We start from the raw sequence: 72,089 nt of genomic DNA, 5'->3' as shown, positions 1-72,089 counted from the left end.
GCCCCTGCTATCTGCACGCCGCCCGTCTATCAATCAAATGCGCGATGGTAATTATTACCCATTTCGCAGTGATTTCACCCGACCCGCCAAAAACAAACACGCCCTAAGAGATTTCTTAGACGATTCGGACCTTCACAACAGATGGGTTTAGTCTCGGTGATTAAGTGGTCTGCAGGGGAGGTGTGGGAGGTGAAGGTAGTGGATTAGATTGTATGGAATCGTTATCCTAGACCTAGCAAATTTACGTGGCAATGTTATCCAATTGACTCAATTAGCGGCTATGGCATCTTCCAGTATTTTCTGCACCAAAGTATTCTGCGCTAGGGACAGATTTGCGAGAGGGTCTTGAAGCTTCAAGTGTTGGACATGGTATATCTTATAAATGTTGTATTAGAAGAAGAAGAATATAAGAGAGTGCGGGAAGGAGGTACCTCTAAGTCTAGGTTGATCTCGGTTCGGAGGGTACTAGGGGTAGAAAGGAAATTTGGGAATCGAAGGATGAAGGGGTCAATGTAGACAAAGAACATTAGCAAAAATAGCCCATGTTTTTATAAATGTCGAGGAGCTAGGAATGTAATCGACCGACGTTAGCACGAAGTTGAGGAAATACAAACAAGGCCACCGGACAAGTTTATGGAGTCCAAATTAGCCGAGTTCCATGACGCTAACAAGGACTAAGATCCAAGAACAAGGCCTATAAGGCCTATAATGCGAGTTCATCATAGCATCAACTAGGACTAAATCAAAATCAGCACAACTACAATAGACGGTGAATCTTTTCTTAGCGGAATCGGAGGACCTCCCGCAGAAGGACCCGCTCCCGGATACATGGCAAACACAAGGGCCCAAAAAGGAAGTGATAATCGGACACGATCCGATCTAAATCAATGGATAACAACATATCCAACATGACATTGGACGGATCGCGGACTAATAAACCATGGGAAATAGCAGAAGCCACAAGACACTTAATGATTTTTCTTCACCAAAATCCCGATTTCTTTCAACTACGGCTGCCCGCTCGACAACAAATCGTCCGAGGCGTGAGACTCGAGTTCCTAGAATAAGACGGAAGACTTATCACCTTTCTTGGCTTCCATCAACAGCCTTGCCAATGTTCCAGCTGAAACAAGGATGGTTGCAGTAGCTACTCAAAGAATGCATAACGAGCAGCAGGCAATCTGTCCCTATCCTGATTCTGATGAAGAGCTTCTTCTTAATTAGCTGATGCAAGAACTTAGTGAATGATTTGCTAGTTAGGCTCTTGCAGGGGAAACAATATCCAGCCTCGAAGGTGCTTAGAATGCCCATAATCCATTTTTCTTGTTGTGTCTGGGAATCCAGATTGCGAAGTCTAAAGTGATGGGTCGTCAATTCAGGTTGTGTAACAGATGGATAAGACCCTGGTGTGGAATGTCCACGACATAGGAAATCAACAAACAATCAAGTCCTGCAGAAGATTAATTAGAGAGCATAACCCGTGGGTTGTGGCCATTCTTAAGCCGATGCTTAGGGATGAGAAGAGAGTGGGAGTGGGCCTACCTCTCGGATATCATAACTCGTGCTCTAACAATGATGCAAGTGGTAAGATTTAGGTCTTCTTCAGAGACAACATCACTTACTCAGTGTCTATGCCAGTTGTGCCAAGAATGTCAGAAGGGAGCTGTGTGATGATTTGGTCGTAACCTCCTACTTAATGCAGGGCTCGTGGGCGGTTTGCGGTGACTTTAATGCAGTAGTTAAAGCCGTCAAAAGAAGAAGCCATAGGGAACCGGACAGGGCAAGTGTGTCAGATTTCTCGATGGCGATAAATTCAGTCGGGCTGTTGGATGCAGACTATAAGGGCAGTTGATTTGGAGTAACAATTAGGTTGGGGCAACCAGAGTTTGGGCACAGTTGGACAGAGTGCTGCTAAACTCCTATTGGGCAACCTATTTCCCCCTCTTCCAGGTTCACCATTTACCGCGGATCTCCTCTGATCATGCCCTGCTTCTTGTTCTTAGTCCACAGCAGGCATATAGTGGTCCGAAACCATTCAAGTTCCAACGGATGTGGATCCAAGATGGCTCCTTCATGCCACTAATCAGATCTACGTGGGCCCAAGTCGACTCTAACCATCCTATTTTGAACGTGTTAGTTAAGCAAAAATCAGTTAAATAGGATTTGAAAGTCTGGAACAAAGACTGTTTTGGGAACATTTTCTCTTAGGTAAAGCTAGCAGAGGAGGCGCTAGAAGCCGTTGAGCTGGAGATTCAGCAAGCTGCTGCTGGCAATGCTGTCCAAGCTGAAGAGCTGCAAAATAGGTTCACTGAGGCAGCCAAAAATCTGCGTAAGATGGAGTTATGTCAGGAGATTTTCTAGAAGCAGAAATCCAGGGTCAGCTGGTTAAATGAGAGCGATAGAAACACCAAATTTGTTCATGCGGCGGCGTCAGTAAGACACGGAAAAGTAGGCATCCATAGCATAGCTAGAGTCGGGTCAGTTCGTGGAAGACCTAGAAGTGATTAAAGATGCAGCAGTGGCCCATTTTGTAAATCAATTTTCAGCTAGCGATTGTGCAGCCGGGCTAGATATCTTAGACGTGCTCCCTTTGCTAGTTTCGATGGAGGATAATCCTATGATTATGGCTCCTCCATCCCTCTTGGAGGTTCAACGTGCAGTCCAGCCTATCCCAATTGATGGAGCTCCTGGGCCAAATGGTTTCTCAGGAGTTTTCTACTCCTGCTGTTGGGAAATAGTTGGTCCCGACCTGCATAAGGTGGCTATCTTTCTTTTCTAAGGTAGGAAGCTTTCCAGGGCCGTTTCTTCCTATTTAATTTGTTTAATTCCTAAATCAGCAACCCCTAAGAGATTCTCAGATTTCCACCTAATCAGTCCATGTAATTGCTTCTACAAGATTTGATCAAAAATCATTGCATCCAGGCTGAGTCAGGTGCTCCCTTCGCTAATCTCGTCAGAACAAGGGGCATTCATTCAGGGTAGATCTACCTCAGAGAACATAGTTATCTCTCAGGAGCTGTTCAGAGAGATTAGGAGCGGAAATCTCATCATCAAACTAGACCTTAAAAAGGCGTATGATAGGGTGAACTGGGGCTACCTCAAGCAAGTTCTCTTCAATTGGGTGTGGAAGGAAGTGGGTGGAGTGGATGAGGGAGTGTGTAAGTTCAACAAGATTCTCGATTATAGTTAATGGGTCTCTGAAAGGCTTCTTTAAAAGCTCGAGGGGTATCAGGTAACAACTTGTGGTAACTCATGTTGGTATGAGTCAATGCACACACGCCAACCTTAGTAGGGGCCTTAAGAGATTGGTGGAGTAGGGCCTTTGCCAACCTTACAAACTGGCCCGCGGATGTCATCAGGTCTCGCATCTCCTGTATGTAGACGACACCCTCCTATTTCTGAATGGAGGCAAGGTCTCCCTACGGAAGATGAAAGATTTCCTTGATGAATACCAAGTGGCCTCAGGCCAAGCCATAAACCTCCGAAAGAGTTCATTTTTTACTTCTAGCAAGCTTCCGGTGTCTAGAGTTAGAGCGATTGAGTCCTTTTTAGGTATTTCAAAGTCGGCAGCCCATCTTATGTACCTTGGTGTTCCGATGGCAGTAGGCAGAGTGAAAGCAAGCAATTTTTAGCCCTTTATAGATAAGATAAAAGGCTGAATTTACAGGTGGCAAGCTAGAGGCCTCTCAGGGCAGGTAGACTAGTTTTGGTGAAACATGTTCTTGGAAGCATCCCAATTCACATCCTTGCAGCCGCCCACCTCCCTGCTCAGGTGATATCTTCGTTGGGAAAATGTTTTGCTGATTTCTTTTGGGGATGGGCTGACGGTAAGAAAAAATGCATTAGCGTAGCTAGAAGGTAGTGGCTCGAACCAAGCTAGAAGGCGGGTTGGGTATTCGGAAGTTGTCGAAAACTGTCCATCCATTTCTAAGCTGGCTCAACCATGTGGGCAGCGTTTATAGCTGCAAAATATAGATTGGACTTGTTGGATCTCTCCAGCGTGAGACCTCACAGCGCTCGGTCACCGATGTGGAAAAAAATCATGAACCTCTTCCCCTTAGTTGATTCTGTGGTCCAATGGAAACTCGGTGCGGGTAAATGCAATCTTTGGAGTGAAAACTGGATGGGCCTCGGACCCCTCAAAAGCCTGCTTTCGGCCCCAATTCCCGCTCATTTACAAAATCTACAGGTCTGCAATTTTCTGGGAACAAACGGACCTCTTCCTCCCTCTATGGTTTTTTGTTATTTGCCTCAGGATGCGATAGATCATATATTTTAGCAGGGGTTCTGTATTTCTGATGGCCCAGAGGTTCCGTTCTGGCCTCTCACCCCGTCTGGTGGTTTCTCGGTCAGCTCGGCTTGGTCAGTAAGTAGAGAATCCAACAAGCGAAAAGGCTGGGCAAATTGGGTTTGGCATGAGAAAATGCCTCCAAGGATCTCGACATTCCTCTGGAAGGTCCTGTATAGAGCTATTCTGGTTGATGTTGCAGTCCAGAATTGGGGCATTCAGCTCGTATCAAGGTGTGCATGTTGCAGGTTTAGCGCAACAGGGGGACCATTGGTTGAGACTGTCCAGCATGGGGTTTCCCCATCTATAAATAAGAGTCCCTAGGGCCATTCTCAGGCATGTTAAGGCTTTCTAAAAGGGTTCCAAGGGTTCCTAAAAGGTTTTAGGGTTTCTAAAGTGTGTAGCAAGGGTGAGATTCGAGGTTGTTCTGTTGTGGGAGCTTTGGAAATCGAGGAATGCAGCCCATTTTGAAGGGAAGGCCACCACTATGGTTGCGATCTTGAGGTGACTTTAATGGTGGACTTTAATCATCTGTGATATCCGGGCAGCAGCCAGAAGACTGGGGTGCCTAATAGCGCTGCTCGGCAGCAGAGGAGTGTGGCTGCTAATATTGTGGATCCTTCTTCGAGCTTAACAGTCAGGGCCAATCCCCTCTAAGTATGCAAAGGTGGTGAAGTAGATCAGGCCGTGCAGTAATTGGGTGAAGGTGAACATTGATGGGTCCTCCAGAATGAACCAGAGATCTCGGGTGGAGGCGATGTTTGCAGAGGAGACAAGGGCCAATTCCTTTTTGCCTTTTCCATGGTTTACATCATTGGTTCCAACTCCTATACGGAGCTTCATGCGATGCATGACGGTCTGCATATCTATCTTTCTAGAGGCTTCAATCAAGTTATAATCGAATCTGACTCATTGCAGGTTGTGAAAGTGCTGAATGAGCGAAGCCAACCGGGTTGGAAGTGAAGCTATTGGTTAAGCCGGATCAATAGTATGAAGTGTAGAGGTCGAATTGAGTTTGCTCACATCTTTAGGGAAGGGAACGCCCTAGCGGACGCCTTGGCCCGCCAAGGTAGCGAGACTCAGATTTCCTCCATTGATCTTTTTGTTGATCTTCCATCCAGGATCTGGGGCCTCCTATTTCTGGACAAGATGGGGCTAGGGGCAATTAGAGAGCGTGAGCGAGTCTTATGAGTTTGCTCGAGGTTAGCGTGGTGGTTTTGTCAGCCTGACTTTTGTTTAGTGATTAGAGATATGATAGGCTTCCCCAGGTCCTTTTTCTCCTGGGGAATCCTGAATTAGAGCTTATGTAATTTCCCTCTCATATCAATGAAACGTATATTTTGAAAAAAAAAACATTCGAGGTTGTTCGAATCGGGTAAGTCCCCTCTCTTTGTAATTTCTATTTTCAAAGTGGAATTATGTCGCTTTGTGCCGTGATTTTTTCCCACAAGGGTTTTCCACGTTAAATTTGTGTTATCTTCACATGAATACCCACAATTCAGTCCACCATATATTCTGTTGCAATGCTCATGCCCAGGAACTTGGGCAAAGAGACCATGTTAAGTGTGTGGTAGGACACTCGACCACAAATAATCTGGAACAGGAACTTCCTTGTTAAGTAGTTCATTATGTTGTTGAATGCAAGCTCCGCTTGAGACAAGACCAAATCCCATTGCTTGATTTGTCACCTGAAATACACCAAAGGAGGTTTTTCAATGTGCGATTTACAATTTCGATCTGCCCATCAGTCTGAGTGGTAGGCACTACTAAACTAAAGTCACGTATTGAACCAATTCCACAAAGTTCGTCAGAAGCTAATGAACTTTGTGTCATGGTTAAAAGTAATGGTCTTGGGAACCTCATGTAGCCACATGACATCTTTAAAGAATAGATTCGACGTGTGATGCATCGAGGGTCTTCTTGCACCATATTTGAGAAACAATTTACCACCACGAACACTAAATTCATCTTTGTGTGGTTCATGGGAGACCTAACACGAAGTCCTTAAATAAGTCCTCCCAAGAGCCGTTAGGCATAGGTAACGGGGTGTAGATGCCCATATTCTGAAACTGCCCATTGGAGGTCCGACAAACATGACAGCGCTGCACTGCTTTACCCATGTCACGTACCAATTGCAACTAGTATTACCGCTCCTCCACAAGAGCCCGCGACTTGTCTCACCTAAGGTGTCCACTAAGGCCACCTCCATGTAGCTTTTGAATAATCTGTTTCCTCTAAGAACTTTGAGGGATGCACAGTCGATTCCCTTTGAAGAGGAAACCATCTTGCATATGTAGGTCATTGGTATGACCTTCTTGACACCTTATCCATGCATCCTTAAAGTCCTCGCATTCGGCATACAGTTCATTGAGACAGTCAAAGTCAACTACCTTATTACTCATTGTAACAAGTAGTGATGCACAATAGTTAAGTGCATCAACTACTTATTTTGTTGCCTTAACTTGTGCTTTAGATCGAACGTGAATTCCTTGTAAAAATGCAACCCATCTAGTATGCACATGGTTCATGTTAGCCTGACTATTAATAAACTCTAAGGCTTAATGGTTAGTGTAGAGAACAAACTCTCTCTGAATCAGATAATGCCACAAATGTTATATCATTTGAACTACTATGTACAGTTTAAGATCATATGTTGATAATTTTTCCGGGCTTCGCTAAGCTTCTCGCTGTAGAAGGATACCGACTTGGCTTCCTTTGATAAGACTCCTCTAATTCTGATATATGAGATGTTACATTCAACCTCAAATAGCTTGTTGTAATTGGAAAGAACAAAGACTGGTGTTATGGACAGTCGATGTTTGATTTTAGCAAATTTCTTGTCAACCTCATCGGTCCACTGAAACGGCACTTTTTCATGCAATTTGTAATGGGTGTGACTCTAGTGTTGAAATTCTGCACGAATCGATGATAGAATGTCACCAACCCATGGAAACTCCTCACATTTGATCGACACAATTCATCTGATGGTTACATCATTTGATATTCGAAGTTTGTCTGTGAAAATCATAACAAATCCTAAGAATAACAAGCTTTTCGTTAAAAAACAACACTTGTTCAAGTTAATGTACAACTTATTAACTGCCAAGACTTGTAGCACCTACCTAAGATGTTCAATGTGCTTCATCTCACCATGGCTATATATCAGAATATCATCAAAATATACTACCATAAATCGGCCAATGAACAAATTCAACACTTGATTCATCAGATGCATAAAAGTTCTTGTTACCTTCGATAGACCGAAGGACATCACCAGCCACTCATACAACCCTTCATTGATCTTTGATGTCGTTTTCCACTCTTCACCAGGATGGACATGAATTTGATGGTACTTCTTCTTTAAATCTAATTTAGAGAACATCTTGACACCATCTAGCATATCAAGCATGTCGTTCGATCGCGGTATCGGGAACTGATATTCAATGGTAATCTTGTTAATTGACCGGCTGTCGACATACATGCGCTAGCTCTCACCTTTTTTAGCGTTAATAAAGCTGACACGACGCATGGGCTCATGCTCTCTCTCAAAAGACCCTTATAGATCAATTCGTACACCTAGCCATGAAGTAACTCACACTCTTTTAGACTCATTCGATAGTAAGGGTAGTTGGGCAAGGTAGCCCCAGGGACGAGGTCTATATAATGTTGGATGTCCCGTATGAGGGGTTATCCATCGGGTAACTCTTCGAGCCATATTTCTTTGAATTCATTTAACAATGACCTTAAATTTGGAGGAATATCTTAGGACTCCAATTCCTCACCCTTTACCATAACGACGTTCACCTTACTAGTTTTCTTTGATTCCTTCACGAAATTCTGAATGGTCAGGAGGGAGCTTCGGAGCTCCCCTCTACTTTAGAAGCTTCGGGATAGTTCTCTGGTGTCATAGTGGCAAGGATCGTCCTGTGATCGTCCTTAACAAAGACATATACATTGTCTCGTCCTCAGTGAGTCATATCATGGTCCAATTATCATGGTTAACTGAGCAACATATATAAAATGCTTCGATGTCGACCATGTCATAAAGTACTTGATTCTTATAATTCCTACCAATTGAAAATGAGACAGTATATTATTCAGTTACCTTAGTCTTGTTTACCTTTTTTATCCAAACAATCAAGTTAGGAGAATAATGTTTTGTCGTAGGTAGCCGCAACTTGTCCACCATTACCTTCGAGACGATGTTCTCGCTACTGTCACTGTTTATGATTATATCATAGACCTTACCGTTGATGGTACACTGAGTGTGGAATATATTTTGCCACTTCGAGTGCACCTCCTTCCTTGGAGTATATAATAACCACCTCACGACCAAGGATTCGTCATGATCCTCGGCCAACTATTCTTCATCACCAGCTCCTTTCTCAATGCCTTGTTCATTCTCATCAAATCCAGGGCTTACTTATGCTGCCTCACCTTTAACACCCCCTTCGTTAATGGCCAAGTGGGCTATGGAGCGTTGAGAGAAGGTGTTTGATAAGTGGCCCAGTTGGCCATATTGGAAATAATGATCCGACCTTGGTCGACCATAAGGATTTGAAATCCTACTCCCCATTGTTGTGGGCGCTCCACATTGAGCCCTATATGGACCGCTCCCCGTGTCATGGTTTGTGGTTGTAGGAGGTTAAGGACGCCCTCTTACTGGTTCCTTTCCTTTGGATAGCACCGAATCCTACATGGGGCTCGTCATGGGGGCCCAAGTCGAAGGATGAGGTCAAGTAGAGACTCTTGGAAGCTGTGTTTCCTCCCTACTGGCCAATTGAACCTCTTTATCCATGGTCCTGACCGGATGCATCTGAACTCGGTCCTGAATTGCCGGTCGTAATTGCGTATGAACCATGTTACCTTATGCAATTTGGTCTCCAACAAATCATTTCACGTTGCCAACCACTAGAATTCTTTAATGTAATCTATGATGGTCCGATTCCCCTATTGGTAATTTTGGTATTGCGGAACAATACCTGCTCATAATCACTAGGAAAGAATCATGATCAAAGAATGCATCTCATCAACGACCATGATCGGATGGGCGCCTTATTCTATAGGGAACATGAAAGCTATAATTCCTCTCACCATACAGAAGTACTGGATTTCCATTTGAATACAACCAACTTCACATGTTCCAGTACGTTCATGTAGTCAAAATACTACTCTAATTCGACTAACCAATCAAGAAAGTCTTTTTTACGTAATAAGCCATTAAAACTATGGAGTTTAGCCTTACCTCAATAATCTCTTAAAGCACGATCTAGTCAATCGTCGGGCAACGACGCTACCGACGTCCTCATCGCTAGAGCTCAACTCATTTAGGGTAGCCCCACGATTCACCTTCAGGGCCTCTAAAAGCACTTTACAAAAATTGGGATTGTGTCGTACAACGAGCATAAGTGGCTGAGCATCACTTTGGGTTGAGGGCGGAATTAGCGTATTCGTAATACGGTCGAGGGTTAACTGTAACCCATGCATAATTAATTAACTCTCTTAATGGAAAGTTTCCATTCTTCCTAATAGATAATGAATCCCTATATCATCGTCCATAAGATTTTGGTCCATGCGTCATTAGTTACCATCAGCCCAAGGGGAATCCTCGCTCTGATACTAATTGACGCATGGAAGGACATGATGAGGTCGATCACCGTCTTCCTTAGGAAAAAATGACTTTGAATCCACGGAGTTCTCTAGACTCCTCACGAACTCCTCAGATCCATGAGGGATAAAAGCAAAAATAATTCTTAATAAATTTGAAATAACTTGATTAATGAAAAAATGGAATTACAACTATTTAAATAATGAAGCTTAAACCTATGACGGAGTTTTAGACTTAGACTCCAAATCAAACACCTTAAAAACGTGACTTTTATAAGCTCTTTTCATATTGGGCATGACTCCTTGACGCGAGGATGAACGTGATGAGGATAACTACTCCGAATCCATGGAGCTCTCCGGGAGAGAGACTTCTCGAATCCACGAGGAAAGAAAGCAGAAAATAGAAATAAATTTTAAGAAATTCGAAATTGATTAATTAATGACTAAAAACAAGTTCACAACCCTTTAAATAGGGGTACCAAGCAATGGGAAAGAAATCAAAATCAAACTACAACTAAAACTCCTAGAATCCGTGACTTATTATAAATAGTAAACTTACTATTTATAGATGGTCGTGATGTCTACTAGTGCGCAAGGTTTTCGGCCAAAAATAGTAAGCGTCATATTTGGATTCACCAAACCGTTCTCCTAATTATTCTAAAGCTCTTTTCATGTTGGGCGCAACTCCTAAAGCCCGATGGATGAAGAGTTATAATCAAACTAAAACTTACTATTTATAGTAAAAGCGAAATTAAAATAGGGAAACGACCGTCGATCCAGGGATTTTTCGCAATTAGGCTACGCAACCTGGCATAGCGGGGTTGTTTGGCTAAAATAGCTCGTTCTACCCCAAAATCATATATTTTACGTTAGGTAACTCGTTCGGATTGCGAGATACGCCCGATCTAAAGTCCAACGGTCCGGATCACTTTTGTTGTCGACCGGGCCTTTTTGATCCATCTTGGCCATGAAAGTGTACGTGACCCGCTCTACATCACTCCTACAAGTCAAAGGATCAAAAGTGATATTGAAACTAAAACTTACTATTTATAGTAAAAGGAAATTAAATGGGACTTTTAACTGTCATGGAATGTTGCAAATCCGGCATGTGCAATCTGGCATAGTGGGGTTGGTTGGCTTAAGTAGGTTTTTCTACCCAAAATTATATAATCGGTAAAAATTGAAATTTTGATTTTTAATAGCCCAGATCATTTTCACCTTCGATCGGGCCTTTTCTTTGGTCTATCTTTGCCGTGAAAGTGTCTGTGATCCGCGCTACATCTGGTTAGTATCATCTCTAAAGTGTTGACTATAACGTGACACCTTAATCAGCATAGTATCTGGAACATGGACGGTTCAGATTACCAGACCATCCAGGAAATGGGGTCCCTCTGTGTGGGGTACACATGCTGGATCCTGAGTCGCGACAGTACACATGTTGGGGGTTGCGTTCCAACCTTCCTATATAAATGAATATAGGAAGGTTAACGCAACGCCCCAACAGATGCTACTGCCATTTTTCGGATTTTCTCTTTTTATTTACCCCTCCCATGACAAGTATAATGGAGCTTGAAATTCATTGTCCAAGGGCATTTTGGTCATTCCTCCTCCTTCCCTTCCTTCTCCCATGCATGGAGTGCATAGGAATCGGTTTCCCCACCTTAGGAAACGAGACGGATCGGCTTGCCTTGATCGCATTCAAGGATCCGATATCCAACGATCCTTCCCGCTTCTTCAGCTCATGGAACGATTCTGTCCATTTCTGCAACTGGGAAGGAATCACATGCGGTCGCCGGCATCCTCAAAGAGTCATTGCCTTGAATCTTGTATACCACGGATTGGTGGGACCCATCTCACCTCAGATAGCAAACCTAACCTTCCTCAGGAGTATCAATCTCTCAGGCAATAGCTTCCATGGCAAAATCCCACGTGAAATCGGCCAGCTCTTCCGGCTTCGGGATCTTGATCTTAGTTATAATGGGCTGCAAGGAGGAATTCCTGATGAACTGTTTCACCTCTCGAAAATCACATCCATCCATTTATATGAAAACAACCTCATAGGGAGAATTCCAGTCTTTCTTAGCTCTTTGTCAAAGCTTGCATCATTAGATCTTGGTAGTAACAATCTCATCGGCAACATCCCACCATCACTTGGTAATCTCTCGTCTCTTGTTTTTCTCTATCTAGATCATAACAGTTTCGAAGGAAGCATTCCAGATGAGCTTGGACGGCTTGTGAAGTTAGAATTTCTTCTCATCTCTGTAAATAAACTGTCTGGTCTGATTCCACCATCACTTTACAACCTCTCATCCATCGTTAATCTTGCTGTGGGAGGTAACCAACTTCACGGAAACCTTCCATCCAATCTAGGTCTCACACTTCCTAGTCTCAAAGGTCTTTTACTTGCAAAAAATGAATTTAGTGGACCTATACCAGCTTCATTATCAAATGCTTCAGGACTTGTTCTGGTTGATATTCCTTATAATAGTTTCAGTGGACCTGTGCCTGAGAATTTGGGGAGACTAAAGGATCTTAGTATCCTAAATTTACCGGGCAATAACGTTGGAGGTGGAGAAGGAGACAATGACTTGAGTTTTCTCACTTCTTTAACGAATTGTACCCATTTGAAAATTTTAAATATATTTTCCAATCAACTAAGAGGAACATTGCCTGACGCTATCGTCAATCTCTCTACCCACCTAACAGAACTAATGTTGGGAGGAAACCCAATATCTGGAAGAATCCCCACAGATATTAGCAATCTTGTTGAAATGAATATGCTAGATATATCTGAGACTTCTCTCATGGGTACCATTCCTATTGGTGTTGGAAAGCTTCAAAATTTGGAGGGATTGTATTTGTCCAGAAACAAACTCTCAGGACAAATCCCATCCTCCATTGGCAACATCACTGGATTGGCTATGCTCGCTTTAAATGAAAATCGTTTGCAGGGACGTATCCCTTCGAGTCTTGGAAACTGTCGTCTTGAAGTACTAGATCTCAGTGTAAACAAGCTGAATGGTAGCATACCCAAAGATGTTTTAAGTATTACTTCTCTGGTTAAACTTTATGTAGGTGAGAATTCTTTGATTGGATCTCTGCCGACAGAAGTTGGTCAGTTAAAACAATTTCAAGTTTTTGATGTTGCTCACAATAAATTGACTGGGGAAATTCCAAGCACGCTAGGCGACTGTCGGAGCATTGAAGTCCTTAATTTAAGCTATAACTTATTTCAAGGAGCCATTCCTCCATCTCTGAGCAACTTGAAAAGTATTCTACTGCTAAATCTTTCTCACAATAACTTGTCTGGGCATATTCCACAAGTTCTGGAGAAATTCTCATTTTTGCAGTATTTGGATTTGTCTTCCAATGATCTTGAGGGTGAAGTCCCAACTAAAGGGGTTTTCAAAAACTTGAGCGCATTTTTGGTCCTCGGAAACAACAAGCTTTGTGGAGGTATCCCACAATTACGGCTACCAGTGTGCCCAAAGAAAGCTCCTAAGAGACATGGAAGGTCGATTTCACGAAGAGTGATATTCTCAGCGGTCGGTGCAGTTTTGGGATTGATTCTTTTATCATTTCTCTTTGCCACTCTTTATCGGGCTAGAAGAAAGGCCAAGAAGAATCCTTTGCCTGCGTCTCTCTTGGAGGGCCAGTTCTTAAATATTTCCTATGCAGATCTCTTTAAAGCGACTGGTGGGTTCTCTTCAGATAGTTTGATTGGTGCTGGAAGTTATGGTTCTGTATACAAAGGAATTCTAGAGCGTCATAAAACACTTGTTGCAGTGAAAGTTGTCAATCTTCAACAACGAGGAGCTTCAAGGAGTTTCCTTGCCGAATGTGAAGCCTTGAGAAATATCCGGCATCGGAATCTAGTTAAAATCATTACTGCTTGCTCAAGCATTGATTTTAAGGGCAATGATTTCAAAGCTCTAGTGTTTGAGTACATGACTAATGGGAGTCTAGAGAAGTGGTTGCATCCAAATGTATACGAGCAGCACGAGTCAAGGAGCTTGAATTTTATTCAGAGGCTAGATATAGCCATTGATGTCGCCTCTGCATTGGAGTATCTTCATCACCATTGCGGCACACCAGTTGTTCATCGTGATCTAAAACCAAGCAATGTTCTATTGGACGATGACATGTGTGCCCACGTTGGTGATTTTGGATTAGCAAGGTTCCTTCCTAACGCTGCAAGTAATACCTCTCATGATCAAACCAACTCGACCGGTATCAAGGGATCTGTAGGCTATATTCCTCCAGGTAACAGTTTCATATTTTTTCTTTCTTCTTGTATAATCTATTTTTAAATGTTTGCAGAAGTTCTTAAATATGAAGCTTGAATTGTAACTTCTTTTTATTGCCTCTGTTGTTGCTAGTGTTGTTACAGTTGCTACCATAAGATAAGAATACACAATAAGAAACGATCCGGTGCTCCCACAGCACCGCTAGGTTGAGTGCACATTTCACTGTATGAGATGTAAAAATTCATAAAAATCATACGATTGGATGTGTCTAAATGCCTGATCAATAGGCTATCAAATGGACTGTCAAGATCATTTATGTAAAAATAATAACAATAAAAAAATTTGGACACCAATCAAACTGTCCAAAATCACACATGGTACATGGTACTAAGGAATGGCTTTTATCAAGCAATTAATCCTTACCATCCCATCCATGTATTCCAAAAATGAATGGCTTAAAAAACGAGGTCATCATATAGAATAGTGAATCATCCGATTGTTGTGATTGCCCATGAAAAAGGTAGAAGATCTAATGGACAGTCTAGATCAATCTATTGAACTATTCAAGTGTCTCAATGCAATTAGGACTACTATTGCTCAGAGAGCACTGGATCGTTTCCCATAAATATACCACTATTGGCCTGTTTGTTGGCCACTGAAAAATGAATTTATCTCATTTTGGATATTATTAATTATATATTAATGGAGATTATACAAATTGTCGGCAACTAAGATTATTAATCCCTACCAAAATAATTGATCTCTAATGCATATAGTTACGATTAACTAAATTGAGATGAACTCATTTTTCGGTGGCAATCAAACACACCCTAAAAATCTTGAAATAAATCATATTGTACTTCAATTACCGTTGCAATGATAACTCAAAGAAACTCTCAGTAAAAATGAAGGATTGTAGAATGGAAGATTCTTTCAGTAATTTTTTCAGTTTTAATTAAGATAAATTTCAACTAAAAATGCATCCAATAGTTGAGAATGCAAGGTCAATGAATGAGCAATTAGTACTGATTGTTTTAGTAGGACTCATTTGTTAGTTATACCTTGATAACCAAAAGTTTAAAATTAATATGATAACTGTTTCCTATTCTTGTAATGATTTTCAATTCTTTTTTGTCAAAAAATAATCCTTATTTTTATTTAATTGTTGAAATGAAATCTCGATAATTTGAGATGTGTAAATGACAGAGTATGGAATGGGTGAAAAGGCATCTACACATGGAGATATCTACAGTTATGGTATCCTTCTTTTAGAGATGTTCACAGGAAAAAGACCAACTGATGACATGTTTAAAGATGGTCTAAGCCTTGATCGATTTGTTAAGATGGCTTTACCAGATCGAGTGATGGAGATTGTAGACCCACGACTGCTCTTGGAAGAAGTTCAAGATTTGAACAATAGCAAACAACGTCGCATTGCAAGAATTAAAATGCAAGAGTGCTTGGCTTCTGTGACCAAAATTGGCATTGCATGTTCTGTAGAATCTCCAAATGAGCGGATGCGAATGAGAGATATTGCTGCAGAAATGCGTGCAATCAAGGACTTATTTCTTGGGGTTGGGATTCACTAAGATCAGCAAAATGGGGCAGAATTGTTAAGCCAAGGTTCATCTTATCTTAGTTATTATTAACAAGTTGTGTTTAGACATGGAATATTGAAAGATACATAGGTGTGGGTAAGATGCTCATCCCTGCGCTGAGGGTTTGTATGCATCCAGATGTCCCGGCAGTTCCCCATTGCCCTTTGGACAAGGTAACATGTTGTTGGGTTGTGTTTAATCAGTTCTTTTCTGTGTTTTGGTATTCTTTTAGCTTTGGTTGTGTTTGCTTTGCTTAGTGGTTGTGTAGTGGAGGGATTAGCCCGTCTGGCACTCCTTTGGAGATGTAAATGGTTTTTGTTTCCAGATCAATAAAATTTCAGGTAGTGTGCTCCCAAAAATATAAAATTACTTGGTGTGGAAAGTTGGATAATGAGTTTTATTTAGTTCTTCAGCATTGTATTATTTCCCTTGGAAAAGGATTGTAATGTAAGATTATGTTTTTGTAAGAAACGATTCTCTTACCAAAAAATAGTTAAAACGAACTAAAATGATCATTACTAGTCATTTGATACTCTTCTTAGGGGGTGCTCTAAAGCTTCTATTTACAGATTAATGCAGTGTAATGATAATATGGTTGTTTTTGGGATTGTTGGCGCCTTGTGTCTTTGCAACTGTAAAGATTTGGGCTTCCTGGTTTAGCAAGCAATGGTCTACATCGGATGTAAATAGGCTTAAAGGGTGAACGTTCAGGATCTTCCAATATGGGAATTTTTTTTTGGGCTCTCCCATGACTGGGACCCATCAGATAGGATCAACAGCCTACATCACCAGACCATTGGGCCCAAATGCAATGGACCATGCATAGGAGCCGATAATTCTTGAGGGGAAAGTTAAAAAAAAAGGAAACCTGCGGGTCTTGAGCTATGGAATTGGGCTGAGTCTACCATCCTATTACTCAGCTCGTTTAATTTCTTACTAGGCCTTGAATTGAAAATTTTACAATATTTATAACTAGTTGGCAAGATCTGGACCATTTATGATGTAAAATGTGTCACAGATACATTCCTAGCATGGTTGGACCAAAAGAAGGTAGACAATGAATGCGGATTGTCCATATGCGAGTTGTCTGTTGTAACTTCTTTGTGAGTGTTCATGTGCGAGCCATCAATCGGTTGGATCAGATCATCTGCTCAATGTTTAGTTTTGATCCATGGAGCCTCAAGTAAACACCCACCTGATTTTGGGCCTATAACACGTGTGCAAAGATGCGCATGTGCGCACATGCATAGGTGAGCATCTCTCTCTCTCTCTCTCTCTCTCTCTCTCTCTCTCTCTCTCTCTCTCTCTCTCTCTCTCTCTCTATATATATATATATATAGGAAAAGGTACTTTGAGGTTGACCTCATGGGAAGCTTTCCATGAGGTTGAGCTCTATAGGCGCCGCCATGATGTGTGGCGGACATCCATCCCATTAAACAGACACACCCTTCCATTATAGGATATCCCAAAAATTAGCCATTTAGTAATTCAGGTGGGCCATACCATCTAAAATCATGTGAGGATATGCCTAAAACATATAAAATAACTTGGTGGGGCTCACCTGTGTTTTGGATGCGACTGAAACTTAGTCTAACCCCTCATCCAAGTGGAACACACAATGGGGTCTAAATTTATGAACCACATCTCGGTGGGTCCAATAAATAATTATGAATGTTTTAATGGGATGGTAACCCTTCTTAACGGTTGTATGTGTTGTGGCCCACCTAAGTCATAGATTGACTTGATTTTTAAGCCCCCGCATCGCACCATGGAATGGTGCAAATGCCAAAGGAATAGCCTCCCAAAGACACAAGAAGCTGAAAAACTTGAAACTTTTTGCAAATAGGGGTGGCAATAGACTGGGAAGGCCTGGGGTGGGCCCAAGCCATTTCCTTAGTCCCCTCAGACCGTTGCCCTGGCTCTAATGGGGCTCAAAAAAGACCTTGGTTTGAAATATGTTTGGACCAGACCAACGGGCTGGGCTGGGCCATTTATCATTGATCAGGCTCAGCCTCTGGACCAAAATTTTATGGGTCCAACCGGCCCCGCCCATTTCCACCCCTATTCAATGGATGGTGTGGATTGGTTTTTTTGAGAAAGATGGAACCTATCCTGATTTGTGGAGACATCCAAATGACCCCGTAATTAAGTTGGAAAAGTGTTGCTTCTAATCCCACCTCAATCTCTATTTGGTCCACTCAAGATCTTATCTCCACCGTACATGGGTTAATTCTCCATGATTAGCCCGCTTTGGCAGTGCATGTGGACATGGGCCCGTGAAACCCGGTGGTCCATCATGCGTTGTGATGGATGATAAAGATCCAAAATCACATTGATCAGGAGATTCATGCACCAAGCATTCAGAGCTCAACAAGGCCCATTGATTGGAAGGTCAAGATTGTCCAACAGGAGATTTTTGAACCATGGTCTAATTACTTGGGCCTAGCTGATGACTGGAGGGTATCATCTGACACTTCATAAACGGGCTGACTGTGATTGGTAAATGGACTGGGCTGTCCCTGGCCAACTGGGCTTGAGTCCAGCCCACTTTATGACAGGCCTTGAGGACCGTGGATTGGAAGTGGGCCCCTATTTCAGGCGAGCCATTTAATTGGGCTGGACTAAGCATCACATCTAACTAAAGGTGAGTGATCCAAATTCAAAGGGAAAAATCAGGTGATTGATGTTATCATTTCAGTAGAGTTTCTCGGCCATGCCCCATCCATAGTTTGGTTAGTGATTCGGACGGTTTAGATTGCTGTACAACGAGGGGCTACAGAAAATCCTTGTAAGCCTAAGATCTGTAGTGCCCACCGTGATGTCTGTGTTATATCCACTCCGTCCATTGGTTTCCTAAACTCATTTTAGTGTATGGACACAAAAAATGTAGCAGGTCCAAAATTTGAGTGGGACACACCACAGGAAACAGTGGTGGAAACGCCCACCATTGAAACCTTCTTGGGACATCTTTTCTATGGTCTTGATGAGCTGGGCTGACTAGCAAGCTTCCGAGCCAAGCCCACCATAGGCAGAGGTGGCCTTGTCGTCTTCTGGGCCTTTCTGTATGGACCCGGCCCACATGGTTTTAGATCACCTGGCAAACATCAGATCTATATTTGACCCGTCGTGAAAACATGCACCGTTTGATATATTATTGTCTTTTCTTTTGGGCCCACCTGAGCCCGGGTCCATGCATTGTTCTTAATGGCAGGTCAGATCTTGAGACGCGGTTTGGGCTTGGGCTTTAATTTGAGACCCAAGAAGTAAATGAGCTCGATGGATGTTGATCCCGCAAACTGGCCCATTGACACGGAAATCTGATACACCGGCCAACAACGACACCCACCGACAGCAGGATACATCAGCCATCTATTCCACTGGCATAATTGGGAAATGGATGGCCCAGATTCTTCCTTTTGTTTTGAGAGAATTTCATAACTAATTAATATTACTGCAATATATATCTATATATATATATATATATCTTTTTTTTTTTTTTTAGGTTAGCTTGTTAGTACACACCCATGTCAGACACACTCCATGTTAGCCACCCCCACTAGGGATCGATACCAAGACCTCAAGTGATTCTATATAAAGATGAATATTTAATGACTCATACTCAAATACAACATTCAAAGTTCATACACACGCAACCAAAAAGTGGGGTCCACAAGACTTGTTGACGGCAATACAGTATATGGAATTTTAATGAAATAATAGCAACCTTTGTCTACAAAATAAAAGCCAATTTTCTATTAAAAAATAAAAATAGAAACAATGTATCGACAATTATAATCAACGGACATGATTATTTTATTTTATATTATTTTTTCACAAATTTGAAGTAATTCCCTTATAATTGAAGGAATTAGTTATTTGGGTTTTGTATATTTTTGGCAACCCACATGCCCATCATTAGTATTATTTCAGGACCATATTACTTCCGGTTGAGACCGATAAACTGAAGTGGCAAATCCCAGCTTGGAAAATCTAGTAGGCAGCTTGGTTGGTGAGAAATCCATGGGAGAGCAGCGTATGAAATTATATCAATGATAACAATCAATATTTAATGAAACATACTGTAAATGTTGACATTAAACATCTCCTACCACATACAAGTGATATAGCTGGTGTGGATATGTGTGTGATGGGGTTTTCCTCCTCGGTTTAGAGGAGAGAGTTCGGCGGGTAGAAAATTCGGAGCATTTCACTGTCTTGCTCGGCCCGGTCAAGTGGGATGCTCGGCGGTCGTGGGTGGCGCTCAACCGGTCGAGTGAGGCTCAACTCAAACTCCAGTGAGTTTGGTTTAAATTTTTTTGAGGTGCTCGACCGGTCGAGTGGGCAACTCGAGTGGGCAACTCGACCTGTTGAGGACCCTTCTCGACCAGTCGAGGTTATACAGATTTGAGTCCGGATCTTGTGCAGACTGCCAAAATCTGAGGTGGTTTTGCAAGAGGTGCGAAAGAGAGTTACCTAAACTATAAATAAGGATTCCTAAGGCTTTTCTAGTGTATGTAAGAGGGTTTCCTAAAGCTTTACAAGGTTTTGCTAAATGGTTTAGGGATATTAAAGGTGAGAGAGAGAGAGAAAGAGAAAGAGAGAGGAAGCTTGTGAAAGGGAGGTTATGCTCATATAGGTGATCTATTGTGCACTCAATATATCAACGCTTCTACATCCTCGTAATCGGTTAGATCTCTCTGTTTTCTTTTATTCTCTTATTGTTAATCCACTCCTGTGTAAGTGAAGAATGTTGTAACATTGTACTTTATAGTGAATTGTTGATCTAGACGAGGTCCCATGGTTTTTCCCTTTTTGAGGGTTTTCCACGTAAAAATCTCTTGTATGGTGTGGTTTATTGCTTTAATTTATTTCATTACTTTATTATCTCATAATTCTTCGATTTGGGAGGCTAGATCCTAAAGTTTTGTGCAAGGCCCCAACAGCAACAACAGTAGCCACACCAGTTGTCAAGGCCCCAGTAGCATAAATTTATTTGGTGAATTTTTTATTTTTAAAGTAAAGAAAATTTTAAAAGGCTATTTAATTTCAATTTAGAAATATCAATAATTTTTTTTTTATATTCTTGACATTATTATAAGTAATTTTTAAAATACAAAAATAAAAAATTTTTGTTAAGACATAAAAATAATGAAAATTACTAAAAATAGTAAAATTTTCTGAAATATCAATTTTAATTCTTAAGATGAACTAGGCTAAAATTGTTCCACCACATTTACACATGTTTTTGGCACCCTTACGTGGGTCAATGAGATGCCACCACATGCTGGCATTATACACTAAACAATGGGTAAAATCCTACTTGCATCCTCTATCATTGTTTACACCGTATATGATTTGACGTGCTTAAATCAAGCGGTCTCAGAAGACACCACGTAGCAACATGACATATGTGGTGTAAATCAACTTTAAGAGTTAGAGACATGCATATGAGGGGGAGCATTAAATGCTAGAGTTCTGTAAAAGTACTACTTGTAACAAGTAGGAGTCTCATAAAAGCAAATCTCTCTCTCAACATTAACTGCTAAAACCCCGTCAAATGAGATCTATATCTAACATTAAATACTAGAGCTTTGCCAAAAGCAACTTTACACAGATGCCAAAGCTAAGTGACATAAGGACTTTAGAAAATTTCCAATGTAGGAGTCCAAAGATGTGAGGATTCTTTTTTATGCATGTGAGAGTTGTCTATTGTACACATGACTACACGCGATAGGCTAAATTACATAGGAGAATCAAGAAGATTTGTATAACCGAACAACCAAATCCTTCACAATGTCGAATACTATATAAGGCCACCGCTTCTTAGAAGCTTATAAAAGCAACTATTGACAAAGAGCTCAAGCACTCACATCATTACAATCAAGCACAACCTAATTATTTTTCATCCACCATGGATGTTTATCTTTTTTTATTTATTTTGAATTAGACTTATCGATGCTCATAGCATAAGGCCCATAGTTAGTCCTTATTTTATCTTCCACCATTCATCTACGACATCTAGTACCGCTCAGTTTTGAATGGAATGTTGCAGGACTTTCCTACTATGTACTAGGTGATTCTGTCGGCCATGTCACCAAGAAATTTGGTCCACACCAGATGAAAAATGGATAGTTGAATCATAAGCGTCTCGCCATGTGCTTGATTTCGACTAAGACCACGAACAAACTGTCACCTCACTGGCCCTCGATACGAAGTCCAATTTCAATCCAACAACGACAAGATTGTCAAAGATTCGTCCTCCATCAATCGTCTACCACGAAGCCCAGTTCCAATTGAGAAACGAACAGATGCTCATCCCACACATCACGATCGTCCGGCTATGAAGTTTAGCCCAATTGGGCAACAAACGAATCGACATCCCTCAAGTTGGTCGTTAATACGATTAATGTAAAAATCATTAATAAAAAGCCAATCATGGGTGTCATTACTATATATAAAAAATAATTAATATAAGAACATTTTCGACTTTTATCTGTTTTCTCCATTATTTTTTACTGTTGAACTTTAGTAGCGAATCACACTAAAAGAAAAGGTCATTTAGACTATAGACTCACTTCTATTGTCATAAGGCAAAAAGAACTCATTTGGAATGGTTAACCCTTATCCTTTAACAAATTGTTTAAACAGAGCGTAAACTGGTGGTCGAAAGGATACCTAGATTATAGTGAAGTCTTTTTTTTTACACCCCCCCACACACTCACACACCCACTCACACAACATGGGCACTCGATCCCCAATCTTAGTGTTGAAACAGAGTGTCGAATTTTAGACTCTCAATCACACGAGTGGTCTAGCTTGATTGAATTGAGTGCAACACTATTTTTAGCATGCTCGGTAAGACATGTGTGTAACCAAAAGTTTAATAGTTCAACAATATGGTTGAAATATATAAATATAAGAAAAATCTAAAAGATCAAGGAAGGCTTGTCCTAAGAATATGCCCTTAGGAGCTAATCACTCTCTAGCACTTGCAATTTATGAGTATAGATCATTCTCTAACAACCATTTACTAGAAAGCATGAATTGTTGTCTGGAAAACATGCACGCTCTCCTTGAATAAATGAGAATGCAAACCGAGCCCATGCTCAGGTTCGCAGCATTTCTAAATTGTCTACCACTTCTTAGTAGTTCGCATGAAATAATGCAAGCGTATGAAGAAGGGCGAAGCCTTAATCAAGGCTTGGCTGATAAAATCATATCATCATTTCTCAAACTAATTGAGAAACAATAACCAGTGGCCAACTATATGGCCAATATGACCAGTATGGCCTCGACTAGATGAATAGAGCCACTCAGCAGATGAATAGTAAAATTGAATAAATGAATAATACCTGAGTGAATAGTGTAGATTATGAATAGTGGCCAATGAATAGTTTTCCATGTGAATGGTGCAAGGGTGAATAATGCCCATGTGAATAGTGTGTGGGTGAAGAGTGTCGTCGGCCAGATAAATAGTGTACGGATGAATTATGGTTGATGGATAGTGACTAATGAATAGTGTTAGCCATGAATAATAGGAAAAGAGAGAAAAAAATGGCTCAAAAACTAGTATTCAACATTTCTTCACATTCTCCTAATACAAAGAGGTGTGGGGGCATTATTTATACTCATTTTTAGCATACATACGTGGGCCAATGAGATGTCGCCACATGTCGACACTGTGTTAAATGATGTGTGAAATCCTACTCGCGGACCGATAGCATTGGTTACATGTGGTCTATCGTGACCAGATCAAACAAGCCCAGGAGACACCATGCAACAACTGTGCCGTGTGTGGTGTGGATGACTTCAAGAAAGGTAAAGAGGTGCACATGAAAGATGACATTAAATACTAAAATTTATTAAAAAGTATTCTTAATAAAAAAAAGTAAGAGTTTCATTAAAGGAAGTCTCTCTTAGCATTAAACGTCTCTCTCTTAGTATTAAATGTCAAGCCTTATCAAAAACAACTCTCTACTAATGCGAAATCCAAGTGACATAAGGATCACAACAACTTTCTAATGTTAAAGTCCAAAGATGTGATGAATTCAACTGACACACATGAGAGTATATCTCTTGTACACATGATTGTACATAACAAGTCACGTTGATGCAGAAGAATTAAAGAGATTTTTATAATCGATCGTCTAAATCCTTCACAATATTGAAGACTACGCAAGGCCACTGCCATTCAAAAGCCTAGATATACAGCACTCCATGAAGAGCTTCAGGCCTCATGCCAACACAACCAAGCTTACATTTATTTATTTGTCTACCATGAACAACTATTTTTTTATTTTTTTATTTTTTTATTTTAGTTTAGCTCCATTGCTGCTCATAGCATGAAACCCCTCGTTTGTTTTAGTTCTTAGTTTATCTTTCTACCCTTCATCCATAGTATCTCGGTGGATCATAAGGAAAATTGATCAGCTTCGAACGGAACGCTAAGGAGCTTTCTTACTACGTGCTAGGTGATTCCACTGGCTATCTCGCCACGAAGTCTGGTTTATTCCAAGTGACGAATAGATGTCAAATCACGATCGTCTTGCCACATGATTGGTTCCCACCGAAATTACATGGTGGGATACCATGACTACGCGCGGAAGCTATGAAATAAGAATGGTTATGTCCTAGAGATTGGTGAATAAGAACACTTAAAATATATGATAATTAAATTCAATTACTTAAACTAATATATCAAATTAAACTAAGTAAAATAATTAACACTAAGGCTTCCAAGCTAATAATGGGTCCAATCACGTAGACTACAATAGATACGTCAATGAAGTAACTAATATATAATCGATAGTGTGCTTGTGTGCGCTTTACAACTTAAGTGCCTAACAACGATTAAATTCAAGTATTTAAATGATTTACCTAATCAAACACATAAGCATGAATTAAACATGTACATAATTCATAATCTCAAACACAAGTATGCATAGTGGTTCGATTTCTTTACTCCACTTCAGTCTGTCCGTCTCGGTGAAGGGGACACTAACAATTCAATCAACCCTTGAGTCAGCCAAACTCTGTAGTTAGCACATCTTACACACATGTATATTAAATTTTAAATATTATTATAGAAATAGACTAATATGATTGAATTGATTGCGTCCTTAAAGCGTTACTAGGTCAATTGAACCTAGATCTACTATTACATAAAGATCAATAGGTCATGCATTTTGTGACAATGCCTATATCAAAAGTTATGAGCCTTTTATGGTCAAGACTTGAACAACAGCTTCTTCCATATCCTGGAATAAATTTCTTGGAACCAGACATGCCCGAGACCTAATTACGTCATACTCTATGTAGGGTTAGTTTCGATTTTGACAGGCTATTTCCGCTTTTGTTCGGGCCTGTTAGTCCGATTGCCTTAAAAATGTATCTACGACACGCTCTACATCGAGTATAACTCTACTTTTTCTCTCACTTGAGAGAGATGATGAGGTCATCCTAGCTATCTAAGATAAGTGGATTGTTCCCATTAGAGAATGCCCATCCACGCAATCGATCTATAGCTAAGAGTGGTTAATGGACAAATCAATATACATCACATTTCTCGTTAAATAACTAGAATGGGATGATTGAAAAACCCAACATAAGAGTACAAGATGTCTAATAAGCCCGAGCATAGGGCACGCCAAGATCGCACAAGCCCAAAGGAAGGCTTATTGTATAAGATGAAGTCATTGTTCAAACGTGAAAATGTTATCTTTGTATCTTAAAACTATGCTTCGATATTGCACTTGTTTTAGTACAGTTAGTTGCATGTAGCTGTATGTTGTTTGCTAACAAAATTACACCAAAGTGCCTCTTCTGTAAATGTCTTGTTACCTAATAAATACTCCCAAAGATTTTTGTCATTAAGATATATATATATATATATATATATATATAAACGAAGAATTCTGTGATTTTCAGCCAGTCAACTCGTCTACCTGTCGATCATTAACTGGTAAAAATTGACAGAAATAAGCCAACAAGCAATTTGGAATTTCTCACGGAATTTCAACCCATCATCCTAAAGATTGACCAATGGAACTATGCCGATTTTTTGTTGATTTCTCCGTGTGCTTCTTCCTGTCCATGTATGTCCTCGTTGTACATGACATGCTGATGTGTTCACTAACAAAGGAAGAACAAGTACACATACACAAATGCCAAAGGAATAGCCTCCCAAAGACACAAGAAGCTGAAAAACTTGAAACTTTTTGCAAATAGGGGTGGCAATAGACTGGGAAGGCCTGGGGTGGGCCCAAGCCATTTCCTTAGTCCCCTCAGACCGTTGCCCTGGCTCTAATGGGGCTCAAAAAAGACCTTAAAATCCAATTTGATCCTACCCAATCCGGAGTAGTTCTTAGTGATCATTTTACTTTTTCCTGTGGTATGGTCCGCTTGAGCTTTGGATATGCATCAATTTTGGGTTCAACCACTAAAATGATTTGCAAAAACGAATGGACGGCGTGGATAAATCACATGCATTCAAAGTGGGCCCTAACAGAGTTTACTGTGTACAATAACAAGTGGATTTGTTGGTGTACCGCACACAATTATGTAGCTGGCTATAGGTGCTAGCTGTAGGTACGTGTCGTGCCAAGACGAGCACTGACACTCCTTGAGCTGCGAGTTGTACGAACGGTTCAAAGGACATCAAAGTTATATGGCCCCACAGTGATGTATTTATTATATCTACACCGTTCATATATATATTTAGAGATCATTTTAGAGCATTATCCAAAAAAATGGATCATATCGAAAGATCATTTGGACCACATAACAAATAGCAACAGAGAATGATTTTCACTTTTAAACAATTTGTAGGGCCCACCATAATGTTTATTTTCCATCCAATCTATTCATAAGGTCACAAAGACCTTAATTAAGAGGAAAAACAAATTTAAAATCGATCCAAAACTTCTGTGAGACTGTGACCCCCAAAAGGGTTTCAATGATAGACGTTCAATCCTCACTGCTTTTTTCAGTTTGGCCCACTTAATAGTTAGATCTATCTTATTTTTCGTCTCAAGCCTTAAAACAAGCTCGCCAAATGGATGGACGGTTTTGATATAACACATGTACCATGATTAGACCCACCTAACTTGCTAACGTCAATATATTATACACCACCCATGCGCACGGGACTTTCGTGCACAGCTGTGACGCCGTGCACAACACGTAACCAGCTGTAACTTGTAAGTGCCTCGAGCTTTGAGTTGTACGAACAGCTCAAACGAGTTCAACGTGGGCCCCACAATGATGTATTTATCATATCCATACCATATATCCATTTTTCATGATCATTTTGGAGTATTTAGAAAAAAATGAATCATATCTAAAGCTCAAATGGACCACACCAAAAATAGCAACGAGGATAATGATTTTCACCGTTAAAAAATTCGATCAGGATCGTATCCAATCGGTGGTTTGGGTTAGACCAACCGTGTATCGGATCGGTTCGAATCCGACATCCCAAACTCGGTGCCGGATCGGATTAGGTTCGGATCCGGCCAGGTAGAGTTCAGACTGAATCGGGTTGGACCGAATCCAGTCCGACTAGGTCAGATGCCCAGCTCTACTTAAATATTATAAAAACTTGAAACTTTTTGCAAATAGGGGTGGCAATAGACTGGGAAGGCCTGGGGTGGGCCCAAGCCATTTCCTTAGTCCCCTCAGACCGTTGCCCTGGCTCTAATGGGGCTCAAAAAAGACCTTGGTTTGAAATATGTTTGGACCAGACCAACGGGCTGGGCTGGGCCATTTATCATTGATCAGGCTCAGCCTCTGGACCATTGCTTCTAATCCCACCTCAATCTCTATTTGGTCCACTCAAGATCTTATCTCCACCGTACATGGGTTAATTCTCCATGATTAGCCCGCTTTGGCAGTGCATGTGGACATGGGCCCGTGAAACCCGGTGGTCCATCATGCGTTGTGATGGATGATAAAGATCCAAAATCACATTGATCAGGAGATTCATGCCAAGCATTCAGAGCTCAACAAGGCCCATTGATTGGAAGGTCAAGATTGTCCAACAGGAGATTTTTGAACCATGGTCTAATCACTTGGGCCTAGCTGATGAGTGGAGGGTATCATCTGACACTTCTTTAACGGGCTGACTGTGATTGGTAAATGGACTGGGCTGTCCCTGGCCAACCGGGCTTGAGTCCAGCCCACTTTATGACAGGCCTTGAGGACCGTGGATTGGAAGTGGGCCCCTATTTCAGGCGAGCCATTTAATTGGGCTGGACTAAGCATCACATCTAACTAAAGGTGAGTGATCCAAATTCAAAGGGAAAAATCAGGTGATTGATGTTATCATTTCAGTAGAGTTTCTCGGCCATGCCCCATCCATAGTTTGGTTAGTGATTCGGACGGTTTAGATTGCTGTACAACGAGGGGCTACAGAAAATCCTTGTAAGCCTAAGATCTGTAGTGCCCACCGTGATGTCTGTGTTATATCCACTCCGTGGTGGAAACGCCCACCATTGAAACCTTCTTGGGACATCTTTTCTATGGTCTTGATGAGCTGGGCTGACTAGCAAGCTTCCGAGCCAAGCCCACCATAGGCAGAGGTGGCCTTGTCGTCTTCTGGGCCTTTCTGTATGGACCCGGCCCACATGGTTTTAGATCACCTGGCAAACATCAGATCTATATTTGACCCGTCGTGAAAACATGCACCGTTTGATATATTATTGTCTTTTCTTTTGGGCCCACCTGAGCCCGGGTCCATGCATTGTTCTTAATGGCAGGTCAGATCTTGAGACGTGGTCTGGGCTTGGGCTTTGATTTGAGGCCCAAGAAGTAAATGAGCTCGATGGATGTTGATCCCTCAAACTGGCCCATTTACACGGAAATCTGATACACCGGCCAACAACGAGACCCACCGATAGCAGGATACATCAGCCATCTATTCCACTCGCATAATTGGGAAATGGATGGCTCAGATTCTTCCGTTTGTTTTGAGAGATTTTCATAACTAATTAATATTACTGCAATATATATATATATATATATATATATATATATATATATATATATATATGAGACAAAAGGAACAAAAAGTGGGGTCCACATAGCTCGTAGATAATGGACACAAATTTGAATTTTAATGAAATAATAGCAACCTTTGTCTACAAAATAAAAGCCAATTTATTTTTATTTTTTATTTTTAAATAGGAAAAAAAAAAAAAAGAAGAAAGAAACGCTTAATATTTTAAAACGTCCCACGTAAACATGCATTATAATCAAAGGCCATTATGATTTTATTTTATATCATTATTTTTTTTCTTAAATTTGAAGTATTTTCCTTAAATGAAGGAATTGGTCATTTGGTTTTGTATTTTTGTATTTTTGTTGCAGCCCACATGGTCATCATTAGTATTATTTTGGGACCATATCACCATCTCTGTCAATCGGAATTATTTGATACTCAGGCTGCATACCATACTTAATAGTCAGCCACTCAGAAATTATACAAGAAACATATATTAGCTCAAATTAAACCGACTAAATTATAGGACCTACTGTTACTGAGTCATACTCCCAAAATCAGATCCGTCCAATAATCCTAAATTCTGATTCGTGGACACTTGTCTGTTGAAATAGGACCGTTTGATTATTCATTTTAAATGCCCAGCAATCAAATGAGAGTAATCATTCGTTCATTATACATCTAAAGTGGGACCCACAATTTGTATTTGTATTCCACGTATAAGTAATTTATAAGTGCCTACGTATCATCCATCACACTCTGGCAGAGTATTTTAAAAACTGATCGCTTTATCAATCTCATCCGATTTTGCATGCTTCTAACCCACTCATTTGATTGATTGAAACACTAACTAATGTTTTCTTTAAAGTCTAATTATGGTTGCACGATACGTAGGGTATGTTTTATCATACACCCACATGCAACTGGAATTAATGTGGGAGATCTGTATCTCAATCTAAACCGTCCAAATAGTGTGATCCGTTATAGATGGATGATAGCTCAAAATAATAATAATAATAATAATAATAAATCACATTGATTAAATGAACCGTTAAAAAGTAAAATGATCAATGGTGCCACGATCATATTTAGCTAGGATTGCCACATCAATTTAGGTTTTCTGCCATGCCCATCAAACGAAGATACAACAATTTGCACAGCCAGGATTTTGTAAATGTATCCCGGATCTGCTGTTGTATGTTGAAGATGTGAGGGAACTCGATCCACCAAAGAGGCGGCGAACGTATGATAAAATTCCGGTGGGGTAGACCAGACGTGGATCTGCCGAAAAGGTAATGCTTTTGGCAGCTCATCCACCGGACATGAGATTGACGCAATTGTCAATCCAAACGGTCAAAATCATGGCCCATTGTGGGATGGAGCTTACCTGAAAATGACACTGATCAGACAATCTTAACCATCTGGTTTCGCCCATTGAATTTCAACCGCCAACCCTTTCCTTTTCAACTGTCTATCACGTTGGATGATTAGGATAAACCAGACGGTGTGTTTTCTACGCATGCTTCGACCATAGTGGAGCCACAATCTTGACGGTCTGGATTGAGTTGCATGCTACCACATATACGTTGTCCCAAGCAAAAAATGTGGTAACACATTGTTTTATTTTCGCCCTACGTATCACATCGGTGGATCATCCAGCCGTTAAAAGGGTGGACCATGCAATAAAGATTAACTGGACCGAAAATTGAAACAACCCAATTTAGGTGGACCCCAAACATACACTGAGTCAGATCATCATGTGTACGTTGATTTCAATGGTGTAGTTTTCCTGATAATTGGGTCATTCTGGTTTTTCGTCTTAGGTGATCTTTAACATGCGGCCCACCTTTGAATGGCTTTGATGTTACACCCAAGTGACACATCAGCAGAAGATAAAAATATTATATGGTAAGCTAACACAGAAAACATTGTAAAGTAAAAAGGGGGGAAAAAGGAAATAAATGAAAAGGACACTGTCAAGGGTCAATTTATGTTTGATTTAAGAGGGTTGTTATGTCGAGTAACTGTTGGAGAAAGAATCCAACGGCTGAGATGATATGAGAGTGGCTTGCCATGATGTGTCCATGAGAGGGCGGTGGAGGCGTAAGTAACATGGCAGTCCATGTGCCAAAACGAGAGGCAGGGTCAACATCAAGCCCCAACAACATAGTCATAGCATTTTCGACGGTGGGGTGGTGGGCCACACCCTTCCTTATTTCCTCTGTTTCCATTCTCCATTCACAAATGAATCTCATTCACAGAACATGAAGAGGTCCCTCTCATTACTGTCTCACCTGACCTCCTTTGCCAAGCCAATTCCCCCCCCCCCCCCCCCCCCCCACCCCCCTCTCTCTCTCTCATTTTTACATCTCTACAGCCAATGAAATGTGATAGATAGAATCTCTCTCTCGTGATAGATGGACTCTCTCTCTCTCTCTCTCTCTCTCTCAATTTTACATGTTCCCTCATCTCTACAGCCAATGAAATGTGATAGATAGAATCTCTCTCTCGTGATAGATGGACTCTCTCTCTCTCTCTCTCTCTCTCTCTCTCTCTCTCTCTCTCTCTCCCCATTACACGGTACATATAATAATAAACACTAGTATAATTAGATTGATCTTTGGTTTATGGGTAATCCAAAGTTGGTCCACTAGTTGGATGGTCCAAATCATCATTAGAGTTGAACAATTGTAACTTTGTTAGTTTGATGTGAAAGTTCGTGCCCAAGAATGAGCCTCTAAACGATATGGGACTTCTACAGAGTCGAGGATGAACAGTCAAGATCTAGCGGACCATTTATTACTAGAGCAGATGGATTTAATCACCCATTTAATTCTATGATATAAATGGCCTCAAATCATGCTATCGGTGTGATTTCGAGCAGTTAATCTATGAGGATCACCCAACATGGATGCCACGAGGATGAATAAATGAGGGACCGCAACGGTATATGGACAATGATGGTGAACTATCAAGAAAGGCTTATCTAAAGGGGGGAGAGAGAGAGAGAGAGAGGATATTTCATTTGGTATATGCTAAAATCGTTTCTGGGCCATCCTTATTTTCCTTGTACGTGTGTTTGTGGTGGTTTTTGGAGCAGAAACACCACATGGGCTGTAGCAGCCTTTTTTTTAATAGGTGGAGCTGCTGCTTTTAGGCAACATCCCATGTTAAATGCTAGCACTATGGGGCTGAAAAATTACTACTCTCTCTCACTCTCTCTCAACAATACATGTGAGTCCAATGCTTACTATTTAACACATCACCGACCTCCGTACTGTCTTTACTTCCCAAAAAACTATGGGCCCTACCATGTTGTATGTATTTTATTATTATTATTATTATTTTATTTTTTAAATCTGCATTGCTTATCCATTTTTCCAAATCATTTTACAGCACAAGCTCAAAAATAAAACAGATTGAAAGCTCAAGTGGATCACACCACAAGAAAAATTGGGAGCGAACTCTTTTAATTTTTGTGTTTTACTTGGTCCAAAGCCTATGTGACCTTATCAACAGATTCGATGGCAAATAAATATCATGACGGTCCTATAAAGCTTTCAAAGGCTTACTCCAGAGCTTTGGATCTACCTCATTTCTGGCTCATGCCCTAAAATAATCTGAAAAGATAAATGGACTGGCGTGGATAAAACACAGATCACAGTGGTGCCCATGGACGTTTTTCAGGTGTAATCCAATACATGGTACATAAGATCCTAGTACAATTAGTACGAGAGAAACTTTGATACTCGGCAGTGTGACGGATGATATACGGGTACCTACAAAATTACTTGGAAATTTCATACTTGGCATGCACCTAACTCTAACTAAATTCCATAGAGTATGGGTCCCAGTTTAGATGTATCATGAATCAATATTAATGCTTACCTCATTACCCGATTGTCGGATTGTTGGACATTTATTGGATGGTTAAAAAATGAAAAATATCCTGTGGGCCCTATTTCAACAAATAAGTGTCTGCGAATCAAGTGGTTCGGATTGCTCTACCAATTTGATTCTGGGACTATCACTTAGCTTCACTGGGTTCGACAACTGTTTAATTTGGGTTAATTTATGCCACGTGTACAATTTCAGTGAGCCTGTGTATCAATCGTCCTGTGCAACCAGAGTATCAATTGCTCTCTAATTAGGGGTGAAACTGGTCTGGAAGAACCATCTCCAGGCCCAACCCATGAAATCAAGCCCAGATCATCACGAGCTAACTGGGTTTGGTATGGGCCAATATGGGCTTGAGGATGTATCAAGACCCAATAACGTATTTAACAGTGTTGTTGAATATATGGAAGTATATAGATGGTGGTTGGGATTAAAAAATGGTGGTAAACTATCACTTTAGTATCACAAGGAATGGATTTACATACCCATTTCATAATAAATACACCAGTTATTATTTGGGGGGATTTTAGTAAAAAGCAACAATGGGGTGTATGCATGAAAAACTGGGGTTATGAATATCAGATTCGTACATAAACCTATAACGTTAGAGTAAAATCAGGACGCGGATTGGGTGGTGAAGGTCGGTGGTGGAAAAGCTCTATTGGCCCCACCATGCATTTTATCTACGCCGTCCATACATTCTTCCAGCTCACTTTAGGACATGATCAAGTGGGCCACATCTTAGGAAACAGTAGGGATTGAACATCTACCGTTGAAAACTTATTGAGGGCCACAGAAGTTTTGGATCAGGTTATGTGACTTCAGGAACATGTTGAATGAAAAATAAGCATTACGGTGGGCTCCCAAGAAGTTTTCAACGGTAAGCATTCAATCTCCACTATTCCCTATGGGGTGGTCCACTTGATCTTTGGAACTTCAATTTTTGGCTCATGCCCTAAAATGCGCTGGAAAATTGGATGAACGGCGTGGATAGAATACAGACGGTGGACAGAGCTGGAAACGGATTGGCTACTCCCCCGACACCAGCACCGTGGCTGGTGGTCGGTGCTCTGTGGGCCCTACCATGATGTATGTGTTTCATCCATTCTTAAAGATCATTTTAGGACTTTATCCCAAAAATTAGAGGGATATAAATCTCAGGTGGTCCATGCCACATGAAAACAATAGTGATTGAATATTCACCGTTAAAATCCTCCCAAGGTACACTATACTGTTTATTTGACATCCATTCTGTTGATTTTGTCATACAGGCCCAGATGAAGGGAAAAAGCAAAAATCAGTTTGATCCCAAACTTTTACGGCCACCAAAATGTTTTTAATGGTCGACGCTCATTCAACACTGTTTCTTGCAATGTGGTCCACTTGAGATTGGGATATATCTCATTTTTGGTCTCATGCGGTAAAATATTCTTTAAAAATAGATGGACGGCATGGATGAAACACATACATCATGGTGGGGCCCACAGAGCACCGACCAATCCGTTCCCGACAGAGCTTTTCCACTATCTACCTCGGGTAACAAGCCAATCCGCATCTGTAAAATCAAAGGGCAGAGAAGAGAACTTTAAACAGGCAATGAAAGTGGAAGGGTCAAAACCTGCAAGCCGTGGAAAAGCACATGATCTCTGAAAATCTCGATACTTTTGGTGTACTGTGGGAGCACTGAAAAGTGCTCCTCCACGCCTGGAATTCAATCCAGAGAATCACAGGCCCAACAATCACATGCAAACAAACCACTCCCTGCATTGTACTGTGGTACTCTTCAGTACACTAACTCCTCACCACCCAATCCGTGTCCTGGAAGGACGAGAGAGAGAGAGAGAGACGTCAATACATGCCAGCAAAGAAAGAAAAATGATAGATGAGCAACGTTAATTATATGTACCTGCACTGTACCTAACATGCACCATGTAGAGACATGAGATCCAAGCCCCTAATTACAGGACCCACCATGAATGTGATCTCTTCTGAAATGATTTGTGGCCCCTAATCAGCCCAGATAGATTTTGGCCATCTATAGTGGGCCCATGATTTGGAAGGTTTGGATAGGAGATGTATTTTTGGACAACTTGGCAATTGAAATGGGTGGTTCAAAATCATACTACTAGGATCATAGGATAATGTGGTTTTTTGGGCCACAAACCATCCATAGTAGATCCCTTTGGATAGACATCAAGATGTTGGTCTAATCTCTCATCCAATAATAAAAATTAATTAAGGAAAATGGGTGGAGTTGAAGAAGGCACTAAAATTAGGAAAATGTGGCAACACCTCCACACAAGGAGACAAAAGAAAATGGAGGTACTTGGAAATTGAAACCATTCTTCAACAAAAGCAGCTCAAGAGAACCCACAGAAGCAAGTTGGTGTGCCTGAAACTTGCAAAATTCAAACCCCAAAACTTCAAATTGGGAATATTTAATTGAAATGGAATTGGGAATGTTATTTCCCCATTCCCAAAATGTTGTTATTTCCACCTACCTATTAGTTAGAATGGGCCAGGGTCTCCCTGATCCTAGCCCACTTATTTCATGGGACTGAATTTAGGCCACTGGATTGAAATAGGCCTAGTACTAGCCTTTTACAAACATCATCGGATAAAGGCTCATCTGGCATCTGTAGAGGATCTTCTCAAATCTTGGTGTGGGCCCTGAATATATTTTTTTTGGGGTTGAAAATCATGCCTGGGCCCACCTCACTGACCTTGAAATGAGACCCAAGTTTCTGATTTACCAAACTCACAATCTGGGGATAAAGTTACAGAAAGAAAAAGACAATGTGGCAGAAGAGGAATTATATCGGCGGCCCATGCATTTGTATAGCATGCATGACAAGTGAGGCAATGTTGGATAATCCAGACCATTGGTTTGTTGTGTTCCACCGTATGTACAACGAGGGTCCACAATCAACTGAGAAAATAAAATCCCACCATGGGTCACTTGAATCTTCCAATCTGGGATATTTTTTTAAGAACCCAAGCGTCTGGATTACCAGACCATTGTCCCTACTTATGGAGACTGAAATCCACGTAGAGTATCATACATGTCCTCAAGTTGGAAACTTGCAATGTGAACCCCAAGACCCAAAAGTACATGAGAGAGAGAGGAGGCCCACCCATGAGAGAGAAGGAGAGAGGGGCCCACCCGAGAGAGAGAGAGAGAGAGAGAGAGAGAGGGCCCATAGTGTCATTTGGAGGGGCAACAGTGAAATTAAAGCCAATGGGTTTGGCTCCCCAGCATGTCCTTGTTTCACTCACACAACCCAAAACACCCGTGGTCTGTCCTTTGCCCCCACACCCCACATGCCTTTGTTTTCTCCTCTCTTCTCTCTTCTCTTTTATCTATTCTCTCTTCTCTTCCTCACCATATATACCCCCTCCTCCCCCCTTCACTACACCACAACAACCTCTCTCTCTCTCTCTCTCTCTCTCTCTCTCTCTCTCACTCAAACTCTCTCTTTCTCTCTCTCTCTCTCTATCGCTCAAATGGCCATCAGGAAATCAAACAAACTCCCCCAAGCAGCAGTCATCAAACAAATCCTCAAGAGATGTTCCAGCTTGGGTAGAAAACAAGGCTACGAGTCAGATGATCAAGGCCTTCCAATGGATGTCCCCAAAGGCCACTTCGCCGTCTACGTCGGCGAGAAGAGAAGCCGCTTCATCGTCCCAATCTCCTACCTAACTCATCCCGAGTTCCAGAACCTCCTCCAGAGAGCCGAGGAGGAATTCGGCTTCGATCACGACATGGGTCTTACCATCCCTTGTGAAGAAGTTGTCTTCCGATCTCTAACATCGATGCTGAGTTGAATGAATATCAAGAAACAAATGGAGATGATGATGAAGATTATCTAGAAAAAGATTATATGGCTCCTTTCTTTCTTTCTTTTGGTGTAATTACACTCTGACCCATCACCCATGAAATTTTTTCTGGGTTAGATTTGTATAAAAAAAAATGTAAGGTTGAGATTTACTTACAGTGGTGTGCCCGTCCTGTGCGCCCTGTGAGAAGATTAATGGATCAGTTTAAGAGGGTGATTCCTTGTTTTGAAATTCAGCTTTCTTCTCTACGTGGGAATTTGATTTTTGACACCCATCTTATTGATAGAAAACACCAATTTTCTACTCTTTGTAAGACAATATTGCAACTTTGGTACCATTTTTTTTTACAAAGCGGATAAGTTGGGTGTAATTTTCATTCAACATGGGTGCAAATAGCCACTCCTCTTTATCTATTTTACATGTGTATGTGTGGTCATGGGAAATGTCCTTGATTATCACAATATCGAATTTCCGTAAATGGGTTACTTGGGTGGAAAATCCAAGCCCTTGAGAGGGTGAATCATACCATGAAAGTCATGTGTAGCGAAAATCAGAGCAATCCATTCATCAGGTAAGCTGCAAAAGATATGCTGGAACATACCATCGGATGTCCATTTATTTCAAAGGTGTAGTCCAACAGATGAATGGGCTAATCTGATTTCGGTTCTAGGTGATCTTTACGGTGTGGTCCACCTTTTGCACGGCTTGGATGTTGTACAGAAGTAACACGGAGAATCAAAATATTGTATTGTTTTTCCATGAACGTGTGACTCGTGGATAACATCTGAGCCGTGCCAAAGGCAGGCTGTATCATAAAGGTCATCTGGGGCAAAAATCAGGACGGTTGATTCATCAGGCTTTGTACATTGTCAAAATCAATGGACAGCCAATCATCGTACTCGACTACATCTTCCGCCCACCTGATGAGTGGATATTTCCAATTTTCACTCTTGGCAATCTTCATGGTATGGCCCACCTAATTAACGGCTTTGATGTCCTGCCTAGTTGTCAGATTAAAAGAAAATATTAAGGTTGTATGTGAACGTATATGATGGAAGAGTGGAATTATAAAACAGTGAGGAAAGTATCATCAGAACCTGAAACTAGATTTAGATGTCAGATGATGAGATGAATCTAAACACGTCAAGCTCATCTCACTGAATTTTAGTTCTTGGGTTTTTCAAAGAATTTGTGGTCTGTGGAGTAATTTAGAAAATTTAGAAAAGCTTCTTATTGGGGCAGACCCTTGAGTGGACCATTTTCTACAAAGTGGCATTTAACTGTGTATTGAAATGTAAAGAAAAGAAGGGAATCACTCGACGGTTTTAAATAGCGTTCAGTGGGCCATTGATTGATATGATACGTTGAGGAGTATTATGATTATATTCTCTACTTTGTTGTATGGTTCACCTTTGTTTCTTTGTTTGAGTAAGAATTATATGGTTCTGATGCCTCCTAGCCGAATGGTATCTGAAGCATCCATTTTGTACAATTGGGACTGTGTCTTGATGATCTACACCATTGATATGGTCCCCATCATGGACTGGTACGCCCCATCTTGTACAATTGGGACCGTGTCATGACAATCCACACCTTTGATATGGTCCCCATCATGGATTGGTACTCCCCCATCATTTTAGACGCGGATTGCGTCCCACCCTTGGGAGGATGGACTCGTCCAGGTTGGGGTTCTGTGGGGCCACCTTGATTTATGGGACTTTATCCAGGCCGTCCATCCATTTTGAATGTCATTTTAGGGGAGGAGTTCAAAAAATAGGCATATCCAAGGATCAAATGGACTATACAGTAGGGATTGAACAACCACCGTTGAAAAACTTCTTCGGAGCCTCAGAAGGTTTATTGGGCTGATATTCTTGTATTACCTTCATACAGATCTATTTGACATTATGAACAGGTTTGATGGAAAATAAACATCACGGGGCCTTATGGGCCTCATTATCAATGCTGCTTCTTGTGGTGTGGTGTGGTCCGTTTGAGCCTTAGATCTATCTCATTTTCGGGATGGTACCCAAAAATAATCTTTATAAATGGATGGACCGCGTAGAAAGAACCGTTACAACACGGTGGGCCCCACAGATCTTCTCCCTGGACGGACTCCGTCTAGGGGAGGGCACGACGCAATCCGTTTCCACCCCTATATATATATATATATATATTTCATTGGATGATTCTGTCCATTCCATCCCATTTAAGACGGTTTATCTCGGACGTGGATCTCCCCCCCCCCCCCCCCCTCATCTCTAGCCTCGAACGGACAGTTCTGCGTGCGTGCCCATTGTAATGTATTTGTTTATCTACACCATCCATCCTTTCTCTCGTATTATTTTAAGGAATGTAAAGAAAAACTGAGGAAGATCCCATGCTCAAATGAACCACACCACATATGACTTTTGCATTCAATTATATTATTTGCTATGGTCCAATTGAGCGTTTGATCTGCCTCACAAAAATAATGATACGAGAGAAGGGATGGACAGCAGGGATAAACAGATACATCAGGGTGGGCCCGCCTACATAACTGCCCATTCGTGGCCGGAGACAGCGGGGGCAGGACGCAATCAGCGTCCGTTTATTTTGGCGGGCACTCTCCAGTGGTACCGGTACCACTATAAGCTGTGGTGGTATCTGGAAGATGTGTGGCCTACATGACGCATAAAACAAAAAAATCCAACCGTCCAGCGTATGCATCAGCGCATGTTACTTCAGGGTACCTAAAATCAGGATGATCTATTAATCACTTGGGTCACACCAAAGAGAACAATTTGAGGAAATGTCCACCCTTGATTTTCGTGGAGGGCTGGCCGTGTTTGATATATGAAATCCATGCCATTTCGAACCTTCAAATGAACTGGAAGAAGGGTAAGGCCGAAAATCAGGCTGTTTCTATATTGAGGTGGGCTCATCTGTAAATCAAGGGTGAATGTCTCCTCTCACATATTTCCTGGATTACGGCCCACTTAGTGTTTGATCAGGCTGTTGTTTGACACCTGAACGTGACGCATCTTATGGAAGGATTGGATGGCCGTCATACATCACGTGGACCCCACATCTGCACGGCAACACCGTTCACTTACGGTCGAACCGTTACTACTTGAGCACGCCATTTGTGGCAGAAGGTTGCGTTTTCTCCGTGACTATCCCACTCATAGTTCACAATTTAGGAAAAATGTAAAAAATAAAATAAGACACGGGCATGCACATTAGTGGTGTATGTGTTTTATTCACGGCTGTCTTTTTATTTTAACAGCTCATTTTAGGGCACGGGTCCAAATTTTATTTATCATCAAGCTAGTCGTTCAAACCAACCTAATTTATTGAAGGTAAAACTCAAACATAAGCTTGATTTGAAACTTTTGTAACCCCGTGAAGTTTCTAGCAATAAGTGCTTATTTTTATTGTTTTCCATAGTGTAACTCACTTGAGTTTTGAATGTGCTTTAATTTGGGAATCATGCCTTGAAAGTTATTAAAATGGAGGCATGGACAAGACACATAAGGGGTGCACAAGGAATTAGTAGAACTAGTAAACTCGACTGAAACCAATCAAGCTGCATGGTTTGGTCCAATTCTAAAGTACATCGGTTACGGTTTTGATTTCGAAAATCAAAGAACCAATTAAGGCCTGTTTGATTTATAGGATCAACTATAATTACCATGTAAATGAGTAATAATTATTTACCTATGTAATTACCACATATTTTGCAATGCAGATGGGACAGCTTACTTTTTTAATAGTTAAATCGAGAAATTTACAAAATCAATGTATGGCCCATCGTGATGTATGTGACTTATCCACACCGATCATTTGTTATGCCAATTGAATTTAGGGCATGAACAAAAAAATGAGGCAGATCCAAAGCTCAAGTGGACCATACCATAGGAAACAACAGGAATTGAAAGCTTACCATTAAAAACTTCTTGGGGCCTTAGAAGTTTAGAATCGAGCTGATATTTGTGTTTTTCCCTTATCCATGTTTGTGTGACCCTATGAACGGGTTAGATGATGAAAAAACCTTAACGTGGACCCAGTGAAGGAAACGACTTTCAACGGTAGACGAATTAAGGCCACTGTTTCCTTTCGTGTGGGCCATTTGAGTGTTGGATTTGCCTCACTTTTCAGCTCATACCCCAAAATGTTCTAATAAAATAGATGGGTGGTGCGGATATATCATACACATTACAATGGGGGTCATGGATTTAAGTCAACACTTTTGTATCGATTTTGGAGGTAGAATATATTTATTCTCATATTTTCAAACAAGGTGAAAAAGTAATAATTACTTATTTATCGGGATTTACCAGTATCATGGAAAATCAAACAAGCTCTTAGTTTAGTTCAATTCTCGATTTGGAGTTACTTGGAGTTACGTAGAATCCAACTGTACCATAGAAACAAACCTTGGAACTAAACCTAGAACCCAACCCATTAGTCAATAAATATTTAAAATTTATTTTTTAAAAACATAAAATATTAAATCATTCATCAAATGAATCACAACATGAATACGCATTGGTAGCAAAATGATTTTGGAAACACAATAGGATCATAAAAACAAACCACAACAATATTACTCTTCGTGAAAATTTTCAGTTAAAGAGCATGGGCCGAATTATAAAAAATAATTAAAAAAAAAAAAAAAACAATGCAATTGGACTCGATTGTAAAAACAAACATGCAATTGGGCTACATTATAAAAAGCTCAGGATAGTAGAAGTGAACTGAAATCAAACCCAATTTTTCATGGTCTACTTTGAAATTTGGTTCTAGGGTACAAATGGCCTGGCTCCCGGTTCTAATTTTCTTAGAACTATTAGGAACATTCAGTTGCAATTTCACTTCAAAATCGGACCAAATCGAAATGTGTGCACCCCTAATACACATGCATAGACGTGAGCTTCACAAAATTTACTCAGTGTGATTTACCCATTCCGGAATCCGCGTCCAAACAGGTGACATGCTTGCAGAAAAATGCCGTTGTAGGTGAAAGTTTCTATACAAAGTTGTACAGGAACTTTCTCTTGTAAGGTCTGCGTCAGCATAGACAAGGGTAGTGCGGGTGTGCATCAAAAAGAGTATCTCCTTTGGGTAATATGGAGCTGAATAGATATCATGTGCCGCTCCCTCCTTATAAATCACATGAAAATATGTAACGTGATCAAGACCATTGATTTGACAGTTCATCATATCAATAGGCCAAGAAAAGGTAATTGGACTGTGGTAAACACGCTGCAGTAACCTGCAACAGGAACAGTTGGAATAACCATTCACATTCACCAGCAAAAATCACAATGGATTGATGGTGAAAATCGTTTAATCACTCAGATTTTGATCTACTGCCCAATATCTGTTAGATCAACGGTCTCGATCACTACATGTGATTTCCACGTGTACCATAAAAGCATAGAGCTTCTATTACAAGAGCTGCTGTAAAATTCCACAATCATCAAACCTACGACTGAACTTTATCTATTTTTCTCTCTTTTCGAGAACTAGTCACCTATATCCGGCTGTATACTAACTTCCCGTACAACCTCACCTTTCCCACTAACATATACCTTTTGTGTACATCTAATCCATGAAAACAGTGGGCCCCATCATTAGAATCATCTGGTAAATCAAGCTAGCCCATTTCACTCACCGAGAAGGCCACACCATGGAAATCAATGGATAGCCAACGGTTTGACACAAGATACAAGTTTGCCCCACCTAATGAATGGATCTCCCTGATTCCTTTGGCATATGATCTTCATGCACTACTTATCTTTTTTACGTGTCAGATGTTCTACAGGTTCCACACATTACAAGAAGGATGAGGCTGCACGCTAAGTTAGTATACAGTCTGTTGTACGTGATCAGTTAATTTTCTCCTGGGTCCATGCATGGACTGCATGGATGGATATCCTCAAATTTCGCTACTCCGCTCATTTTTGTAACTAAGATGGGCCCCACTAACCGACATTGTTGAAGACCGGTAGCCATCCATCGTTCTTTCTTTCTATTATGGTAGGAAGAATCATTTGATTCCATGGCTGACCAGCAACCTCCTTGAATTATACTTGTGCACTGGCCCGCCCATGCACTAGGTATATAACTACTCGATCTAGACCGTCAAATTTGCTTTTTAGAGATTAGATTAGGGATCTTTGTTCAAAAATCAATGAAACAGGGTCCAATCCAGCAGATCTGTTGAAATCAAATCAATGGCTAAGTAGCCTATGCAAATCCATTAGGTTAATATTCACAGATAAGATGGTTATGATTGTTTTAACCTTGTAGACTTAGATCAATGCCTCATTTCCAGTGGTACCCACAATCCCCTACTGGATCCCACAATTTTAACGGCATGGATTTGACATGTATGAACCACACGTAAAGCGAAATCTGTGCACGTGTACGATCCAAGTGCTCTGCCGAGGGTGTGCCATATCATTCTTTTATTAACAAAGGACCTTGCTTTATGTGGGAGGACCAAAGGGCTAATTGCGAAAGAAGTTAGGTGGGGTTGGTGGGCCTCTCTTCTCTTTTACAGCCCTTGGCTCTTTCAATTGCAGCCACACAATCTTCGTACACATTGTTGTGGAAAAACACCTCTGCACTAACGATGCGAACCAAGTAAAATTTTAAGAAAATAGAAAAAGTCAGACTAAATTTCTAAAAGCATGGGGAAATAAAAGACAAGAATCATAAAGATTTATATGATTCAGCCATGTGCTTACATTCATTAGAGAGTAATACATTTTCTTTACTTAACTAATAAAAATAAAAATAAAATTTAGAGAACCGAGGATATACTTCTTCCTTTAATTCTTCCATTATCATGAGAATTATCTTAGAAATACACTCACTCTCTATGTATGTTTTCCTTTCATAAACAACACATAATTAGAAGCTCATTTTGATCATACGTCATTTTTAAAAAAAAAAACTACTTCCAAAAATTTTAATATTTTCTAATAACTTTTTTTTTTTAATTTTATTTATTCATGTAGGGTTCGCCTTCAATATCTACCATCCATCATGTAGGTAGAGCTGTACATGAATCGAGTTAGCTCGGTTAACTGGCTCGGCTAGACTCGAAAAAGCTCGATTCGACTTGGTTCGAAACTGTGTTCGAGCCGAGTCGAGCTGATTTTTGGAGCTTGAAAAAATTTCAAGCCGAGTTCGAGCTTGGCCGAGCTCGAATCGACTCGGATCGAACACCAACTCGACTCGAAATCGGATTGAACTAGTTTGATAACTAGGTTATTTTGAAATTGATGTTGCTCACCAAGTATTTGATGAAATGACTCAACGAAGTGTTGTTTCGGGTGGATACATTCTTCGTAGGATCGGCCAGTGGTGAGGAAGGTATGGATATGAAATCAGTTACTACAAAAAAAAAAAAAAAAAACAAACAAACAAACATTACATGATAAAACTAACCTTGGATCTTGATCTTGATATTACCTACTGAGTGTTTGATAAAATACCTGTAAATTACTGCTGGTGTTTTGCAAACTATGAGAAATTGATGGTGCACTTCATGTGTTTGAGAAAATGTCGCATAAGCTCGAACTCGGCTCGAACTGGCCCGAGCTACTAACAGAACCGAGCCAAGTTGGCCAGTCAGGCTCGAGAATCGAGTTGAGCCGAGTTCGAGCTAGGGTCAACTAGTGGTTGAGTCGAGTCAAGCTGTGCCAAGCTCGACTCGATTCGACTCGTGTATAGCTGTACATGTGGGGCTGACTTTTGATATGGAATGATCATTATGTTAGGTTCATCTTGACCATGTCTTTAATGTGAACCGTCCATCGTGTAAGGCTTCCTTTAAATATAGAACATCCATTCTCTGAGGCTTGCCTTTGACGTGGGCTATCCACAATGCCGCTGATGTGGGACAACTATCACGCGAGGCCCACCATCAATGTTAATCATCTATCATGTGGGGCCCATCTTTGATGTAGACCATCCATTATGTAGGCCCCACCTTTGAAGTAGGTCATCCATCATGTAGGGTATGCCTTGGATGTGGGACATTCATCATTAGGGATTTATCTTTAATGTAGACCATCCACTATGTGGGGCCCACCTTGATGTGGATCATCGTCATGTAGCGCCCGCCGCTTGAAGCCCACATTTGATGTGGACTATCCATCGTATGGGCCCCACCTTCAAAGTGGGGTTGTCCATCATACAGGGCCCACTTTGGATGTGGGCCATTCACCACCAAGGGTTGACCTTTGATTTAGACAACCATTATGTGGGCCCACTTTTGATGTAGACCATCTATTATGTAGGTCCCATCCATCATGTGGGGCCACCTTTGAAATGAGAAAGGCAAAAGTAGGAAACTAAATATTGGTTAAAATAGAAGTAAGATTTTTATTTTTGATTTTTTTTATAATGTATGATTATAAGCTAATAAGCTATTTTAGGACGGTGATTATTAAACTTTTCCTAAGTTTCAAAAGCAACTAACCAGGGTATATCCAATCTACCCTAGAAGACTTGCATGTGCAAGAGACGAGAATGAGATAAGAGAGATGTCGTCGGCAGTCATACGTGTGATGCTCTAAGGCCTCAACAATCCACATGACACTAGCTTTGCCATAGTTCACCACCATCTTAAAAATGGCACTGGCTCCCAAATTGCATACTCAATCCAGACCATCTAAATCCCTATCCTGGATGAAGCATAAACCAAAATTTATACTGATAATATGACAATAATAATTGATTTAGCCCCTGGAATTTGGACTTCTCATAATTTCATGTTTACCATCTACCAGTAAGTGAATGGTTAGGATTGTTTAACAGTACCAACTTGAGAGGTGTGTTCCACCCACGATGTGATGAATACTTTTGTATGGTATAGATTAGAGAGCCCCACATGAGCGAGAGACGTGAAGAGATGAACCATGGTCATTTTCAAAATGATGGTGAACTGACATCCCAATAAGGATTATGAGATAACTGCTTTGCTCTTTTTCCCATACCCACACCCTCAGACACGTGAGAGAATATATCTCTGTTACAAAATCCATCCAAAATCCCTTCTCAGAAAAAATATCTGCCCATCATTTGCCCTTCTCTCCTTTTGTTTATGTTGGTGGGCCATCTCTCAAGGGCCCCTTTCAGTGTGCGTATACCGAGAAATGCGAAGTCCGTTCCCGCGAGTGCACTTCTCTTGGTACCTTCCTCTCATGCTTGCCAACTTGGCACACGTGTGTGGCATTCGAGCTGCCCATAAAGGTGGGCCACAGAGAAAAAGTTTGGGAACGCTAGCTTATACAGTGGGCTAAAAATGTACGATGAATGTGGACCATCGAACAACTTTTAATCATGCGTTTCTTTTGTAGTGTGTCCACCACCTGATGAACATACGAGGCCTTTTTTTTTAAAGGCAAGGCGTATTGGTGGGATTTTTTATGAATTGTACGTGAAGTATCGAAGGAGGGGGCCATCATATGAACCGTTTGGATTTCTAAAAAGTGGACCCGCTTGTATTAACGGCAAATCATGGACTGTATTGAACAGCCACGAGTATTGTACACTGAGAACTGGATCATCAAAATTCAAGTACCACAACTTGTGGTGCCGTCCCATCTTTTCCTTCAGCATGCATGCCACTTGCACATTACATTTTAATGGTAGGGTTTATTGGCTTCGGGTTTGTTTTGGCTTCCACCGTGATTGTATATGACTGAGACTCGACAAGAACGGGCACCTGTTCAGTCACTCACAGGGTAATTATATGATAATTTAAGTGATTATCAAAGGGTAAGGTTTTTCCTTTGGAAGATAGGTTGCACTTTGCCTTTCGTAAGAAAAACCTTTTACCTTTGAAATAATTAATTAGAAAGGAAATTCTTATAATCGATCACATGAAACAATTGTAAGATACCTTTATATATATAAAAAAAAGGAACAAGTTCTATTGAAAATAGGAATAGTATAAGCTACTGATTACAGTAAAAGATTACTACTACTGAATTACTATTGAATTATCACTACTCTTAAAATAGAGCTAAGCAATTGACTATGATAAAAAAAGATAATTTGATTAATTTGATTGATTTGGTGTGAAACAATTTACTTTATTAAATTCCTTGTTATTTATAAATCTCTCTTGAAACTATCTTCCATACATTTTTCTTTACATTTAACAGTTACAACAACTATTTCATTACTAAATTAGTCTTTTAAATCCTTCATTCTTTTCTTGACACGTGTCCATCTGACAGCTCATCAAGTCATCAGATAACATGTATCATCCAAATACCGCTAGTTGTGATTGTGTAGAAAGTGCTCAAAATATTTTCAAATATCTTTCGTATGTTATATATTTTAATGCTTCAAAATGGAGTATAATAGGGCCCTCCATTAACATTATTACACAAAAAAAATAAAAAATAAAAAATTAATCAAGCTAGTTCCCGTATCATGTGAGCCACACCGTTCTAATCAATATAGAGGCAAAAGTCTGACTCAACACACATATGTGGGCACATAATTACAAAGGGCCCATTTGGATGCCACCAAAGTTACTTTTTCTACTTACATACATTGGGTAGGTAACTTATTTGAAATAAGAAAGTTTGGTTAAAGATCAATTATAAATAATATTTTTGCTTAAAGGTATTTAATCATTTTAATTTAATAAGTAGAAACTGAGATAAGCAGCTTGAGGCATAAGTAACTTAAATAACTTATTATCCAAATGCCCCTAAATCAGACAGATTTTAGAGAACGGTAGTTTTAATGGTGGGGCCTACCATTTTTATGGTTCCAATTGGGTAGGATTGGCGGCAAATATTCACTTGCCTGGTTACTTGCAATTTTGACCTCTAGAAAATCAGACGCGGATATAGGATTTTATAGTATTTTAACTCATTTTTTTCTAAGTTTTTAATTAGATATAAGTCAAATATCTTACTAACCGTCTCTCCAAACTATATATAATTTCATTGGATAAGATCCAAATCTAATTTATATCTGACATTTTCGGCTTTGTGTGTGATAATCTCTTTTGTATAATATGGTAGCTCTTGAGAAAGTGAATTTCTGTAGCCTAACTTGCATGGCATAAGGGCATATATGAAATCCACACTGTCCATCAGGTAGACAAAAGGTCTGATATTGATCTCATAAAAAACACTCAATACTCAGGTGGGCCACTAGGTAATAAAATAAAATTAAACCTGAAGCCTCTAAATTCATGTGGTATGGATTACCTGAGTTTGAGTTCGAGGTGGGTAATATGGTATATTTTATTATTATTTTTTTAAAGCTCATTCAACAGGATGAGTTACATCAGATGAATGGACTCGATGGTATATAAACACCACAGTGGGCCCTACACATGACTAATGGTTCGGGATGCCCTTCCCAACCGTTTCCCACTAAGTGGCCTGCCTGAGTTTCAGATCACCGTGCTTTTTAGATTCCAAGTTGAAAATCAGGCAGTTTACCTGATGGACGGTGTGGATCTCATAAAATTTCTACCCAGGTGGCGTTTGGTTAGTCAAAGTGTCCCCCAACAAAACCTAGAGTAAAGGTTTGATGCACCCACGCGCATCTCTCTACACGCCCTTTTACACACGGCACGTTTGCCCACCTGGCACTTATATCGGACACCTGAGCGTGCTTCTCTGAGGTGGATTGCCGCCAGACCGGATGACGACTTTGTAAAGCTGACTGCGATGTATGTGTTTTATCCACACCGTCCATCCATTTTTTCAGATAAAATCAGCAAAGAATGAGGCATCAAAGCACAGAAAACAGTAGGGATGATGACACGAACGGGTGAAACTTTCCTAAGGCCCACCATAATATTTATCAGCCATCCAATATAATTTCATAAAATCACATGAACCTCGATGAAGAAAAACACAGATATCAGCTTCATTGAACAACTCATTGCTGTGGTCAACGGTAGCCATTCAATATCCGCTATCGCCCGTGGTGGGGTTCACTTGAACATTGGATCTGCCTATTCTTTGGTCACATGCAATGATACAGAAAAGCAGATGAACCACATCACCACACATGACGCTGGCTCGACAGATTCGTGACCGGGTCTTCTACTTACCACGGCTTCAATGTAAATATGATCTGAACCAAAACGCAGACAGGCCACATATCACGTGGGCCGGACATGTATGTTGAATATTGACCATTGACTACTGATATCCAAAGACTCCATTATTATTTAGCTACACGGATGGACATGAGTCTGTACTAACAAGCTAACCCCAAAAAAAAAATAAAAAAATAAAAATAATAATAATACAAATAAAAAATAAATAACGAGTCAACCGTCCTGATTTTTGCGTCAGTTCATCTGTACCGTCGGGTCCACCTCATTAGCTGATCGAACGTGAGGATATACAGTCGTACAGATGCCAGTTCAGCGAGTGGTCTGCATGTGAAGACCCACGTGGCAAGAACCCAAGTGGGGCCCGCCAATATTAAGTTGTGTATGCTATTGCAAGCCAAACGACATGTGCATGCTGATGTTAGCAAAAACACCGTACGGAAAGAAAAGACCGCCAAGGATTCGGATAATGAAAATTTAAAGGCAAGGTCTGCTTGAATGCATCGAGATGTATTGTAACAATATACATTGAGACTCTATTTGCTGGATTTAGGTCATATTAGGATTATCCAAACCGCTTATAGGATTTTTCCCACTTTTTATGATATATTGAAAACAAAAAATTCTTAAATTGGATTATTTCAAACCTTTAATAATTGGCTCTTTTGCTTTGAATATGACCGGTATACGTAGCCTCTATATAATATAAGGGTTCGAATTTTTTATTTTTATTTTTTGGAATTCCCAATCGAAGGGTGTGCATATCACATTAGCGGTCTGGATCATTTAGAAAAGAAAAACTCAAATCGTGACGCTAGAGTCCTAATGTTTCTTATTGAAATGCGTTGGATGCGTGAGAGCAAACCTCACGAAAGGTAGGGATTTAATGCCGTTTCTGACTGAAAACGTGACTCACAAGAACGTAAAAGGACGCAACTTGCTCTGACCCGGATTATACGGCTCTCCTCTAACCCAAAGTTCTGTGGGGCCCACCACGTTGTTTGTGTTACGTCTACACCATCCAACCGTTTCGTCGGCTCATTTAGGAGATAAGCCCAAACATGAGGAAGATCCAAAACTTGAGCAGCCACTCAAGTGAGGATTGAATGGCTGCTATTGAAACCTAATTAGTGGGGTCCCAGAATTTTTTTTTAAGGATTATATTTGTATTTTCCCTTCATCCAGGTGTGAATCAGCTTATCAACGGATTGGATGTAATCTAAACATCACGGTGGGCCCAGGAAGGTTTCAATGGTGGTGTATCCATTCCTAATGTTTCCTATGATATGGCCCACTTGAGCTGTAGATTTTTATCACGTTTGGGCTGGTATCCTAAAATAAGCTGACAGAAAGGATGGTCGGAGTAGATACAACACAAATATCATGGTGGCCCACATAGCTTTGGATTAAGGGGAGCCGTTTAACCCTGGGTCACCGGCAAGTCGTGTCTACCGTAAAATGCAGAGGAAAATGCTGGCATGACTGAACGACTTCATGTGATCCACCCTGTCCATCACGTGCACCATCCTTTGTTTGGACTGGGGCCCAAAAATCATGCCTATTCAAGACGTAGGTGGACAACACCATGGGAAGCCCCACCATAAAAATCGTACGAATCGTATGTGGGGTCCACCATTGCATGTATATTCCAAACACTCCACAAACCTTACATGTGACACAAGGATGAGCGTACGGATTCCATTAATATCAGGAAAATCCAAGATTTATGTGGGCCACAGTACATGATTTTGGAGGTTTTGAATGGTGTGGCCCACTTAAATCTTATATTAGAGTGATTTTTAGTATCCAAGGTGAAAATATATCGGGGCAGCTGATAGATAGTAGATCACATGCATCTTTGCTCCATATAAAGCTCAGCTAGATTACTATGGGCCGTCCACGTGGCTATAAAAGTGGGGCTAACATGGTCTTAACAAAAAAGATATACACAACGTAGTTTTAAAGTTGACCCGTCAGTATCAGCTGGATCTGGTGAGATTTCGAGCTGAGTCACTGGAAAACTCGCTTGGTGAGTCGTGAAGGTGATTCACCCTAGACAAGAAGGCCCGGAATGGCTCGAGCTTAGTCATTTGCCTGATGAGAGACTTCTTGTTGAGAGAGCAGACATTATTAGCTTTGCAGTTAGAACCATCACTCTTGTTACTTATGTTACTGTTTTCATATTTACTATTACAAATATCTTAATTAATTTATTTGGAAAAAAGTATTTTGAGGTCGACTTTGTAGGCCCCACCGTGATGTATGATGAAAATCCACTCCGTTAATCAGATGCACCCTTCCATGATGGGCCACAGGCTTAAAAATCAGGCCAATCCATGACTTAAGTGGGACACATCTTAGAGAACAGTTGAAAGTAGATATCCACTCATTGAAATCTTCATGATTGTTTAGAAGGCTTAGTAAGAAGTGGTTTAGAATTTCAGCCCATTTATTGTGGGTGTTCCACTTGGATGAAGGGTTGCACTAAATTTCAGCCATATCCAAAACTCAAGTTGGTCCTATCAAGTGATTTTAAATGTTTTAGACATGATTTCACACTCATTTAGATGGTGTGGCCCACTTGAGATATGCTGATTTTTTATTATTTTTTGTTATCCCATAACTTAGGGGGACCTACCAAATGCACAGTATAGATGTCCAGTACACATTAAGGTTAGGCCCACACAGCTCCACCTGATGGGAAGCTCTGGTGAGGTCAACCTCATAATACCATTTCTAATATATTTAATATGTACTTGAGTCAAGATTTGGATAAGAATTCGAGTTGGTGCATGTGGAGCCTGATGTAAGAATATAGATTGCATCCAACACAGTCTTGGGCTATTCGAGCTTACACCAATGAAAACCATTGTATGCACATGTACATACTCACCTTGAAAAGGTAAGATTTTTAATGTGAAAAGGATGATTTTGCCTTTTATTGTAGGTTTTATGCCTGTAGACATACACGTGGTGCTTTTTCACTGGCGTTATGTATGTCAATCTACATTTTCACGCAAGAATATGTTCCAACTTAGAAAATTCATGCAAGATTTGACCTTTCTTATCAGCCTGATGAGACTTTTAGATCTTTGGGCTACAAACGAAGCAGTTTTACTCTTCATGTGGGTGTTAGTTTGCAAAACAAACAACGGCGCCCCAAAAACAAATGTTCCGAAAAGCATGACCCACTTGATGAAATGATGAGATGTCACATATATTTCTACCCCACTAGCACATATGCTTGAATGTTGATGTATGTGGCCTACATCAAAGTTGTCCTCATCTTCTTCCTTATCACTATCATTATCAAAGTCTTATTTCAATTAATTAGGGTTAGCACATGGCTTATATCAAAGTGGACGGTGAAAAGGGCAATCAGTTTCCCCAAAAGACCCAGTGCAATTACTTCATTACATGTTCTTGTTTTTAAGAGTATGTTTTGATATATAGAAGTAGTGTAAAGGAAAATTGTTTCACCCTAAAGAAACTAGATTGTTTGAAACAGGTAACCCTTTTCTAATAAATTCAATTATTGGGCTGTTTGTTAAGTGACTGTCCTATAATATTCTCTAGTACAAGAAATTAGATGACTATTTTCTAATAAATGAGTATTTCGTTTGATATTCATATGAGATTGCTAAATATAAATATAAAGATCTCCTTTCAAACGTTTTCATAAAAATAATCATAAAATAATTATTAATTTTTTTCATGGTTTCCCTTTCTCTTTTCCCAACATGCTTCGAGCCACCCGGGGCTCGAGTCACATAAGTGATTTTTGAATAGTATACCATCAATATTATAAATTGCAGACCATCCATGATCAGGCTGATGGGATGCTAGATAGGCCGTGGATGGAATCAAGTAGCCGATTAACTAGGAGATGACGGTTGCCGTCTCATATTTGGATCAACAATCCATGTAGCTTTTTATCGGGAGATCTGGAGAGAAACTGAGGGAGGAGCAGATAAGATGACTGTGTGGGTCCCACCTTGATGAATATATTGTATATCCACAGTGTCCATTCATTTTTCCAGTTCATTTTAAGATGTGATCCCCAAACTAAAGCATAGTCAAATCTCAGGTGAACCACACTACTAGAAAAGGTGGTGAATGACCATTAAAAACTTTTTGTGAGACATGTAAGCCTTGGATTAATCTGTTCTTTATATTCTCTATTCATCCAGGTCTTCTTGACATCATCAATAGGTTTGGATGGAAAATAAACATTATGATGGGCACTACGAAGTTTTTAATGGTGGGAATTCAATCACCAATGTTTCCTGTGGTGTGGTCCATTTGAGATTTGAATTTGATTACCTTTTTTTTTCACTACATCCTAAAATGACTTAGAAAAGTGGATGAATGGCATGGATATAGATCACATCATCAAAGTAGGCCCTATGGTAAGGGTGACACCCACTAAGCTGTTACCCAGGTAATACCTAATCCACTCCCGAGAGGGAGAGAATCTTGAAAATTCCACTCGAATCAAAAGACTCTGCCAAAGATGTATTAGACATATGCAGTCTAACACTAATGAAAAAACACCACATGCGCATGTGCATACTCATGTTGAAAAGGAAAGAATTGCTGTATGAAATGATGATTTTGCCTTTTACCGTGGATTCCATGCCTATAGACGTGGACGTGTCATTTTTTCACTGGCATTGGACTACGTAAGTCAATCCATGTTTTGATGCAAGAAAATGTTCCAACTTAGAAAATCCATGCAAGATTTGACATACCCTTATCAATCCAACGAGACTGCTTTAGATCTTTTGGGCTACAAATGAAGCGGTTTTGTTCTTCATGTGGGCGGCAGTTTACAAAACAAACAACCGTGCCCCAAAAAAACAAATGTTCTGGAAAGTATGACCCACTCGATGAAATATTGAGATGTCACATATATTTCTACCCCTCTAGCACATATGCTTGAATGTCGATGGATGTGGCCTACATCAGAGTTGTCCTCCTCCTCCTCCTCCTCATCATCATCAAAGTCTTATTTCAATTAACTAGGGTTAGCACATGACTTGTATCAAAGTGGACAGTGATAAGGACAATCACCACCATAAATCTCTTTAAAAGACCCAATGCAATTACTTCATTCCATGTGCTTGTTTTTAAGAGTATGTTTTAATATATAATAGTAGTGTAAATGAAAATTGTTTTCAACCTAGAGATAGCTAGACTGTTTGAGTAGTGTGAATGATTTTTTTAATAAATTCATTTGTCCTATAATATTCTCTATCCAAGAAATTAGGTGACTATTTTCCAATAAATATGAGTATTTCATTTGATATTCAAAAGAGACCCCTAAATATGAAGATCCACTTACAGCAGTTTTCATGGAAATAATTATAAAATACTTGTCACATTTTTCATGGTTCCCTTTCTTTTCCAAACATGCTTTGAGTCACTTGAGGCTAGAGTTACCTTAGTAATTTTTGAAAAGGATACCAGCAAAACTATAAATTGCAGACCATCCATGATCAAGCTGATGGGATGGTAGATAGGCCGTAGATGGAATCAAGTAGCTGATTAGCTAGGAGACAAGGGTTGTCGTCTCATATTTGGATAAAAAATCTATGTAGCTTTTATTTTTTTTGGATGATCTAGAGAGAGACAGAGGGAGGAGTAGATAAGGTGTTACCCTGGCTGTGTGGTTCCCACCTTGATGAATGTGTTGTATATATATCCACACCATCCATTCGTTTTTCCATGTTCATTTTAAGATGTGATCTCAAAACTTAAGCAAATCCAAATCTCAGATGAACCACACTATTGGAAAAAGTGGTGAATGACCATTAAAAACTTTTTGTGAGACACAATTTTTTATTTTTTATATTATATCAATTTGATCTTTATATTCTCTATTCATCCAGGTCTGCTTGACATTATCATGTTGGATGAAAAATAAACATTATGGTGGGCACTAGAAAGTTTTTAATGGTGAGAATTCAATCACCACTATTTCCTGTGGTGCGGTCCATCTGAGATTTGGATTTGCTTACTTTTTTTACTACATTCTAAAATGAGCTAGAAAATTGGATGGATGGCATGGATATAGATCACATCATCAAAGTGGGCCCTATGGTAAGGGTGACACCCACTAAGGTGTTACCCAGGTAATACCTAATCCATTCTAGAGAGAGAGAGAGAGAGAGAGAGTGTGTCTTGAAAATTCCACTCGAAATCAAAAGACTGTCAAAGATATCTTAGACATATGCAGTCTAATACTAATGAAAAAGCACCACATGCCCATGTACATATTCATATTGAAAAGGAAAGAATTGCCATATGAAATGATGATTTTGCTTTTTACTATGGGTTCCATGCCTGTAGACATGCACGTGGCATTTTTTCACTGGCATTGGACCATGTACGGCAATCCATGTTTTGATGCAAGCAAATGTTTCAACTTAGAAAATCTGTGCAAGATTTGACATTTCTTATCAATCCAATGAGACTATTTTAGATCTTTTGAGCTACAAATGAAGTGGTTTTATTCTCCATGTGGGCGGAAGTTTACAAAACAAACAACGGTGCCCCAAAAAACAAATGTTCTGGAAAGCATGACCCACTTGATGAAATATTGAGACGTCACGTATATTTCTACCCCTCTAGCACATATGCTTGAATGTTGATGGACATGGCCTACATTAGAGTTGTCCACCTCCTCCTCCTCCTCCTCATCCTCCCCCTCCTCCTCATCAAAGTCTTATTTCAATTAATTAGAGTTAGCACATGGCTTATATCAAAGTAGATGGTGAAAAGGCCAATCACCACCATAAGTCTCTTGAAAAGACCCAATGCAATTACTTCATTACATGTTCTTGGTTTTAAGAGTATGTTTTGATATATAGTAGTGTAAATGAAAATTGTTTTCAACCTAGAGATAGCTAGACTGTTTGAATAAGGTGACTGATTTTTTAAAAAATTCAATTGTCCTATAATATTCTCTATTCAAGAAATTAGGTGACTATATTTTCTAATAAATATGAGTATTTCATTTGATATTCAAATGAGACCCCTAAATATAAAGATCTCCTTTCAGCCGTCTTTATGGAAATAATTATAAAATACTTGTTACTTTTTTCATGGTTCACTCTCTTTTCCAAGCATGCTTTGAGTCACTTTGGGCTAGGGTTACCTAAGTAATTTTTGAATAGGATACCAGCAATACTATAAATTGCAGACCGTCCATAATCAGGGTGATGGGATGCTGGATAGGCGACGGATGGAATCAAGTAGCCGATTAACCAGGTGACAAGGGTTGCCGTCTCATATTTGGATCAACAATCCATGTAGCTTTTTGTTGGATGATCTGATTGAGGGAGGAGCAGATGAGGTGTTACCTTAAGTGTGTGGGTCCCACCTTGATGAATGTGTTTTATATCCACACCGTCCATTTGTTTTTCTTGTGATCTCAAAAGTTGAGCAGATCCAAATCTCAGGTGAATCACACCGCTGAAAAAAAGTGGTGAATGACCATTAAAAACTTTTTGTGAGACACGAAATTTCGGATCCAGGTCTGATTGACATTATCAACAGGTTGGATGGCAAATAAACATTATGGTGGGCACTAGGAAGTTTTTAATGGTGGGAATTCAATCACCACTGTTTCTTGTGGTGTGGTCCATCTGAGATTTAGGTTTTCTTAATTTTTTGTACTACATCTTAAAATGAGCTAGAAAAGTGGATGGAATGCATGGATATAGATCACATCATCAAGGTGGGCCCTATGGTAAGGGTGACACCCACTAACACCTAATCCCAGATGGGGAGAGAATCTTGAAAATTCCACTCGATTCAGAAGACTATGCCAAAGATGTCTTAGAAAGCCCACATTAATGACTTACGTGTACCACCCACATGGCTTATGTTGATTCGCACTAATTTTCTTTCTTGAACGTTTTGGGTGCAATCATTTACTAAAATAGGCCAAAATATCCATGCTAAAGTGACATATGGTTATGTCGATGCATACCAGTTCAAACGGTGGGCCCTGAAATGGATGGAGCAGACAAACAATGTTAGCTGTCTGATTTCACAAGTTGAATGTGACCATTTCCTGTCTTCTTTTTGACTGTCCATTTGATAGCCATTGATTGGATGTTCCTGAATAATCTTAGGATGTTCTCTATAACCTATAAGGCTCAGGCCTCTGGCATTTGGATGTATGATGTGTCCTCAGGTTTTATTTATTAAGCATATCTTATTTTTTAAGTTAGCTTGGAAAAAGTTCAACAACTGTGTTTAATACTTTTCTCCTTCGCTTAAATTGGAGACCTTCCGTTTAAATTGAAGACCTTCCAAAATAATTAATTGAAATCATAGCCATACAAATAATAGTTCTATCTACAGATGGGCCATCAACCCTAAAATCAAAGTGATTGGATGATCCTAACCTTTGGTTAGGACATTTGTTCAATGAACTTAGACCATTGTCTTTTAGATGTCTACTAACCAACCCATTAGAATTATCCATTCATTGTGATTTCTTTGTTTTTCCAAATCTATAATCATGCCCATGATTTTGGACGGTTTGATTGAGGTAAGAGAATGCCACATGTACAACCAATGATCTCACTGGACACTCCACGAGGGAGACAATTTTCTCCCTGACCTAATCCAAAGAAGAATATTGGACCTAAAAGGAGTGTGGCCCACTTTCTAAAGTGTAGACAAGACTAAGAAGAGAAACAGCATGTTCAGATGGAGGTAGCTAGACCTCATCTTTCATGTCCAAAGTAGAGAATGATTTTCAATTAAGTTAAATGAATTTGGAAAGCATTGGTTTACAAATGCCTTTCTTTTTCATTTTGTCAGTCTTGTGTCCCATCAATGTTTCCCCTGAAAATAGTCCAAGATTAGGTGGGCATTTCTCACTATTTTTTTGAATGCAGTCTCTCATCAGCCGTACATATACCAAGCTAGCTTGGTAGGCTCACTCAACTCGATTCAAAAAGGCTCGATTCGACCCGTTTCAAAGCTGAGTTCGAGCCAAGTCGAGCTGCTTTTTTTAGCGCAAAAATGAGTTCAAGCTAGCCCCTGCTCAACTCGACTCGCATCAAACCCAGCTCGAATCCAACTCGGATCAAACCAGTTCGGAGACTCAATTACTTTGATATTGATGTTGCACATCAAGTGTTTGATGAAATGACTCAAAGAAGTGTTGCTGGTGGTAAGGAAGGTATGTATGTGAAACCGACACCCTTTTTTTTTCTTGATTTTTATATTGCACAAGATGTTTGATAAAATACATGTAAAACCATTGTTGCTGTCTCGGATATAGTGGGATTTTGAAGTGCAGTCCAGGTGTTTGTGAAAATGTTGCAATGGCAAACTTAGTTCGATCTTGGCTCGAATTGGCCCGAGTTGCTGACTGAACCGAGCCGAGCTGGCCAGTCAGGTGAGGACCGAGCTGAGCCAAGTTTGAGCTGATGTCAGCAAGTGGCCGAGCAGAGTCGAGTTGAGGCCACCTCGACTCTGTTCGACTCGATGTACACCCCTAGCTGTGCATGTGGCATCCATGTTGATCCTGACCATCCAGATTGTAGGGTCCATTGTGAATGTGTCATGGCCCCAAAAATAAATAAATTTGACGATCCTGATAATCTGATTAGCAGATTATTAAGAATTGAATGGGCAACGGTTGAAAATTCAATGGGTAGAATCAGATGGCTGCTATTGTTAAATCAGTGTGAATCTTGAGTTATTCTCCATCTAAAATAGGGCTCATGACTTCATGGTCAAGATTTGGCACATTTATGTCTCTGTGTGGTGGATGGTACACCACAATTTAAAAGTTGGTGGTGAACAATTAGGACAGTCTTAGCATGAAAGGAGGAAGCGGATTAGCTGGTGTACCACACACCACTGATCTGGTTGGTGCGTTGATATCACCAAGTTCTGTGGGTCCCATCATGAGGTATTTGTGATATCTAAACTGTCCGTCCATTTAGAGAGATCGCCTGGAGGCTTGAGTCGAAAAATAAGACAGATCCAAAGATCAAGTGGACCACAATGTAAAAAGCAATGGGGGATTGAATATCTACCATTGAAACCCTTTTGGGGAATGAGCCCAAAAATATGCTGATACAAAGCTCAAGTGGAACATACGAAAGAAAACGGTAGGGATTGAACACCCATGGTTGAAAAATTCTCGGGGCCACATAAGTTTTGGATCAAGCTTATATTGGTGTTTTCCCATCATCCAAGTCCACGGAACCTTAGAACAGGTTGATTATAAATAAAACATCACAGTGAGCCCTTCAAAGTTTTCAACGGTGAGCATTCAATCTTCCTCAATATACAAACACAACTTAAAGCTCATACATAATAAGTCTAATGCATTTTAATATTCACCTAAATTAGAGTATATTTATCATACATTCACAACTTAAAAATAATATTCCTATTATGAGACGAAGAAGTAGCTTCTATGAGAATATTAACAAGCACTATAAGAACAACGACGTCCTATAGTGGTGGGCTTTTATGCTGCTATACATGTGAAAATCCGTCCTCTTGTCCTATAACGACGGAATAAGTATCCATCTTTCTTGCCATATCACTATATATTTAGTGGCGGATATCTCAACTGACATTGTTTGTGCACTATTGTAGGGAATTATCCGCCATATATAGCATTACAACACAATGATGATCTATATAATCCGCCGCGAACGTAGCTTGTAGCAACAGATATATCTACCACTTTACGTCATTAAAATACAGAGGTAATTATAACTATTAACGGTGGATATGTCCACCACTCTACACCATTAAAATACAACAACAATCTCTTTTGGCCATTTTAGGTCTACTTATAGCGGGGGAATATTCAATCCTCTACTAGATGGTGTAGTATGAAAAAAAAAATATAACAACTATTGTATTTTATAAAGTTAAAATATCGGATTTGAGGTTTTTTTTTTAATTAACATTTTCTTACCGGACTCTCCCTAAAAAACAAGATAGCTATGTACATACTTATCATTGTGATAGGTTTCGATCATTATAGTTCATCGTCATTAAACTTAGATTGTAATTGATTTGATTTGATTTATTTATTTATTTATTTTTTCATATTTAGTGAGTTGGGCTAACCAAATGAGGTTATTCGAAGTCTCTAACAGAAGATAATAATCATGCAGTAAGAAATTTATTAGTTAAGTTGTACACAAAAGATATACATTTTCTCATGGAACTCTTGCAAGCTACTTGTGTCTCATTTATATTGTCATTCATTTAAACAAAAAAAAAAAAAAAAAATTAATTGAATTCCAAGTTATATATATGACAATGAACTATAATGATGTATACATATCATCATAATAAGATCGGGTCACTGTAATTCATTAATTAAAAAAAAAAAATTTGGGTCATAGGTATAGTGTTGGAGATACATGAACTGCTACCATCATGTGCCGAATGAGTGTTGTCAGGTGGAGCCTATAAACAGTGTTACTTCGATTATTAGTATAATGAAATACAGGTGTTAAGATTTTCGGTTTTAAAAAATGTGCAGTATAAAGTTATTACTTGTGTAACATAATATATTGTCCATGTCTACAAGACTGCTAAACCGCTGACCTGTGTACTTCAATAATGTATCGAAGGATGCTTAAAGTTGGATTGTGTTTTAAAGTGCCTTGGCAGCCTGGACATGCCTTGATGGCCTCTTGTTTTGCATGGGCAACCTGCGCTATATACTCATGACGACTGGTAATGGCCCCACAATTTGGGTGGACTAGCTCACATCATCATCATCTTCATATGGCTATGTTTACCTTCTCCCATGACTTGGTACAAGATGTTGTTCCTGGTCGTGCTGCTCTCGAAGTCCAGTGGTTGCTGGGACTCCCTCTCTCTCATTATGCGCTCAATAAACTAAACATAATCAATACTAACACATTTAAAAAAATAAAAAAAACTAAGAATGTAATTTAGACACATATACTTATAAACACCACCACCTTATTCTTATCTACAAAATTTGTGTCCTTTTCTTATATTTGTTACTAAACATCTCCACCTGGGACGACTCTGCTCTGCTAGACTGTTATACCTATTAATAAGAAGACATTGATATATTAGTACACACGTTAATAGAAAAAATAATAAGCCTGCATCTTTCGAAATTTATCTCCCCATGCTTCCTTGCGAAGCTCTTTGTACCAGACGTATGGGGATGCCTCTGGTTCACACAATTTTGTTTGTTTGTTTGTCTGTTTGTTTTTTTTTTTCTTATATACGAGGTTAAGAATGAAAAAGTTAAAACTTATTATAATACAAAGGATATCAATATATATATATATATATATATATATATATATATATATATATATATATATATATATATATAATATTTTAAAATTTTGGCTATAATAAATAACTTAATTTAAAGTAAATACAAGTTTAAACAACTTAATATAAACAATAGTTTAAATTTTCAACTACACCTACATCATACAACAACAGGCCATAAAGTCACAAATTTCCAATAGTCGATGGGCTCACATAATCACAATTTCATACATATATATAAACAATAATTCAATTTTTTAACAATAATAAACATAATAAAACATCACGGTGGGGCCCACATTAGGCCCTATAGACTTTATAGTGGGTCCTACCTATTACAGTTACAGCTTACTGTGAGACAAAGAACACATAGAGAGAGAGGTACCAAGCGAGAGAGAGAGAGAGAGAGAGAGAGAGAGAGAGAGAGATGAGGGCTAGGCTTCAATTGTGGGAGGCAGAGAGAGAGAAAGAGAGAGATAGAGAAAGAGAGAGAGTGGCAGCGCCGGCCGGAGGGAGGGATGATGAGAGAGAGAGACGAATACTAGGGTTCAATTAAGAGAGAGATAGAGAAAGAAGCAGAGAGAGAGAGAGAGGGGCGATTAGGTAGCTTGCCTAATTTTTTTAAACCAATTTTAAATTATCAACGACATTTGTAAACCTCATTTAATAATAAATGTCGTTGATTTTAATGACCGTTTTTGCCGTAATTTTATGTAGTTTACACAATGTTGAAGATGCATCTTACAATAAAGTTAATGAATAATACAATAATCTTTGATAATAATGAGCATGTGAAACATAAAGGTGCCAGTCATGTTATATTAAAATATAAAAATAAACAATTTCGTAGAATGTGCAAGAGTGTTGGAAGTACTGAACTATACAACTAGATAAATATATGTTTTTCCTTACAACAGGTATCATACAAAGCCAATGTCCCCACGAAGAATACTGTAATACAACTCGTCTATAGTGTCCTCGCTATTCTCATCACTAGCAATTAGAAGTACAATGATTGTTGTTACTGGGACATCTGACATAGTCCAAGTTACGTTATCATCAACAACAAACTCGGTGAGACCGAGGTCGAATCCCAGGGGACTGAAACCTATACGTAATCTTAAACTAAATAACACTAGAACTAGAATAAGATAAAATCTAAATCGAATAGAATTTAAGGAATAATGGTGAAATATTAATCTAAAACTTAAAGAATTTAGAGGTAGGAAACTAAGGATTCAGAGGATCCACTTGTAGAGATCAGGGAGCTCTTATGCTTGCATCAAAAACTCATCTGGACTTGGAGTCTATCTTCATCCAGTTGAAGGGTGTAACCATAAAAATCAAGATTGATCTTCCTTTCTTCTAGTTTTCAAGAGATGAAAGGTATATGAATTAGAATAGATTCCATCACCAAACCATGCCCAGGAGATAAGGTAAACAATTGAATTAAACTAATTACCAACCAATCAACAGGCTAGGAAGGTTAGGAAGGGTACCGTCATCCGACCATGCCCAGGAGACGATGGTGAACAACAGGCCTTCCTGACATCATAATCAAAATAAAGAAAGGAACATACTCAAAGCTATCCCAGACCCATTGTAATTTTAGTCACAATAGACCATTAAAAACTAAAAACATTCCCTTAATTATCAAACTAAAATCAAAGTTAGTTTATAAATTTAAATTAAATTACCAGCATAAAATGGAGTCTCTCATCTCGCTACAAGCTTCACCTCTTAGCCCTAGCTAAGAGGTTTAGCTTGATATGATCAAGCAAAAAGCTCTAAACAGACTCATAGGAAAAGAAAGGAAGTAAAGAAGAAAGAAAATTGGAGCCGTCTACACCTTCTTCTCTCTCTCTCTCTCTCTCTCTCTCTCTCTCTCTCTTGTTCTCTCTCACGCGCCAAGATCCACACCAGATGCCCTCACAATGGCTGCCTGATGATCTGATGCCTGACTCCTTCCTCTCGTTTTCTTCCACGTCCAGCAGAAAAAACACCCCCTCTCCAATCAGCCACGACCTCCTTTAATGCTCCTCACGGAACTGCTTTTGAGTCCTGCTAGAATGAGGCTGCGGAAGCTAGAGACTCCAAGCACTTGCTCTGCTGCGAGATACCTCATGCAGTCAGGAGTTCGCTGGTTCTACTCTTCTTCTTCTTTGCTTTCTTTCCAAAAGGACAGCGTCCTCTGGGGGTGTTTTGACAGAACTACCTGATGAACGGTTCGGATCAGCCGTCCGATCGCCGTTGAGATCATGTAACGGCCCGCAAAAATCGGGCAGCGTCCGGCGCTAAAACAGGGCCTGCGAAAGGGGTTTTGAAGAAATCCATGCCATCCAATGGGTTCCCCACGGAAAACCGTTTGAGAAGACCAAGTCCAATTTGATTTCGGTGTGACCCACAAAACTTCGCGTTACACCGTTCATCCTGCGTTTTGGATGAGCACTCCACACATTTACTTGTATGGTGGAGAAGGGACACCTAGGCGTGGGTTGTGGTTGCTCCACGGGACAAATGAACAGTCCAGATCATGGATTTGAATGAGTAGTGGGCCCCACTGAGAGAGATCATCGGACGTTGGTGCATCCGTTGTTGCTAGTGCGGAAAGAGTCGGGTAAGCCGACTTTAAGTGGGATTCCTAGTCTGGTGCGGCTCGCGTGCGAACGTGCTATGTACACGCATGTCGCACGTGGGGTCCACTGTAATGCGTGTGATCGATCCACTCCGCTTATTCCTTTCCTCTTGTAGATTAAGTGGTTGAGACCAAACTTGAAGAATATCCAAATATCAAGTGGGCATGAAATTGGAGATTAATGGGCTGATCTGTCCGTTGGCCCACTTATCGAGATATTCAATGGCTGAAATTTTACGTGTACGGTTGACTTGTGGTCCTCAGGCCATATGTGAAGTTTGGAGCCGATCAGATGGTGGGAACCCTGTGATCTTGTATTATGGACGTCTTTCAGGCCTGTTTAAAGTGAGTGGCTGGAATTTCTCTGATCTCCGACGTGTAAATCCTCTATCTTAGTCCCATGGAGTCCCGTCCAATGCCTTGGTGATGCTTGAGCGTTAAATCCATGCCTTTAGCATCCTTTTCAATCCATGCTCGTCAATTCTCCTTGCATCACAAACATGGTTAAAATAGCCCGTTAAAACATTATCATGTTCATAATTTAGGTAATAACTGGGGTCTAATATGCAATATTTGACCCTCAACACAACCCCCAACCAGTATTTTGCTAGTCTCGAGCAAAGTATGTGAAAAATAAGTTGAGAATTACAGAACAATTTCTATAAACTCGAGTGATTTTTGAAAACAACCCAGAACTACAAGTCTAAGATTCATAATTGTTGGCATTACCTTCTCCTGGAATCAAGCTAATGGTAAACTTCATAATCAAGTTCAAATATTAATCCATTAATTAAAACAATTCTAAACATTGAGTTCCATGAGTGTATAGTGTAATCTTGACTTATCACTATTAAGATTCACTTCTCTATTTCAGGATATCATTGGTAAGTAACAAAAGCATTTAGAACACCTAAAAACTAAACGTACCACACAGACCATTCTTTCGTCTTTTGAGTCTCTCTCTCTCTTTTTTTATAAAAGGATCGAGGGGAATCGGATCTTCACCTATAGGGAGCAAACTTATGGTGAAGACGTACACCCAACCCTTTTTTACATATCATCCATGGGGAATCGAATCCTCACTTATAGGAGCAAACCTATGGTGAAGATCGTACACCCAATCCATTCAATTTTCTCAGGTTGGTTCCTTTCATGTTTAGTGATTACCAAGTTAATCCTTCAATATCGAGTGGAACCTTAATGTGTAAGCGAGATGTGATATGTAAAATTATGATTCAATCAATGTTTAAAACTTCTAATCATGGATTGATAAGTCGCTCTTAACTGTGAAATCTAACAGATAACTGAGTTCAAGAGTTATACATTACCAACATCATGTATCTTACAATTCTAAGTGCCCTAAATGGTCGTCACAATCACCTTGAATTCACAAGAAATCTCAAAAAAAAAAATTCACAATTTTTTGCTCAAGACTAAGAAAACACGGATTAGGTAATCTAATCTCCCACCCCCAACCTAAATCTACATTGTCCTCAATGTAAAAGAAATAAGCATGCAATGCACATGGGACAATGAAAGTATAAGAGGATGAATGGAAAGATAGTATTTGGACGAAAGAATCAAGAGGCTTTCCAAATATATCTACATAAGAGCGGGTCAGCACAAGAGAGAAACCAATAGAAGTAAAATAACAAAAATAAAATCCTACCTATACCACTTTCACAGGTGCTCTTGATTGCATTTAGCGTATGCAACAAGCCTTTAAACCCCTAGGTTGCCCCTAGTGGACGAGTTGTAGTCTCGTGAGGGTTTGCAGCAATGTTACCCACAAACATTGAACTAGGAAAATGAAATGGAATGAAAACTTAGATTGGCTCGCATGAGCGCTAAGTTTACCGTCTATCCTAAAACAGCATAAAGGAAACTACCCTAGTCCTAAGAAAGTAAGAAAAAACTACTCGATCATGCTGCAAGGTTCCTCTTCCGGCCAATATCGTGATAAGTCTCTCAGTAAGTTCCTCAACAAGATCATCCAAAAGCCCTTTTTGCAATAGGCTTGGGTGCCCTGGAGCATGACTTTCCAGAGAGACTTATGTACCTCATAAGAAATTTTCCATTGAATAGCTTGAGGTATCCAACGTATATACGATTCACCTGTAACAAAAGAAGTTTCAACGTTAGTACTCCATGGTGAATTAGAGACTACACATAAATAAAGTTTAGAAAACTTCTTAAGAAGTAATGTAATCTCAACACATTTCGAAGTATCAAACTTCGGTTCCATTGTCGGCTCTTCCTTCTTTAATGGTAAACGTTTAAGATCAAGGGAAGAAGGGGCTTCAGAATAAGAGTTCTCTCGATCAGTGATAACTACCAAGATGTTGTCTTGCAAGGGATCCACTTTATCTTTTGACATGGGATCGTTTGAACCTGTAAAGTGTGCCAAGCAATCCCAAGAATTGGGAAGTTCAGTTAAGTATGACTTATTTTCCACATTGTAGCTCATAATGATCTGCCTAAGGAAACCATCATCCTTAAAAGTAGCCAGATGTACGCTTTCTTCCTCCAATCCTGCACAGACAGATTAAAAATCAATAGGGTAAGCATCGATGTAATCACTTTGTTTATTGAGACTACTCAATCGAGGCGTTGAATTATCGAACGTGTATAGCTCAGATGGTGGCCTCAATTAAGTGGTTTCAAATTCCAGGGTCATAGCGAGCAACTCGTCCTTCTCCTGAATCACATCATCATTCGATTCAGAGGTGTGGTCCAAACATGTTTCACAAGAGTTAAAAGGGTCGGTTGTAAGGAACTCATCCTCCACCTTTAAATCAGACATGTCAGGTGAGGGAAGTGACTCATTATGACTGACCACTTTATGTACATCATGATCATTGACCTGGAACAACCTTAAGATAGATTCCAAGGGAACTGTGGCTGCACATTCAAGATCGTCGTCCTAATATTCATCATATTCTAGTTCAGTGCAGTGCACATTTGGGATGGGATCGCCTTCCTCACATTCTATTCCTAAATTTGGTTGAGGTTCGAATAAACTAACCTTTACCTCATCATTGAAATCCTGTGTGTCATGTAAGGAAGGTGTGTCATCATCACTATATTTAAAAGACACCCATGTATCTTCACCATTCTTTTGAACAATCATTGAGATCTTCTCATCAGGAAATTGAACCGCATGCTCATTAATGGAATCCAACTCCTCATTCCAAATTCTAGATTCCTTCAAAAGTGAGTGAGGATCGCTTTCCTCGCATTGTATTTTTGGATTAGGTCGTGGTTAGGATGAGAAAGCTTCCTCTATCCTTTCGAGGCGTGAAGTGAGTGTTTTCATTGCTTTTTTAATTTCCATAAAACAGGCCATGTCATGCTGAAATAAATCCTCTTGGGTAGTTTCTGGTTGAATTTCAAAGGTATGGGATCTAAGAGGATAATCATTATAACATGTTGTTGGTTCATTTACCTAATTTTGATGTTTCCACTGGTTATAGTCATACTGATCATAGGTGGGAGAATCTGCTGGTTGGTAATACTTATTATCACTCATGATATAATCATGCATTGTTTTCTTTTTATCAGATGGGTGATAATAATTCTCACAACCATAGTTATGATAACCCCAACACTCACGTACTGTTTTGTTAATCCGTGGGGTGTAATTGTTCTCCTACATATAATCACGTAAGGACTTCTTAGCCGGTGGATCTTTATATTTTGATCGGTTCTCACTGATAATTTCAGAAAAGTTTTGAAACATAGGTTGATTTATATCTTCATCATCCCAAAATTGGTTTTTCTTCTCAGTATACTGACGTTCCCACTCGTGCATATACATGATGAAACCCTTAATCTGAATTTAATCCTAAGAAAAATAGAAGAAAAGATCCTACAGAAGTATGGAAAGTAAGAGAAGGGGAAGTTAGAAAGAAGGTACCAAATGAGAAGTTCCTATGTTAAGATCCTGTAAAAGAAAACAAAAGAGATTAGTTTTTAAAATACAAAGTCTAAAGTTAGAAAGTTCCTACAATTGAAATAGAATGTTAGTTTCTGAAAAGGAAAGAATTTCTAAAATTAGAAATAACTAACCTAGTTTCTAAAAACAAAAGAGGAAAGTTTCTAAAAATAAATTAGTTCCTAAAAATAGAAATAGAAAATTTCTAAAATTAAAAGAGAGCCTAGAATAAGAAAATTTCTAAAACTTAAACCCTAATTCTAAAAATAGAAAAAGTAGAGGAATTAGAAAGGGATTACCAATTTAGAAGTTATTTCAGGATCCTACAAAACAGGAAAACAGGATAGTTCCTAAAAATAAAATTAAAAAAAAAACCTTTAACCTAAAGTTAGTAAAATCCTAATCCTAACCTAATTCTAAAACCAATTAATTTTAGAGAATCATAGCCGTCAATCCCCGGCAAAGGCGCCAAAAACTTGTTCACTCCCCAAGTATAGGGTTGTGATGTAGTAATAAACTTGGTGAGACTGATGTTGAATCCCAATGGACTGAAACCTGTACGTAATCTGAAACTAAATAGAACTAGAACTAGGCTAAGATGAAATCTAAATCGAATAGAATTAAAGGAATAATGGTGAAATATTAATCTAAAACTTAAAGAATTCAGGGGTAGGAAACTAGGGATTAAGAGGATCTACTTGTAGAGATCAGGGAGATCTTATGCCTATTTCAAGAACTCAACTAGACTTAGAGTCTCATCTTCATCCAGTTGAAGGGTATAACTATAAAAATCAAACTGAACTTCCTTTGATATAGTTTTCAAGAGATGAAAGGTATATAAATTAGAATGGATTCCATCACCAAACTATGCCCAGGAGACAAAGCAAACAATAGAATTAAACTCAACCAATCACCATGCTATGAAGGTTAGGAAGGGTATCGTCATCCGACCATGCCCAGGAGACGATGGTGAATAACAGGGCTTCCTGACGTCATAAACATAAAAGGAAAAAGAAATACTCAAAGCCATCGCAGACCCATTGTAATTTCAGTCACAACAGATCATTAAAAACTAAAAACATTCCCTTAATTATCAAACTAAAATCAAAGTTAGTTTATAAATTTAAATTAAATTACCAGCATAAAATGGAGTCTCCCATCTCGCTACAAGCTTCACCTCTTAGCCCTAGCTAAGAGGTTTAGCTTGATATGATCAAGCAAAAAGCTCTAAACAGACTCATAGGAAAAGAAAGGAAGTAAAGAAGAAAGTAAATTGGAGCCGTCTACACCCTCGTCTCTCTCTCTCTCTCTCTCTCTCTCTCTCTCTCTCTTGTTCTCTCGCCCGCGCCAAGATCCACACCAGATGCCCTCACAATGGCTGCCTGATGATCTGATGCCTGACTCCTTCCGTCTCCTTTTCTTCTTCACGTCATGGCCTCCACGTCTGCACAAGATCAAGCTCAAGTCCTTTACAATTGGATCCCCCCCACTCTCTCTCTGTCTCTTCTCTTCACGTTCAAGCCGAGCTCGGAACTGCTTTTGAGTCCTGCTAGAATGAGGCTGCGGAAGCTGGAGACTCCAAGCACTTGCTCTGCTGCGAGATACCTCACGCAGTCAGGAGTTCGCTGGTTCTACTCTTTTTCTTCTTTGCTTTCTTTCCAAAAGGACAGCATCCTCTGGGGGTGTTTTGACAGAACTACCTGATGAACGGTTCAGATCGGCCGTCTAATCGCCGTTGAGATCATGTAACGGCCCGCAAAAATCAGCCAGCGTCCGGCGCTAAAACAGGGCCTGCGTAAGGCTTGGTGGGCCCCACATTAATGGTTACGAAGAAATCCATGCCATCCAATAGGTTCCTCACGGAAAACCGTTCAGGAAGACCAAGTCCAGTTTGATTTCGGTGTGACCCACAAAACTTCGCGTTACACCGTTCATCCAGCGTTTTTGATGAGCACTTCACACATTTGCTTGCATGGTGGAGAAGGGACACCTAGGGTGGGTTGTGGTTGCCCCACAGGACAAATGAACGGTCCAGATCATGGATTCGAATGAGTAGTGGGCCCCACTGAGAGAGATCGACGGACACTGGTGCATTCGTTGTTGCTGCTGCGGAAAGAGTCGGGTAAGCCGACTTTGAGTAGGAGTCCTGGTCCGGTGCAGCTCGCGTGCGAACGTGCTGTGTACATGCAAGTCGCACGTGGGGTCCACTGTACTGCGTGTGATCGATCTACTCTGCTTATTCCTTTCCTCTTGTATATTAAGTGGTTGAGACCAAACTTGAAGAATATCCAAATATCAAGTGGGCCTAAAATTGGAGATTAATGGGCTGATCTGTCCATTGGCCCACTTATCGAGATATTCAATGGCTGAAATTTTACGTGTACGGTTCATTTATGGTCTTCAAGCCATGTATGAAGTTTGGAGCCGATCAGATGGTGGGAACCCTGTGATCTTGCATTCTGTGCCAGTTTCGGGTCTCTTTAACGTGAACGGCTTTATTTCCTCGGATCCCTGGTGTGTAAATCCTCCATCTTGGTCCCATGGAGTCCCTTCCAATGCCTTGGTGATGCTTGAGCTTCAAATCCATGCCTTTAGCATCTTTTTCAATCCATGCTCGTCAATTCTCCTTGCATCACAAATACGGTTAAAATAGCCTAATACAACTCGTCTATAGTGTCCTCGCTATTCTCATCACTAGCAATTAGAAGTACAATGATTGTTGTTACTGGGACATCTGACATAGTCCAAGTTACGTTATCATCAACAACAATCAAAGTATCCACCATACTCCAATCATCACAAGGTGATCTTTACAAATAATCATCGATATCTTCTCTAGAATGTCTTGCCCCTATTTTAAATAAGTCTCTCAATCTTTCCTTTAGACTTATTGAAGCAGGGAAGAACGTAATAAGGTCGATCATCATCTTCCTCAAGGGTAACTACTTCGAATCCATAAAACTTCTCTGGACTGCTTACAGATACTTCTCGAATCCATGAGAAAAAAGCAAGAAAATAGAAATAATATTCTAAAAAATTCGTAAATTGATTGATGAATGAATAAATGAGTTTACACCCCCTTTATATAGGGACACTGAGCCATATAAGAAGTTTCGGAATTAAACTAGAACTAAAACTCCCAGAAATCAAGACTTACTATAAATAATAAACTTACTATTTATAGACAGTCATAATTCCTACTAGTGCGCATGGTTTTCAGCAAAAAATAATAAGTGTCCTATTTGACTTCACCACGTTATTCTCCTAATTATTCTAAGAGCCTTTTATGTTCGGCGCAGCTCCTAAAACCCAATAGATGAAGAGTTATAATCAAACTAAAACTTACTATAAATAGTCAAAATGAAATTAAGACAGGAATTCGACCGTCGATTTGATGGTATTTCACAAATTTAGCATGCGCAACCCAACATAGCAGGTTGGGTGACTAAAGTAGATCGTCCTACCCCAACATCATATCTGGTACATCCGATAGCTCATTCCGGTTTGCGAGACACGTCCGTTTTAAGTTCTGACGGTACGGATCACCTCCATCTCTGATCAGGCCTTTTCTGGTCCATCTTGGTCATGAAACTGTCCGCAACCCACTCTACATCAGTTACATGCTAGTTTGAATGCCTCGGTATTTGAAATAAAAAATTTGTGTTGCTTGAGATGCTAGCACAAATGGTCCACTACAGTCATTTGCTCCAATATTGGGTAGGTGTGTGAAGTTCACATGTCTTAACTCATTTACCAATAATTGTAAATACACATCGATATCATTATAGCAACAACATTATTAGATAAGGCTACTTGCACATCCATGATGACATGCTGTGTACCGTTAGGATAGTAGACAACGGACCCAGAATTAGTAACTTGCACAAACATGATGACACGTTGTATACCGTTAGGATAATGGATCATGTCCTACGAAAAATACTCATCCTAAAAGGATTGAAGCTTACTGTAAAAATTAAAATAAAAATAGAAGGCTCTGAAACTCATCTGAACCAGTTAAAATAAATAATGGGCACTCCCTCCGAAGTCATTCCTTATTTTATGGCCCACCATAGTTTTTTATTGCGCTGATTTTTGGATTCTAGAAGTTTATCAAGGTGAAACATCTAAAGGAGAGGTAGTGTGTGTGTGTGTGTCTATATATATATATATATATATATATATATATATATATATATATATATATATATATATATATATACACGGAAACGCTCACCTGCGAACTAGTTCGTACGTAAAACGTACGAACTTTTTTGAGAACCCATAATACGTGATGTGGATCCAAAATCTGAACCGTTCATGTGAAGCAGCACCTCGTGAAACCTCCCGGCCTCAAGTTTTACTCTGATCTAAAACTTTGATGGGCCATGAAAAATGAAAACAGTTTTCTCCCTTGATTTGCATTTCTCTTTGCTATGGCCCACCATAATTTTAGATCGGGGTGAAAATTCATCAGTTCGACAGCACCATAGGCTCAACTTGGTACTGGTACCACCGGAGCATGGACTTCATTCATTAACCATCAATGAGTGGGCCACTAATTGAAGGGTTCAGACTGTTCCAAAGCGGGGATTCTTAACGAATTGGTTCATCCATGATGGATCCCAACA

General features: G+C 39.8%; 2 protein-coding genes across 2 annotated transcripts; both read left to right on the top strand.

Moving 5' to 3' along the window:
• Positions 1-11,387: 11,387 nt before the first annotated feature.
• LOC131243449 (putative receptor-like protein kinase At3g47110) lies at positions 11,388-16,167 on the top strand. The gene is made up of 2 exons (XM_058242821.1): positions 11,388-14,158; positions 15,349-16,167. The coding sequence occupies exons 1-2, from the start codon at positions 11,446-11,448 to the stop codon at positions 15,729-15,731; spliced, it is 3,096 nt and encodes a 1,031-aa protein (XP_058098804.1). The 5' UTR covers positions 11,388-11,445; the 3' UTR covers positions 15,732-16,167.
• Positions 16,168-36,022: 19,855 nt separating this feature from the next.
• Positions 36,023-36,706, top strand: LOC131243450 (protein SMALL AUXIN UP-REGULATED RNA 12-like). The gene has a single exon (XM_058242822.1). The coding sequence runs from the start codon at positions 36,139-36,141 to the stop codon at positions 36,457-36,459; it is 321 nt and encodes a 106-aa protein (XP_058098805.1). The 5' UTR covers positions 36,023-36,138; the 3' UTR covers positions 36,460-36,706.
• The last annotated feature ends 35,383 nt before the right edge of the window (positions 36,707-72,089 follow it).

Source organism: Magnolia sinica, chromosome 4 (assembly GCF_029962835.1).
Source record: "Magnolia sinica isolate HGM2019 chromosome 4, MsV1, whole genome shotgun sequence".
NCBI classification, from domain to species: Eukaryota; Viridiplantae; Streptophyta; class Magnoliopsida; order Magnoliales; family Magnoliaceae; genus Magnolia; species Magnolia sinica.
Note: the sequence above shows the minus strand (reverse complement) of the source record. Positions and strands in the feature narration are given on the sequence as shown.

Excerpts from the sequence above, each read along its gene's own strand:
- LOC131243449 (XM_058242821.1), top strand. The coding sequence starts at position 11,446 with ATGACAAGTATAATGGAGCTTGAAATTCATTGTCCAAGGGCATTTTGG. Across the intron at positions 14,159-15,348 it reads TGTAGGCTATATTCCTCCAG|AGTATGGAATGGGTGAAAAG; the intron begins GTAACAGTTTCA and ends TGTAAATGACAG.
- LOC131243450 (XM_058242822.1), top strand. The coding sequence starts at position 36,139 with ATGGCCATCAGGAAATCAAACAAACTCCCCCAAGCAGCAGTCATCAAA.